Genomic DNA, 72089 nt, shown 5'->3' on the forward strand with positions numbered 1-72089 from the left:
GTCATTGCACTATTAAAGTAGATCTAAACGTCTGTGCAGCATTAAACTCAAAATGTTAGGGTCCATGCAGAGACGCACAAAGAATTTGTCAACATAAAATATTTGACACGAGATATACCAAGCCTTTCCCCTTTCCTTCCACAATGTCCTTAACTCTGCCATATTGGACAATGTCTACAAAATTATAACAATGGTTTTTAAACTATAACATCACACTGATGCATAAAAAAAACAGAATTTCACTTAGCATTAAACAGAGAGAGAGAGAGAGAGAGAGTAAATGGTAACAAAAGAGGCCAACATAAGAAGATGGAGTTTTGAAACCTCCATCTGTATCTTAATTGGATCTCCTTCTCTGTCGTCTCGCAACATTGCTTTCTGCATCCAGCAGGAACACTAGATATCGAGGGAAGACCCCTCCAAACCCCAAAGACATATCTTCAATACTTTAGTTATTATTACTGCATCATTAACCCCCCAGTGTCTGCATTACCGGGGCCATATGCTCTAAAATGTTTTCACCCTTATGTTGAAATGCAAAAGAAGCCCTTTGTTGCTGGAGCTTTGTTCTAATTTTGAATTCTTTGTTTATTGTAGAGTTTCTTTTTCTATCACTGTTGATAAAGAGCTTCAGCACCCATTCTGAAGCAAAACAGATGCTTTATAGGATGGCCAGCTTTTAATGAGGTACTACAGTCTCTTATAGTTTCTCTGTCTGTCTATCTCTCTCTCACACACACAGACACACACAGACACACACACACACACGCACACACACATAAAATGAATCCCTATAGTCTCTCTCTCACACACGCAAAATTAATCAAAGAGAATTAAAATGGTTCTTGTTCAGTGCACAACCAAGGGTATTTAAAAACACGAAGGTGTGCCTAGTCCTAGTTCATTTTTAAAGAAGTAATTTTCGTTCCAACAAATGGAAGGGAAATGGGACAGCATTTCCCATATGAACCGCAACAAAAAGAGAAGACTTTCACACAGCTTTATTCAGGTAAATCATGGTTGTGCTGATGCGTTATGACCTAAATAGACAACCCCACTTCATTGTTGCACGTACTTTGACAAAGACCTCAGCTCAAACACGTCAGCACAATCACGTTTTACCTGTATAAAATTATGTAAAAGTATTCCATTGTTGTTGGGGTTCATATGGGAGATGGTGTCCCATTTTCTTTCTGTATTAAAAGTTTTTTTTTTTTAGTTTTGATTCTAATTAACATGGATGTTTTGTCTAATATTCCCTATGATAAAAGAAACTTTTCAAAGGATAAGTAAAAATAATTCTGGATTTACATTCTTTAATGCTTCTTTTATGCTCACAGAGATGAATTTGGTCATACTTCACGAGATTGATATGGATCATACTTTCATTAAATAATGAAAACATTTTTTCACTACTTGATAATACAGTATTTAATATAGTTGAATAGTTTTGACCAAGTTGTGGGCTCAATTATCATCTTTATATCCTGAATTTAATTGAAAACACCAAATCTGACCAAGCAGAACATAAGTTAGCTGTGCATAAGCTTTAAAACAACTGGAATATGGGCCTATATAATAGATGTAGTAATATTACCATGCATCCCTTCAGGTGAAATGTAACCAATAATTCTTCTTAATGGAACACCTTTAAAATCAAAGTGCGGTGATGAAATCTGCCACGGCAAACTGAAGAACATTGGAATTCGTTCCTTCCTAATCGAAAAATCAAACTCTCATGAGGCTGCCACACATTTATAGATAAACCTCTGAAGTAGCACACGTCTGTAAATGGGCCGCTAGAGAAGATTGATTTTGAAAAAAAAATGGGGCAGCAGTGGTTAGGGAGTTGGGCTTATAACCACATGGTTATGGGTTCAGATCCCAGGTGGGGGCAATTCTATTGCACCCTAGAGCAAGGTACTTAATCTGGATTGCCTCATTAAATATCCTGGTGAATAAGGGCATACTAAAAAAAGTGAGTCTTTTATCTTGCGTTTGATAAGGGCATCTGCTAAGCAAACTAAATAGTGTAATGTATTCTACTTGGCTGACTGGATAATAGAGATATGACTTTACTGGATATATGACTGCGACAAGTGATAAATATACATGTTTGAGAAAATAAAACGGCTGAAAGCCTGTTGTTTTGCATTCCCAATTTTTTCTTTTTGTTTCTTTTTTGCTGTTTTTCCTCTGTCTTTGACAGCATTCATTCTTTCACATTGAAAGGTCAATATTTGCATACTCATTGGTCATAGCTCATTCAGGTGCACACAATACTGTAAGATGGCGTAGGTTACCATGGCCATTATGCTGGCCACATGCATTTTTTGCTACAAATTTTTGATGTGTCTATTTTTTTATAGCATTCACACATTCCTCTCACTTTTGGTTCATGTATCAGGCATGGAGTGTAAATTGTGGAAGCTGCTTGTTGTAGCTCGGTTTCACACCCCAAATCTTACTTATACAACGTGAGCTCTGACAGCACTGCTCAGGTTTTGCTTGTGTCCATAGTGTCTATATATATATATATGTGTGTGTGTGTGTGTTTGTATGTGCAATACATCATTGTCTTAGGCCATAAGATTGCAACCAACTTGCACCCAAACATGCCCAGCTTCAGCCACACCCAGTATTGTGGCAAAACATGATTTGGCACTTTTACAGCTCAGAGTGTCTGTTGGCGTGGGAAATACTCTTTGCTAGCATGGGTAACGAGGCACACCCATTATGTCTGCTAATTATGTTTTTCATTAATGTCAGTAGCTTTTGTGAGCATTCACTCATTCATCTTCAGTTTAGCACATTCATCATCCATGGTCTATGTGTATGTTTTAATTCTCAATTCCATTCTACACAAGATTTTGTGTACATTTAGTGAGGTGTCCCTCATTCAAATAATATTTACCACATCTCACGAAAATTGTTTCCAATTGTGTTCATGACGTTGGGGTTGAAAGCGTTATGAATGCCAAACTTCCAAATAAGGACTAATAATAAAAAAAACACTTCCTGTACATTCATATTCATAGCCCAGATGTAGCAGCCTTCATAGGAGCATCCAGCAGGAAGTGTTTTTTGGAGAACAGAAAACTCTCTGGTGAATGGGCCCGTTGCTCCTTCATTCACGTAAGCAGGGAGTGCAAACCCCTCTCAATCTGTCGCATCTCATCAGCGGAGAGAGCAGGGGAAATGATAAAGAAAAGCTGCTCCGTAAGATTTCTCCCCATTCTCTAGAGAGGAACTGACGGAGGAGGCAGGAGAGATCTTCAAAGCCCATGAGTTCCCTGCAGCGCTTGGCAGTCGTATATCCTTCACCGGCCCCTGGAGATGAGGTGGAGGGTGTTGATGGAAGACCCACACCAGCAGGCTTATTGATGGGATCCTGAAATGAATTGCTGACATGCATGCTATTACCCTCTAGCTACGTGACTACAACTCACTCTAGCTTACCCACCTCCCCATGCTCTCTTGCCATGACCCCCCCCCCCCCCAACCAGCCCCCACCACCACCATCAGCACCACCATCCATGATTTCCATATCATACCAGCCTCCCACACACACACACACACACACATACACACTCACGCACGCATGTACACACAAACACCCTCAAGACCCTCTGTCCACCTCTGCCTTCTTGCCTCCAGTACTAAACCTACTCATCCAGACCCGCTGAGACCCATTAATGCAGCCTTCATTCTGAAATGCATGCTGGAGAGGTACAAACACAGCATTGCCAAGACTTACACACAAATATACAAACACACAAACACACACAGACATGCAAACACACACACACACACACAGAAACTCAAATTATACAAGTATACATACTCACATACTGTATCCACAGGTGACCAACACTCACGCTGCAGTGGAAGTGATGGAAGTATAACTTTAAGAGTTTTTTTCTCCACACATTTCAAAGATCTCAAGTTAAAAGCAACAACATTTTCAAAATTTTCGGGGGGAATTTTTGAATACTTGGCTGCGTCCTTTGATCATATGCTTGCATACAGCATACTATTGTATAGTACATACTCTCTTCTAAATCTTCAGTAAACAAGTACACAGTATACATCAATTCTGAATGGAGTTCAGGTAGGGTGTTTGTAAATATACTTTTTAGTTCCAGTTCTGATTATGATGAAATCTGAATTTCAAAGGTTTCTCTTAGCAAGAAGCTGGAGTTCAATGCTCTTCCCAAGCTACACACACACACACACACGTGTGTGTGTGTGTCTGTGTGTGTGTGTGTCTGTGTGTGTGTACGTAAATATACAATCACAGCACTTTGTGAAACCCTTGGGTCGCTTTGAATAGTGATGAAATTGGAGCACCCGGCAAGGGCGGAATGTTGCTTTTTGCTGATTTGCATCCAAAGCGAAAACAGCACAGCTCCAAAACAAGAAAAGTGCAAACAGACAGATTTTGGCGATTAAGCCGGGCTTTCCCGTGAACTCTTGTGCTGTTTTGTATTTCTTCTGGGTCATTTAAATTACAAAGCAAAACAAAAAAAAACTAGAGAATGAGGGTGCTGTCTTTCTCACAGGAGTCGCCCTGACATGCATTACGCTATTTTGATGACTGGGTCTTTTCCTCCACGGAGGTGGTGGGTCATTTTGACTCTCATGGGAGCAGTTTTAGCTGTGATTAAGCAGCTGTACAAACAACAGTGTCCTTCACTGACTGACTTGCTGACTGAATGACTCCCCCAAAGTAAAAAACAGTACCTTCATTTTATCACGAGGTGGCATATAAAAAGCCACAAATAAAGGGATGCTCTAAAGTGATCACATTCCCTGAATTTCATCAGTTGCTCATGTGAGGAACTAATGTGAACTAAGGAACTAATATGTATCTGTTTTCACTCAGGCCTGAGACACACTGCGCATCTAAGTGGAAGATGTCATAGTACATACAGCCAGAGCTCCTCAGGGGTCTGGGCTGAATAAACTAAGTACAAAGCGGAGGGTCACAGACATGATTGTGGAGCATTCAGATCCACGTAGAGTATCAGTTGCATTGTGAAGTGCATGGCACATAATCGCTCTGTTATTTTCCCATTTTGTTTTTTTAGGGGTGAGGTAAAGTTGCTCATGATCTTACCACTGCAAAAGAGATCTTATTTAGTGGTGCCATCTGATCCACAAACAGCTGGGATGCAGGAAACTTACATACGTGCGGCAAAACTATAACCATCTGACATTTCTGAGTTAAAGCAACAGGACAGATGTTTAGTGCCAGTGCATGCTGGGACATATGCATATTTTAGAGCCGTGAGCGTTTGTCTCCGCAGCTAGTGACCTCTTACTTACTGCACACCCCACGCTGGCACCTCATACAGAATATTTGCATTCACTGACACAGAAAGAGCATTCTGAAACAAAACTGCAACTCACTCCATCCATCAACGCTGACACCTCGCAATCGGAGTTGCAGGGCACTGAAGCGGTGTGTGGTGACACTTTCTGTTCCGTGGCTGGAGAGCGCCAGCGTCCCTCTCTCTGTACACTCTGTGATGGCTGTTTCCCCAGATGGCATGGCTGGAGTGATGGAGCTCTGAATGAGTGCTGTCAGCCAGCTGGTTGCCAGGCTGCATCTGCTCTGGACGGAGTGGCATTAAGGTCAGACGTGCAGCCGCAGTTGGAGCTAACGTAATTATCCACTTTAACCTTTCAGGGTCCCTGGTGAGGCCTGCCTGTCTGGAGAGGCCGGGGTTGGGCGGCAAGGGAGGATACGGTGAGTCGTTCGTACAGACACCAAGAATGTCAAGAGGACTGGTGTGTGCACCGCTGCACAGCAACCTAACGCACTGCACTATTGAACTGTAGCCCAGCAACCAAACACACTGCACTACTGAACACACTGCAGCCCAGCAACCAAACACTCTGTGCTACTGAACACACGGCAGTCCAGAGACCTAACACACTGCACTACTGAACGTACTGCAGCCCAGAAACCAAACACTCTGTGCTACTGAACACATGGCAGTCCAGAAACCTAACACACTGCACTGCTGAACGTACTGCAGCCCAGAAACCAAACACACTACACTACTGAACACACCGCAGCCAAGAAACCTAACACACTGCACTGCTGAACACACACTGCAGCCCAGAAACCTAATACACTGCACTACTGAAGACCTCGCAACCTTATACACTCTATACTCTATAGACTCTGAATGAAAGAGAACTCCAAACTCTAATACACTGAGCTGCTGAACACAATGCAGCCTTGAATGGTAATAGACTTAGAGTCTGAACATATTACTGCCTCTCATACACTAATCTACTGAACCCTGTAGCTCAACACTTAAGTATCCTGAGGTACTGAACACCCAGCAACTGTGCTTTAAACCGATCTAATCACCTGTGTTCCATCCCGTAAACTATTCGGGGCCCAGAGCGCAATAGAAACTACTACTTTCTCCATTCCATTATCCATACAGATGGCCAGGGTAGCACATCAAATATCCCAATATCCTCCTGAAATTGTCCTTTTGTAAAGCTAATCTTTGCAGAAGTGTCCCATATGTAGTACTGTGAGGCTAACCAGCAAATGCTGAACTAAATAAGAAATGAGGAAGTGGTAGCATAGGGGGTAAAAGAATATAAGGCCTTGACCAAATTGGATGGAGAGATTAAAAAGAGATTGATGAAAATGGGAGGTAAGTGAGGGGGAGGGGCAGAAGAGGAGGAAAAAAAGGAGAGAGGGTAGGATTGAGGTAGCAGAGACAGGAGAAAGGGAGATGTGAGTGATGTGGAGGGAAGAAACAAGGGTGTGCAGGAGAGGAGGGAACGAATAAAGCAAATGGAAGACGAATCGTGACGAATTTTAGCAAATGGGAGAGGACAACAGAAAGTGAGGGGAGATAGGGCAGCGAGTAAACGGGAGAAGACAAATCAATGTGAGTAGAATTAAATATTGATCTCCAGAGAGCAGCTCCTCCGCTGTAATTGGCCCCTGTTGCTTCAGTAAACTCTATCATTTCAAGAAAGATTCGTCCAACAATGGTTCGCTTGGCCCTCAGGTGTCAGATGAGGAAATAGACAGGAAGCTTTGGATCTGGGCAGTTATCCCCTCCACTTGCAGATCTGTGGAGCTAGTGTGACCTGCCTCTCAGTTTGAGCCGGTTTTCTTGCCAGAGGCCTTTCTTTGCAAAGACAGGACCACTGCTCCTTTCATTAGATGGCCCTTTTCCATTATTTCTCCGTTTGTTTGCTTAACCCAAGCTCCTTTCCAGGGCGAGTCCCAAGGCTTAAATATTACCTGTTTTTACAGCTGGGTATGTACGGAAACATTTCAGGCTAAGCACCTGACTCAAGGGCACAACAGAGGTGTGTCCCATCAGGTTTCAAGCTCTCTAGTCTCAAGTCTGCCCATCTAGCCACTACACTGCACTGCCATGCATACATGCTACACAGTCTTCCTGGTTACATCAGTGAGCACAACAATGCTTCACAAGGTTGTTCTATCAAAGATCAACCAGGACTGCACCACTACTGAGGCCAACCATGTGATGGGGCAGCCCAGATTTGGAGCCTTTGTTTATTCTGTGATTATGACTTACACCTTCAGTGAGGTCATTTTCCATTTAATGGCAATTGGGGGGGGGGGGGGGGGGAGAATGACAGAAAATGAGAGAGAAACCTTTATTTTTAGCCCTGATAAACGCTCATTTTGGCCATATAAAGGTTTCACTCTCTTCAAAGTAGTTTCAGCTTTGTCAATATTAATGTGCCTAATGTTTTTCCTCCCCTGGATTTTTGTATTCTTTTTATTTTTTTATTTAGCATGAGAAAGCTTAAAACTTTATTATATCCTGAAATCATTATTTTTTCAGCATTATCACTGTAGGCCGTATGTTTCATTCTGCAGTAGTCCACATCCACATGTCAGCTTTCCCATGTTAATCTGGTTCCACTCATCTTCCTGTTGCATGATTGTACATGACTGTATTGAGCACACAGTGATGGTAACAAATGGCAAAGGCAGCACATAAAATGAAATTGAAACAGTGCTATGGTGATGCTGGAGACCATGTAAAGATTGATGCTGAGGTGCAGTATATGTCAATGCTATGTCAATACCAAAACAACATAAAGTGTACTGCGGCAATATTATGCAAGCTTAATGTCTGCTCTTCAGTGCAAGTGAACAAGCGAAAGATACTTGTTAACACCCCAGCCCTGCAAAAAAAGTCAAGAGGAGCCTCAAAGAGGCATGTTTCACAAACAACGATAACCCACACGGTTAGGCTTTAAACAGCAACGGGCAAAAAAAACAAGTCCATAAAAAAGACAGCAGATGCAATTTCTATGTAAATGCACTTCGCACACAAGTGAGTGACTAGAATGGAAAACACTGCAATTATATTACACTGACATAGAGGGGGCAACAAATCAAACAGGGAGAGCTGAAAAAAAAAACGTTTCCCTATACGACTGGCTGAATTCCTTTGACTCCGGTTTCCAATTGAATTCGGTCACGTTTAGGGACACCCCCTTTGCACAGGCTCCCCCCGCCCACACTCACCCCGCCCCCCTTTTTTTCTCCACTGACCTACTGAGTGATACCACAGCAACAGCCATGGATGTTTTACTGGTCTGAGGACAGGCCATAAAGGCATAATTTATGGTGGGGTATAAACAGTCTTTTTTTTACAGCAGCAGCCAGCTAAGAAAAATCAATGGGAAAAGCGAACCAATTTCAATTTACAGCTGCTTTAAATTCCTTGCCGGTTCCCCCTTTCAGTTCCCCCCGCGCTTGGGAAGGCTCGACTCGAGTCTCCGTGGGGACCGTTGCCAGGGCCGGGGATGCCACAAGCGGACATTCTGCCTCGGAGAGGCGAGTGACACACAGCCATGTTAGAATCTCATCGAGTTCTCATTCGCTCTCCTGACAGGAAGTAACGCGGCCTGCACCGGGATGGAAACACGGGCATTCAGATATGAGACCTGCATCGTGCTGTGTGCATTTGCCATGCGTGCATTTAATTGCAACCCCTAAAAACCTGGGACCGACCTGCTGGTGCACAAAACACGGCACTCCACGGCTCTGCATGTACGGAGCGGCCGCAGGATCGGCTTTATTGTGCAATGGGCTTTGGGTATTAGTTATCCGGGAGGGAAAGGGGACATTAGAAAGACGCACTGCTTGAAATGCCCTTTTTAGAATGCATAGCTTTTATTTTCCTGCGTTTGCTCCACCCCCCCTACCCCCCCCCCCCCACAAACCCCCAAGCTTTGACGGTAAAGCACTAGCACACAGTAATCACTTCAGCCTGATTGATATCCATTAGGCCGCACTACTTTGCACACCGTTTGCTGCTGATTGAGACAAGCGTCAAATTGATCGGGTAGCGGATATATCCCAATCTAATTTAACTGATGGGAGATCGAAAGACGGATTCATCAGCTCTTTCAACTCAGTGGCAGTTTATTTAATGCGGAGAAAAACAAAAATAGACGCTGGGCTGTGACTGACCGTGACTCTGAACGGGTGCGGTCATCCAGTATTCACTGAATGAACAGAGGTGATTTTGGTCAAAATAATCTATATTCTTAGATTCATGTCCACTGAGGAAGGAGTGACATTACAGAGGCAATAACAACAAATAAAGCTGCAAGAAGTGATGACCTATGAGTGAGTGCCACGACTTCTGACCTATGTTATCAATTACAGGTCAGGTGAGGGCGTGACATGTTATTGGTCGCCATACACGTTCATCGAGTAGAAATATTTTCTAATACATAAAAACTGCCTTGTAAATCAATTATGCAAAGGAGACAAAAGCAAAAATGGTCATTCAATTTGGTATTGGCAGCCTCTTTATTATAAAGTGACTTGTTTCTCACAGAGAAGCCGATACAGATAGATCTTACACACAAAATGCACCTCTGGTGCCTGGCTCATGAATAATCTTTCTGTGAAGACTAGAATACTTAACTGGAGCTTTTCACTGTTCAGCTTCCACCACTCCTGTCCCTCGAAGCCCTCCACTCCCTGCCTCGTTGATGAAGCCGCATTCAGCCACGTTTTATCAATCACTCAAATTTATTGCCCATTGTGTCCCTCTCAGCATTATCAACAGAGCACTTTGCACAGGCCAACACTGAGAAACGACTTCAGTGAATTAAAGGTAGTCCTCGACCCAACCCGCTTTTTACCTACTCGGCCTGCTGACAGCCAGGAACACACCTTAAGCAAATGGTGGGAAGGGGGAGCCAGACCTTACAACGAAGACAAAGGTTCTTGGCCACCGCCACCCTGACGCCATCCTCCTTTGTCATGTTTCGATTCAGCCCCTGTCACTCCTTGTCATCCCATCATGAGGGACCGAGGGGTGTTCACTCTCCTCTGGGTAGGACGCAGGTCTGCGGAAAAGCCAGCAGTGACTCAGTTTTGCTTGGTCTGTCTTATCTTTGGGATTTAACAACAGGGAGTGGACTCTAGCACTGATGAAAGACGGATCGTGACATGGCCGCACCGTGAACAAGCGCACATGGGTATTTCAAACCTTTTTCTGGAGCACTGTGAATATCTTGTTTCAGCCAAAATAAAAGGAAATAAAATATTTCAGTACATCCTAAGCCTGTGATAATTACTTAAGACCAGAGGTTGCAGCAAAAACAAACATTACTTTGGCCCTGTGCTATGACATGTGGCTACCAGTAGTTTGAATATAGTATCTTGATTTACAGTTGACCTGTTGATACTTTGATATTTTGCACATAGCCGTGTAGCCATGTGACTGTGTGAGAAACACAAAATTTCCCAATGTGTTGTCATCACAGTTCAGAGTTTATCACAGATGAAGTTTCCAGATAAACAACATCAGAATTATAGACAAATTGAGACCCTGTCCACTCATCTACTATCCCTAGTTTAGATGGAAACTGGAGTTATTTCATGTATTGCTAGAGGTAGTGACAGATTCCAGAAAAGTGTTGCCACAAAAGCGGAATCCGTTAATGAGTGTGTGATTTAAGCACATGTGCTGATATTAGAAAAAACATATATTCTTACCCTACACCAAACCAATTACCTAGAGAAATCTAGAGAAGCCACAAGCTGTTTTTTCCAATCTGATGTACTCAGCACCTTTAATGAAGTTTGATAAGCCTCAAGACATGTTCTGAGATTCTTTATTTTCAAATCCATTTCACAATTGTTCATTTTCGTTTGAGTTCCAAGTATTTGTTCACATGGCTATTTAACCACTGATGTGTCTGTAAACTGTGTATGTGTCAGACATGGGAAATGCGCTGTAACAATAGCAGAATTGCTCACAGAGACTCAGAAGCGTTACAGGGCCATTCTGAAGATGCAGTGTAAATGTAACAAAGAGGAGCACCTCACCAGTGGATCGTTTTATCCTGTTCTTCATACACTTGATAGCTTATGCTCCATCAGTTGTTCCAAATGTTTTTTTTTTTTTGTAAGAAGAGTAGAAATGTTGAACTCCATTCAGCCAAAGAAAGCATTCAATTTGAATTCAGTGATTTTTTTTAAATTTTTGATATTAACCCCTAATGCACAGAAGTGTAATGTCTGGTACTAGCAAGTGCTACCATAAGCACAAGCATAAGGTGGATGGCTCCCATGTTAAACTCAAATGCTGCGCTTGCTGTTAGCAAAAAACAAACACAGTGACGTTGGATGGCATCCCCCCCCCCCCCCCCCGACACCCCCTGATGCCCTGAAGCTCAGCCTACTGCTGCAGAGATGATGAACAACATGTTTCCTTCCTATTCCCCTGTGCCGTCTGGGGGGCCCTGGGGGCCACACTCGCTCGAAACCCCCAGCAGGCTCTCAGCTCTGCTCCCCACCCTTCCTCCCCTTCTGTCACAGTTGACACGACAGCCCAAAGAGGGGGATCAATCACAGGTAATGATGCCGTGGAGCACATCATTGAGGACCAGAGGGCCGCAGGCCGCTCTGGTGCAAGCCCCCCTCCCGGGCTTCGCGAGCCCAGTGCACAAACAGATCGATACCAGAGGCATAAGGGATAATGAGATCAGCGTGGAATCAAGGGCTGGAGAGGGGAGGGCTGGGAAATCAGTGAGAAAATAAGAGAAATAAATACAAAGAACTGGCGGGGCAGCCCTGGATGGAGTCGGAATACATGAGCGGATAAGAAATGAGGTAAGGAACGAGGCGAGCGCGTAACGGCTTTATCGGAAGCGCAGTGAGTCTGACAGTACCGCAGTGAGGGGGGACAAACAAGAGCTACAACCAGGGACCTGAACTGTGAAATACTGCAGCGTGAGTGCATTATCAGGCTCGGGCTAAAAATGAGCTATAGCGTTGCGGAGCCAGCTTATGCGTGAGCTGCAGGTGATTGAAAAGGATGCTCCTCTATGACAACACTGCGTGCTTCATTATCCATTGGTGACTTCAAACTGGGGAAAGACAGAGAACGGAGATCCTCCACACACATCCATGGCTGCAATCCTGCTAGACAAGTGAACTATAAGTGAACTATGAATGAAATCTTGGCTCCCTCTCGGTATTGGGAAACACTTTTATTTTGCATAGCTGTGTGTGTGTACATTTGCCCACGCATGCATGTATGTATATTCATATACGCATGCATGTGAGCGCACCTGTGTGCATGTGTGTACTTCCTTGTGCATGTATAGAGTGTGTGTGTGTGTGTATCAGAGACACCATAATATATCACACCAAGTATTCATTTTGTGAGTCTGTTGTATTCTAAGAAATACTTGAGTAGGCATTACTCACATTCCCTGTTCAGTGTTTTGATTGACTGAGTGGCTTAGTGTGTCATACTCATAAACATTCCTAACAAGATTGTTCATGCATAATTCCCAGAGACTGATGACACCCAAACATCTTATTCCCCTTACACTGACTAAAAAACAAACAACCAAGCAAACAGCAACACAGAGCAAAAACAATATGTATAAAGCCTGGCATCTTCATGTATTGATCATGCATAAATGTTCTCTGCCAGCTAAGCAGATCTTCCATTCTGTCTCCTCAGCAAAGGCGTGCCACACCCTCCTGTCCTTTTTGCACCGGCTCCGTGTGAGCGATGGTGTCTGTGCGGGGAGATGTCTCCACACATTCCACAGTGTCAGCCACCATGTCCCCATCACTCTGAGAATGTCAGGAAATCCCCAGGAACCGATCGCCTGCCATTCCTCCATATTCCAGCTACTAAATATTTCAGGAGCGTGGGGCTGCGGCGGAGCCTGGCTGAATTCCGATGAGGTCTGAGCGCCTGCTCCCTGCTCGCCACTGACCCCTGTTGGTGGCACACCAGAGGGGCTGGGGGAGAGCTTGCATCCGCACTAAAATAAGGTTTGTTTCAGTGACCTTACGGGTACTGTTTGTATGTCTAGGGATGTTGTGCAATTGTAGAACAGTAGCATGCAACATTCAAGTGGGACTAGCCTGAGATTATTAAATTATGCTGATTACTGTTAAGACACATAACACCTAAACCATGGGATTCTGAGAATCTGCCTTGTTGAGCAACAGCAGACATCCATCAGGCTGTACTGGGTTATTATTTGTGCTTGCTAATGTAAGGTGAACAAATGAAAAATAAACACTGAAGGTATTTCCTGATTTGCCAAGAAAATCCTTCCTACTGCTGCAGGCAAGCATTTTTCTCATGATGTGACAGATATTAAAATGATTTTTTTAACATTTGCATCAAAATATAATATTTAAACTATGAAAACAACAAAAAGCCTTCTTTCCCTTATAAACTAATCTAGAACACAGTGGGCCTAGTCACCCCTGTAAGGTTAGAAAAACAAACCTGCTGTGTGAAATCTATGTCCTGAAGTAAACTGTTTACTGTACAGGAGGACTTTATGAAGGAAGAAAAATTCTGAAGAGGATGATAAATGACCGGTTTAAAGCACATATGCTCCAAATGCTTTGGAATTAATCAATGAAAAAAAAAAATGTAGGGAGAGGTAAGACTTTTTTGCTCTTTTGAGAGCTGTGGATCTTTGAAGATATGGGTGAGGCGAAGGACAGTTTGAGACAGGCTGAGTGGGAGGAGAAGTATGAAACAAACATGTTTGATATTGTCAGGGCCAGTAAGTCTGACTTCCGCCCACTGAACCCTCTCACATGTCATGGAATGAGTGAAACAGCAGTACCCTGATATTGCTTGTTAAAATGATAATGATATTTATTTAAATATGCATTTATTTATAATTTATTTATGTTATCGTTGCAGTAACAGCAGTAAGGGCAAGGGTCTGCAGTATCTTATAAGATGATGATGATGGTGGTGGTTATAATGATGGTAATGGTGATTAATAACAACAAAACAAAACAACAACAACAACAACAACAACAACAACAATAATAATAATAATAATAATAAACCATACAGTTTATACTAAACAATATTAGCAAAGACATGCGGTATCATAACACATCTGAATGAATCATCCAAATGAGGGTGAATTAATAAGCCATTTATACGCTTATTGTCAAATAACTCAGGCCTGATATGTCCATATACATAGTTTGCATATTTCCATTCTCATTTGGTTAGAAATACTCTTCTCCGAACTCCAGAGGTGCAAGAATTACAGGAATCCTGCCGCCTTCCCAGAATGCCCGCATTTTTCCTTCTAATTATCAGCGGAATTCCGCTGAAATATTTCCCTCGGCATCTGACACAGCTCCTACAGTGGACCACATTGTTTCCCCCCTTGTCGTTGTTAGCACGGTATGCCCGTCCTTAGTGCAGTCATGGCTGACCTGTCCAGACAGCTCAGCCCTCCCATCGAAATTTAATAGGCGATTTTCTTCCAAGCCTCTCCCCAGCCAATGTCTCCAGAGAGCCGGCAACGCTGAGGACCTCTTTTTTGAGCCCCTTTAGTACCCGAATTGACCCTATCTCTGCCTGGATGGGCAGATGGGTAGGAGTTGGGGGAGACTGGTGATCAGGGTAGAGCCATGACAGATGCCCTGGTCAGGCACCCAATCCATAATTAATGGATTACTGAGGCACAGTGGTGCCCCCCCTTAAGCACCCTGTCACCATTCCTGCATCATGTCATTACCGCCAGATATGTCGATAGCATTCTTTTTCTGACCTCTCTCAGCACGTGACTAAAAGTGCATTCGGCATGAGCCCAGTGTAAATTAGGCATATTATTCAATAGGTGTCTTGCTTTGCCTTTTGCACAGATCGGAGATTGGATCCATAGGAGGTTGGAAGTCTTTTGGGGACATGTGCTCTTTATTCATGAGTTACGGCTCTCTGGAGCCTGGAGGCAGTGAGATGGCCTGACTCCATTCTGATTGAGTTACATCGATCACTTTACCGGCCAGCATTTTTTATGTCATAATAATTTAATTTCATGTAATTGATGCAATGTGAGCTTAATTTGGGTATTTCTGGTACTTCATAACAAAAAAAAGCACCTCAAGGCACACTAGAAGTTGTTCACCTGTATCTGTGCATCAAAATGCTTTGTTTTGTCAGGCCTGTGGGCAGATAGATTTTTTCTGGATGTCTTGCCTTCCTCATGTCCTTAAAAAACACTTCCAGCTTTTGGGAAAAAATATACCCCAGAGAAAATGTCTGGTTGTGAGTGCAATACCCAGCATGTACAGCTAACGGCCAAATTAAAGGAAACACCAACATAGTGTGTGAATTGGGCATTGGGTCACCACAGAGCACCAGAACAGCTTCATAGATTCTACATTTGCCATAGATGGCATAAATTCTACAAGCATCTGGAACTCTAGGAAAGGGATGCTATACCATTCTTCCACAATTTGATGTTTTTTTGTTGGGAGTGGAATACTCTGTCTCGGGCACCAGTCCAGAATCTCCCGCCGCTCCAGTGTTCAATTGGGTTGACATCTGGTGACTAAGATAGCCATAGCATATGGTGGTTTACATTGTTTTCATTTTCATAAAATCATTCGATGACCACCTGTGCCCTGAGAGTGCGGGCATTGTCATCCTGGAAGAGACCACTCACATCAGGATAGAAATGCTTCACTATAGGATGAAGATGATCACTCAGAATGGCTTTGTATTTATCGGCATTTACCGTCCCTCTCAGGGGTTGAATGACCTAAACCATGCCAGGAGAATGCACCCCACACCAGAGCTACCAGAACTCTTCATCATGGGAAACAAGCACTCAAGCCTGTAAGTTTCGTTTGGCTTCTGTATCATTTTGCCATAATGCACTTCTCCGCTTGTTGAGAACAGGGTGAAGGATGACTCATATGTCCATATTACTTTTTTCCACCTCTCAGTAGACCACTATTTGCATTTTTTTTGCGCCACTTTACTCGAAAATATGCATTCTTACATGCAATAAGGGATTCATGGACTGTAACCCAACCATAGTATCTCTGTTAAGATCATGACAGCCTGTTCTTGATGAAACTGCTTGATCATGCTTTAGATTGATATTTGCAACCAGCTGATTCAGAGCTGTTCATCTGTTTTGCCTTGCATCTCAAACCAACACACAGCGATCTAAGGACATATAATTTTGAACACAGCTGATCCCAGTTGATGATGTCTTTCCCTCAGACTTCCATGCATACATCACCTTTGCCACTGTACCTCATGAAACATCTGCAAGTTGAACAGTTTTTGTCACTGAGGCTCCTGCCAAATGTGCCCGAACAATCACCCTTTTTTCAAAGTCTCTTCTTTTGAGTCGTGGTAGCCAAAGGTGGGATGAGATGTTAACTGCTTAATTAACTCAGAAACAACAACTGTGTGTAAGCACCTGCTTTCAAAATACTTTGTCTCCCTAATTTGTCGAGTGTTTCCTTTATTTTGGCAGTTACCTGTACATACCATCCTTGTACAAGGTGAGTCATAATCAATAGCCTGTGCTCCACAAGGAATAAAGGGCCTACAGAAATAACCTTGTAAAGTCCTACAAGCTTTATCTGCTTACTGTCTACATGCAATCAAATACCCATTTTCTACTACTGACTGAATTCTTCTTGTAAAATCTTAAAATCATTTCAAGCTCTGACTATCATAAAAAAGAAAAAATACAAAAGCCAAACGAACAAGTGATTTTTTTTTTTTACAAAGACATACTCACATGTCAAACCTTGAATGTATAAAACAAGCGACCATGCATCATACAAAAAAAAATGCAAAAATGTTACTACATCTATCATAATGCAATGACTATGCTAATGCTAAGCTCCTAACAGGTTCCTTTTAAATATCTGTATCCGTTTTATTTTTATCTAATTCCTTTGCTCCCTGAGTGACAACTTCCTGCCTTAGTCAATTTATTTGTCAGGAAGCAGAGTGTTCCTTTGACCTCTGACCTTCCACGTCTCCAGCCTCCTGTCACTTCAGCCGTCCAGCAATCATATCAATTTGATCCTCTCCTCCCGCAGCATTGCCGTGACACTCTGACAGCTGGCCGGCCTCTCCTCAGCCTCCCAGCTTCAATCCCTTATCATGTATTCTTGCGGCGGACTTCGGAAAAGGATGTCGCGGTTCGATTCTGTCAAACGCTACAAAACGTTTTTTGAGGGATGGATTCAATTATACAGTGTGTGTTGCGCTGTCGGTTATGCTTCGATGACCTAATACTGTACAGAAGTTTACAAAAGGCCCAGAGCTTCTGCAGAAGTGGATGATAAGACACAAAGAGAATAATCCAACCAATATAAAAACTGCATTGAAATGCATGCTCAGCTCCCACCCTCTGCCCCAGAGCTTATATTCATGTCCTTACAAAAATTTGAAGGACTATTTGGTATGCATTATGTATCCCAAATTTGTCAATGACAGAATACAAACATACCATCGTTGAAACCTTCACATGCAATCACCACACAGCATGGTACTGGACATTCATGTTAATTCAGGTAATGTCATCAACCTTAAAACAATGTATGCTAGTGTGTCAAAGTTTTGGAATGTCTGAATTAATTAAGATTACAGTTAATTAATAGTGTGAATCCTGAGTTAATTTGTTTCTGAAACCAACAAGCAGAAACAAGGTTCCCCTCAATACGTGAATTAAAACCTAATTATTACACCTAATATTAATACAAATGAGTTAAATCTACCTCTGTGCTCAAAAAAGTCATATGATATAATGAAGCAATTGAAAGTGGTCCCCTTAAACTCGTGAAGGGCGATGCATCCTGACTCACAGGGTTAACCACTTTCCGAGGAGCGCATGGAGTGATGCAATATTGATGTACTCAATGACAAACACGCATTCCCTGCATGCTCCGAGATGATTTTTTCATCAAGGTTGAAGGCGCCCTTCCGAGCGGCACTTGCCTGGGTTTAATGCAGACAAACAGCGCGTCCCTGCAGCGTCAGCTCCGATCAGACAGCCTTCACCTCTGAATCGCGTTCTCCTTATCGGCGTTTTTTGCGTATCGCAGCGTGGACTGGGACTCCTTCAATACAGTCGAAAAAAAAAAAAAAAAAATCCATACACGCCAAACGGACCCGCCTCAGAGTTCAGGACAGATGAGATCAAAATCTTAAACTGGTAATCATCCAGCAACCACAAAGCTCTTACACCCAAACTGGGACAAGCAGCCTTTGACCATCAGCTTCCCCACCTACCATTAGGTTAGATTTAAAGTGGTACAATGCTTCCGTTTCAAATGGTACTGTCTCATTATGTGTTTTATACAATGAACAAGCTCAAACCCTTATATCAACAGTGCACAAATTATGTCACCACTTGAAGCCTTGATGAGGTATATACAGGGCTGTGAATTATGATTTATGTTTGTTTGTGTTCACTACATCATTTGTTGTTATTGAACCATATCAAGAATGCATTAAGTTATGTAACATTGGTAACTTCAATGTAGGAAAATTTATGCCTCCTTCAGGTTCGGCCTATCTGTTAGATGTTACTAGCTAGCAAGCAAAAGGTGTGTGATTATTGATTGCTATGTTCTGATAAGCTGTCAGCTCTTTACATGCCTGACAGGGTCAGCATCTGAAGGTGATATGGTGTGCTAGCTGCAGCTCTCACTCATAATGGTCCTAAGTGTTCTGCACAAGGGGAGAAAAGATCAGACCTTGCATATTAAGTTCACTGAGTATTCAGTGCTAATCGGTCAACACTTTTTAAAGAAAAATAAAATGTTTTAAAAAATTTTTCACATATTTTCAATTCTAAATCACTCACTTTTGTAATACTGTTAAGGGATGCAGATTCGGGAAATTAACATAACTTTATTGGGAGTGGGTTGCAATAATGCCATGCATCAAATTAATGGGTTGACAACTCATGCAATTGTGCAACACTCCTCTAAGTCATATAACAGTCTGCATGCACTACAAAGGTCTTCTGCTGACAACACATGTCATATTTAAATTCACCCATTGGGGATTTCTTGATGGAACAACAAACCTGCTACCGGCAAAAACATGGCCCGGCTGTGACAGGTCCGACCCGTCTCACACAAATCGGAGATCAGGAGGTCCTCTCTCATGACATGGCCTGCAAAGCAAGCTTATTCTGTTCAGCTGTATCATTCATTCCGAGACGCGGAGGTCGAGATCTACTATTCAGTCAAAACGCTGGCAGCAAAGCTTTCACATTTTAATGAGATGTTTAGTTGCTCCAAGGATTAATCCTGTCATTTCTTGAAATCGGACAGGAGCGGACTTTGATGATTCAGCCATGCTACATTTTGAGAGAGGAAAACGCACTTTCATCTCTTGGCTTTGTACTGCTTCTTTTTTATTTTATTATTTCTTTACAGGGTCCAGAGGAAGTGTGGGCGGCTGCGGCTGTAAATCCTGACGGACAGAGTCATTTTCTGAACGCTATTATCTGCTCTAAGACGAGAACATTCTTTCAGGACAGTCGGAAAAAAATAAAAATTAAGGGTTGTCCTCTTTGTTTCAAGTGAAAGGGGTCTCATTTTAAATCAGTTGGTTGCATATATTTAGTATGTTGCGGGACGTTGTTAAGGGAAAAAAACTGTCACACAGCATATTCAAATACCATAGTCCTAACCCATTCTGATTTTTCTCAACTTTGATCGCTCCCCAACAGTAAGTAATAATTTCGTCTCTGATTTTTGAATACATTAGAACGCGTAGAAGCTGGTTCATGCTGAGAATGGATCGCCCACACTCTTTTCTTTGAAAGGCATGTAGCATGGTTCTATGGAAAAATAAAACCCAGAGAAAGTATTTATAAATAAAACCTTAAGGTCCGTGTTCAGTGTGTGCATTTTGTACAATCAGTTAAACCCTTTCCCTGGGGTTTAATTTTAAAAAACTGCTACCTCATAAAAACAATTATAAATCTTAAATGATCACTTTAAGGATAATTACTGATTACATTTTAATGGAGGATTAATGTGTGTGTGTGTGTGTGTGTGTGTGTGTGTGTGTGTGTGTACACACACTTGAAGAACAGTGCTTGGTGTTCTGTTCTTTACATCTCTGTGGCAGACTAAATAATACAATATAAAAAAATCTATAAATCTATGACAAACACTTTTTACATGACCTCAGAAAGGATCAACAATAAGAATTAATCCCTTGTGAAAATGATTCATGGATCATGAGGGCAGGAGGAGGAGATAAAGAGGCCCGTAAGGTCCATTTCATTTGGCTATTTATGGATTGCCCTGGGACCAGCTGAGTCCACAGGGGTACAGATACCACCCCCTGCTATCCACTACAGGAGAGAATGTCCCCTTCTCTGAAGCCTGGCCCCGGGCAGGATCCCAGTGCATACCTCTACCACATAAGGAAGAGGGCCCAGGGTGTCAGCCTGCACTGCTGTCTCTGTGTTTTTGTTTCTGTGTGAGAGATTGTAGGATACTTGTAGCAACCCGACTCTGGTTTGCATCACTTACTGAAAGCAAGGGTAAACCATTGTAAACCATTGTAAACCACGAGCCAGCACTGGACGTCTTCCCAATCTCTGTCCTTTTCCCAGAAGTCCACTCTTCTGGGTGTTTTTTTTTAAAGATATCCTTGCAGCTTTTTATAACAACTGTGGATGTTCACCATTCACCAAGGCTGAATTTGGGAATATCTACTCTGAATAACAGTACTTCTCCGTGGCTGTGCATATTATCGTACCATGAAACAAAGCTCAGGTGTAATGCTACACATATGCTTAAAATGCTGTCAGTCTGACATGGAGACTGACTAATGAAATTGCAGTACCAGCATGTTGGCACTTTCAAAACAAGTCTAAAATGACAAAGAAATCGCAAAGCCTACAGTGTAATACAGGTTTTGCTGTCAGTCAAAAAGTTTTCACATTTCTTTTTCTATTAAGATAAACCTTGCTGCTGGTTATATTATTTGCAAGAAGAACATATTGCCCCTATTGCTTGATTTACAATATCTAATGTCTCTTTTTTTCTTTCTTCCCTTTTTTCATCCCCCTGTCGATTTGGCCACCCTCTCAATGCTGCTGCTTTCCGACTCCCCCCCCCCCCGCCCCTCTGAAACTGCCTCCGCCTCCCTCGGCGGAGACTTGTGAATAGAATCCAAATCAGCCTTTTTTCAAACGCGCGGTGTCCGCTCCCCGCACTTGGTATTGATCGCAGGCGCGCGCACTCCCACGCCGCTCGTCCACCCACGCGCCTGCTTGCAGCGCTGCCACGTCTCTTCTCCTCTCTCCCTTTCCATCTCTCTCCCTCTCTTATTCTCTCCTTCTCCATGTCCCCCTCTCTCTCTTTACGTCTCCCTCTGTCTCTCTCAGCTGGGGACAGAATCACCGGTACCGGTGTCATGCGCGCTGCAGTCGCATTGGCGTTGAAGTTCCAGAACTCACCATTGTTTATAATCATGCCACAGTCTCAGGCAGCGTTCCCACTTTGAACATTCCCAAGAATCTAAAATTTTTTTGCCTTTTTTTTGTCCCAAGAAAACCTGTGAATTTTTCAGAATTTGACAGCTGCCCGTGGCGATGACTTGCATTATGTGCTTTGGAACTACAGAGCACTAGTGCTGGAAATGGCTAGAAAAGCCTGTGCCTACTCTTTGAATTACAGTTATATGATTAGATGCATCTGTGGCCAGTGATCCTTCAGCTGTGTATTTGGATAAAGAAGTGATCATTGTTCAACATAAAATCAATTCTCATCCCTTTGCTGTCCTCGGAACAGAATATGAATTCATAATAAGGAATTATTTAACATTTATATTAAATTTCCAATCAGCTTAATTGTAGTATGAACATTTCACCTCAACAAAACTTTCAGATTTAAGGGATCATCTGCCATTAAAACAATCATACTCCCACTTCATCCCCCAGACTTCTGACAAGCAACATTTCACAGTGATACAATGAAAAAAAATGAAGCTGCCGGGCTTGTGTAATGTCATAATATTTCGAAAAGGAAATTTGCCCCCAATCCCTCGCAACACCTCGCGACGATCGGAATCTGTCATCGCCGTGACTGAGTCAGCGCATTAAACCACGGGCGTGCGCCCTCACCAGCGGCCGTCGAATCCCCATTCGGTGGGGTAAGGCTGTCATGTGTGAACACACAGGCACTTCAGGATTCATTCTGCAGCCTGCTCGTCACCGCTGGCCTCCTCCATCTCTCAGCTGCTCTCTCGTGACTGACTAGATCCCCTCACACGCACACACACATACGTGCGGGGGTCTCCTCCACCAGTCACCTGCGCCACCATGCTCGCCCGCGTTTACTGCAACCTGTCCGTTTATACTACCGCTGTCACAGAGAGTGGAGCAATCTTGACATCACGGCTGTTTTTTTTCTCTTTTCACTAGCACCACGGCACTGCAGTGTGTGTGTGTATGAGCATGTGTCCGTGCGTGGGTGGGTTGAGAGGGGGCTGGTGGTGGGTGGGGGGAGTGATGGGGGGGAGGGGATGGCCATGCAATTTTCAGGAAAGGCTCTGCTCAATTATTTGATGGCTCTGGGCGAGCTGGGTCTCTGACAGGAGATGGATGTGGTTTCCATGCCCCTGCAATGCAACACCCGCACTCTACTCCTCAACCCCCCCTCTGCCTCCCCCATACCCCCACACACAACCCCCTCCCCCCCCCACCCACCCCAACCCAAATGAGCACATACACACACACACACACACACACACACTCTGCACTGCTGTACACCCCCGCGCCGCACACACCTACGCAGTGCTGCAGCCCTCCCCCTCCTCCGCAGAGATGAGTGGGAGGGAAGCCCCCAGGTTCTCCCGGGCAACGCGATCGATAGATGAGAGCAGGCTGCAGTGGTGACTATCAAGGTCACCTTCATGCACCAAGAGAAAAAAGACTGCAAAGGGAGGGAGGGAGGGAGAGAAGGAGAGAGACAGAGAGGGAGGCAGAGAACAGAGACAGTGGGGAAGGCTGGGAGACTGAGAGAAAGAGAAACAGAGAGAAAATGTGGATCATAATTATTACAGAAAGGGAAAGAGGGCAGCGATGGAAGAGGGAAAGAAGAGGCTCAGGATTATCAAGACCACAGGGAATGAAAGAAAAGGATGGATGGAGAGAACGAGCAAGGGATGCAGAGACGGAGGGGAAGGGAGACAGAGAGAAAGCAAAAGAGAGACAGAGACAGAGGGATGTGGAGCTGGTATCTTAATAAAGAGACGGGGAGGATAGAGGAGGGGAAAAAGTGAAAAGCAAGGAGCGTGGACGGAGAGGAAGAGACATACAGACAGAGGGATGGGGATCTGCCTGTTAATGGAGTTATAAAGAAAGAGATGAAGGGAGAGACACAGAGTGAGGATGGAAAAACAGGTAGTGCTGCAGTAGCTCTAGAATTACCCCCCCCCCCCCCCTCCCGCCACAGGCCACGAGAACGCATTCTGCGACGCGTTGTCGGCAACCAAACTCCCCTCCCTCCTCCGCCGCTGCCCCCTCCTTTTCATGTACCAATTAGTCACCGGCGTTCTTGTCTCATACACTCCGGCACTAAATGCTCCATACAGCCAAGCAGCAGCCCTAGGGGAGGAGAGAAAGAAAGCGAGCTTTCGCACGCTTTTATTCATCAGGTGAGTCATGAGGCAAAACTGAGAGAGAGGGAGAAAAAAAGGTGTAAGAGTCAAACTTGGGAGAAGGGAGGAGCTGCCAACATCAGCACCTTTTTAATTATTTATTTATTTATTATTATTATTTTTTTTTCAAAATCACCATAGAGGATTGTGGGTAGACGGGGGTTTAAGGAGGAAGGAAGACAGGCGAAGCCTCTGAGTGTCGCACTCTGTGCGGGGGTGTGGCTTCAGGGTTCGGGCTGGAGCTGAGTTTCCACCCCTATCACCTCAACAGGGTCGATGCTGTTGCACCAAACTGATGTGCCAGGACAGTCCCCCTGTTTGATGCGGTGAGACGGCTGGCCTTTCAGGATGTCAACTGCAAGCACAGTTTCTGTGGGTGCAGAAATTAAGCAACTGTGTTCAGCAACCGACTAATTTGTTGATCATCACAGTCTGCAGTGTTCGCAGTGACGCTGGGGAACGGGCCTGTACGTGCGATAATATCCAACCCACATTTTCTTCCCCCTGCAGGCTAGAAAGAAGGTGTTGCGGAACTCATTACCGAGGCCGACAGCCCCGCAGGCTCACAACTGCGTGCCGCATCCCCATTGGCCCCTTGCCAGCCGCCGTCTGTGCTAAGATAACAGGGGCTACCACAGAGAGGGCAGAGGGCGGTGGTCGATATCATTAAGGTGACGAGGACCGGGGTGAGAGCTGGTAAAAGGCCAGTCTTCTGGTCTCAGATGGGGTGTACAAAGTGTGTGGCACAGTAATGATTTAGGGCCTGCCATTACCTCCACTGGGCAATGGATCGCTGCTGTGGCCATTCCGCTGACCCTTTGTCTTCGGTGTCAAGATAATCCTCCCGCATAAGGTTAATACAATTCATGGTAGCGTCATCATGAGCAGATTTAACCCTTCCATTTACTGGGTCAAAATCCCGGCTTAGTTTTGAATTAACAGTAGCGGACTGAACCAGACTTGCCGTAATCAAGACACAAAAAAAAAAACGGATTCACTGGATAAAGGGAATTAGACTCCCACACACCATCCAACTACACATAAACAGACCGAGGCACACGTGCATGCACACGCATATATTTTAAAGATAAATCAGTGCCCAAACCTGTAGATTGTCCCTGGAACAGTTTACCCAGGCTAGGGTATGACAAATGGCATAGTCATGAGAAAGACAGGAGAGAAAACAGGAGTGACAAGAGAGATGGGAAAGAACAGGAGAGGGAGAAAGAGAATGAGGCAGAGAGAAATCCAAGAACAGAGAAGGAGGGAGGAACTTTTTAGGCATTTCCAAGGCGAAACACAAAACCATCCTCAATCTCTGAGGCCTAGGAGAAGACCATTTTATTCCAGGGTAAACTCTGTCTGTGACCTTCTGTTGTTTGTGAGAGAGGGGCGTGAAAATGAGAGGATTTACTACTGAGATCCAGTCCCATATGTGCCTTCAGTTTACTAGGAGAAACAAAAACGCCTCTTCCTATGCAGTTTTATAGGCTGAGAGAGAGAGAGAGAGTCAGAGGGACTGAATGTGAGAATGAACCACACTGAAGAGGAGGGTTATTGCCCACAGCTGCATTGCTGAAAGCTGTGGAAAGCCTGCCAACATGTGGTGGGATTTTGACATTGCACTATAGCTGAATGACCTAAACGCATGGACACAGTGTCTTAATTTTTAATCATACAGACGAACCTTGAACAATTTAAGTGGCCTGAAACTCTATGTCCACCTCTACTAAAACAACACAAATTCTAAGATTAATACATATTCTAAAATACAATAATCATAAAGAAATAAAGAAACTAACAGTGGCTGAGCTTACACTGCAGCGTAGGTATCGCTTCAAATGGAGAAAGGATTCTCATTTTAGGTACTCAGCCATCAATGATTCCTTTATTCCTTTAAATAGCGAACACATTTGTAAACCCTCATTATTGAGAGCACACAGCTGAATTCCGTTTCTGTGTGTCAACATGACAGCAAATTGCTGTTGAACTCTTCAGTGGCATAAAAATATATAGTTACACAGAGTGGTATTGCAAAGACTGAAGGATATACAGTTGACGGTGCACATTGGTTCATCATATCTGTTAAAAGAGGAAGGTGGGAACAGGCCTGAGTCTTATTAGTAACTCAGATATGGCGGGCAGGGGGTGGATCTAACAGTCCTGTTCCTGTCCTGTTTCCCGTCGCCCTCAGTGCGTGCGTCCCACGGGCAGACGAGGCAGACAGATGTAGGCCTGGGCGAAACGGCTGAGGATGATGGGGTTGCCGTCTAGCCTGATGTCCTCCAGGGGGCGCCGCAGGTAGTTGGGGTTGAGGTGGTTGCAGAAGGTGTCCTCGTGCAGGCTCTGGATGTTGTTGTACTGGAAGGAGGGGAGGTGATGGGATACATGAGGACGCACGGGCCAGACGAAAAACAATGCTGACGTCACCGCTTTGACCAACATAGGCCCATGAGCTTTAGAATCATGCAAACTAGTTTTGATTACATCAGTAAGAAGTGTGCTAGTTTAAATTCCATTTTTACTCGGTTTCACCCAATTCGGTAGCATTGCCTCCACGTAGCTGGAGGAAATTAAGTAAAAAAAGGAACCACCTGCTGATGAGTAGTCTTTGTTTGAATTTGCACATTTGTTAGTCACACAAAACAATCAAAAACAGGTTCAGGGCAATGAGCAACAGGTTTATTTGTTTCCAGCTCCTGACCACCACCTGTGATTCCTACTGAGATTTACAAGTACTGAAAATCCAACTGTTGCCTCCACTGTTACTGTAAGTATTTACCACTCTGTCACCACTCATGATAGCATATGAAGTCACTAAGATACTGGCAGTTCTTTTTCCTCCATTTTATCATGAAATACAATACAAAGATCCCAGTTTTTATGTAGCTTCTTCAGCAGCACCTAGCAAAGAGCTCATATACCCATGCACAATGCAAAGGATAATGTGGTTTTATTTAAGTGTGAATGCAAGATAAAACTACAAATTCATTTGCTTTTTCTTAAGCATTTTTTATTATAAGAACAAAAAAACTTTGTCTTATTTACATCAGAAAAAACCTTGCTTAAGAAATTCACTTTTTCTCTAAAATGAGAAAATCTGTAAGGGAACTAATTTCACTTATTCCAGCTGGTTTTAAAGTAATCAATAATGTATTGGAAACCAAATATGTGAGTGACAAGTGGTGAATCCACAAGGCAAAGCACTGCACAACACCTCTCTCAGAGACATTTATGGTAGACAAAGGCCTACACTAGTTGAAACTACTTCAAAAATTTCAAGTAGAGTCCACTATTTCCCACCAGTACAATTAAGAAATGTTAATGCAAAGTTCTCCCTATCAAAATCATGGACAGAGCTGTACCTGTAGATGGAGTACACGCAGACTCTCTGGCAGAGGGGTGGGCACATAATCCAGCTGGTTATGGGACAGGTACAAGTACTCCAGTTTGGTCATATCCTGCCCAAAACATAACAGACTTGAACACATGCAGTAACAAAGAAAAACCAACAGGGGGAGCCATTTCCCCAGGCTTGCTTTGAAAAAACCTACACTGTAATTGAAGCAGGGCTTAATTTGGTAGGTTAACTTCTGCTGATCTGAGCTGGGAATCACTGGGATTGATACCGTTTCCCTTCTGGTTATTATCACATTCTACCCCGTGATCTTCACCTGGTCCTCCTCCCTCAGTCAGCACCTGATACTCCCTGTTGTGATAATTTCAGTGTGGTCGGGGTAAGTAGTATGTCAATATCGGGGTCAGCCACCTGCACTTAAGCAGCCAGTTAAAAATGGGAATGTCAACCAGGTTGACATCTGAGCTAGATTGAATTAAGCGGTGAAATCCTGAGAGATCCCTGTAGAGAGAGAGGGAGTGAGTGACACGGTCAAAGAATTTGCCCCGTACGCTCAGCTCGTCTCTCCCAGTGGGGTCCGTGCTTGAGAAGATGTACAGGAGATGTGGGAAAATGAGCTCACATTATTTATTAGCCCTTATCCCGGGCAGCCCACCCCATTTACAAGTCCGCACACATTACACAGGCCATTCATATGGCCGTGTCATTACTGGAGCCTCTCAGGGTGAAATACTGCCCTCGAGGGTGTGATGGCCTTGAGGGTCAGAGTCTGCGCCATTTTCTGCTCATCCCCTGCCTTTCTGCCCCCCCCCCCACATACACATTCCCCCTCCCGCTTGACTTTTATAGGTCAGCAGGTTATTCCGACCTACACACTCAGGGGGCCTCCAGGAATCCCCCCCAACCCACGGAATTAATCCTGCCCCCGTTCCTCACCTTGAAGGCATCCTGGTGGACACCAGTGCTTTTCAGCTGATTGTTCTTGGCGTCGATGTGTCTCAAGGTGGCGGGCAGCTCGGGCAGGCCCTGCAACTGATTGTCGGGCAGCAGCAGGTCCTCAAGCTCTGGTAACGAGCGGAACGCATCCTGATCGATAAGTGAGATCTGATTCCCAGTCAGGTCAATCCTCTTCAGCTTATCTGTAATGAAGGTGGCCCCCGTGACATGCGTGCAGGAATGACCCGCACACGTACGGATTTTTATATCACGAACATATGGACCACATCTGCTTTGTATGCTCCAAGCAATCGCAATCCATATGTCCAGTCAGTCAAAAGTAATGCAGGATGTATTTTGACAACCCAGTGGTTCCGTTCCTGGTTATTCCAGAGGCATATCAGCATTCTCAAAGCAATTTCAAGGAAATACCAGGTATCCTGTAATCAGTTTGTGTTAAGGATAAGCCTGCAACATCTGTAATGAATCTTCTGAAATACACTGACGTTGACTGAGACTGATTCAAAATATTTCAAAAGTTTTCTTTTGTTTAAACTGTTTGTGAAATAATTCCTTCATAATTACTCCATCACAAGTAAACTATTGAAGAGACAAAAGCAAATCTATATGAAAGAAAACAAATATAAATACAGCAGTAGACATATAGTAAACATATACAATGTAGCTAAAAATCATACAAATTATTAAGAGCACACTAATTCTTTTCATATAGATGTCCAATTTTAAATGAAAAGGTTAGTGTTGAGATCTGTATTTTTCAATCAACATTTGTATCACTGAAAACATTTTTAATGAAACAAATGAAAGGAGGCATTTGAACTAAATTCTCTGTAGTTCATTTAAATTCTTGTATTTTCTTACTGAATTGTACTTCTTACTCTTAACGTTATTCATAAGTGGAAGGCAAATGAGGAATTTAATTGTACAGGGAACTTGTTTCTTTACTGTGCATATGACAATAAACTTTGAACTTGAACTTGATTTTTCATAATAATCATTTTAATTGTCTCCTCCTAACTAAACCCCTTTCCAGTTTGTTTTCCAATGCAATTTGCTTACTTATTTAAATAAATTAGGTGATCCAATTAGGTTTTGTTGAGCCAGATGTGAATTCAATTGTCCTACCCTTTTCTTTTGAACAAATCTATTTCATCATAGTAACAAAATTGGTTTACTTTAACTGCTAAATAAAATAGCAACTTTCTAAAATAGCAAAATACAAGTTACATTAGCCATTCATTCACTCGTTAAGTGTTTGAATGCAGGCCACCACCACCACTACCCCAGCCACCCCAGACACACAAACACTCTCACTCACTCTCTCTGTCTCTCTCTCACTCTCTCTCTCTCTCACACACACACACACACACACTCACACACACACTCACACACAGGCCTTACTCATGTTGACAAAGTCCCTGGCTGTGATGTGCTTGATTTTGTTGAAGCGGGCATAGAAGTAGGTGGTTTCCTTGGGCAGGGGTGGGATCTGGTCAATATCAGAGTCGTCACAGTACACGCTGGTGCTGATGCACACACACAGCAAGCAGGTGGGCAATCCTGCGCAGGGACACACAGATGGATCCACAAACAGGCTTCACCCAGCAGGAAGGACACACAGACATGCCTAACGCACCAGGAAGGACACACAGACATGCCTAACGCACCAGGAAGGACACACAGACACACCTAACGCACCAGGAAGGACACACAGACACGCCTAACGCACCAGGAAGGACACACAGACATGCCTAACGCACCAGGAAGGACACACAGACACACCTAACGCACCAGGAAGGACACACAGACATGCCTAACGCACCAGGAAGGACACACAGACACACCTAACACACCAGGAAGGACACACAGACATGCCTAACATACCAGGAAAGACACACAGACACGCCTAACGCACCAGGAAGGACACACAGGCACACCTAACACACCAGGAAGGACACACAGACACACCTAACACACCAGGAAGGACACACAGACATGCCCAACACACCAGAAAAGACACACAGGCATGCCTAGAATAAACTAAAACCCTCAAAGGGCACCTGGGGATGTCCTTCCAGATAAACACCATACATGTATATCTAATCTACCCTTCACTGAATGCTTGATCCCAGAGAACGCATTAAGCAAACACAGACTAGCTAAATAACCCTTAAAGGACAGAAGCACACCCAGCCTATTCCTTTTTCATGAAACAAATTGATGCCTAAAACATCTAGCATTCATTCAGCACAGACAATTGATAACAATAACATAAAGTAATCTGCATTAACATTAAGCCAACAATAAATGGCAGCATTACATCTGCTGGGTAGCGTCAATGCATATCCTGAGAAAGTATCACAATATCATTTGATGCGTCGCTCACACTAACCCAGTCCAGTCTCAGGTCCGAACAGTCCCGGTCCATCAAAATCCAGGTTCGGCGGGGCCGGGGCCTGAGTGGGTCGTGGGGGGAGAGTCACCTCCTCCACGTAATCGGGGGGTGGAACGTTTTGGGGCGGCGCAGGCACAGTGGGAGGGGGCGCTACCGTCCCTACCTCAATCTGCTTCATGGGCAAATGCAAAGATGGTTCTGTCATATGAGTTAATCATAACATGAGTAAATCATAATTTTCATACTGTGAGAAAGTGAGAGAGAGAAAGCATGAGTATGAACGAGAATATGGAGAGGCTAAAGAGAGGGAGCAACAGTTACAGCAATCACAGAATTGCAGAATTACAGAATATAGCAATTACAGAATTACAGCAGGAATGAGAGTAGAGGAACAAAGAGTTTAGGTAAATAGTTTAGATTTGTTTAAACAAATCTGTTATAGCTGTCACTGCCATATATGTGTGTGTGTGTGTATACACACACACACACACACACACACACACACACACACACACACACACACACACATTCCTCCCCTCCAATTACATCACTAATGTTTCTGTGTCCTGTCTCTCACCGGCTGATTGAGATCATCATAGTCATATGCGTCCCCGTAGTTGTTGAGGAAAATGTTCTCCCAGTCGGGCTCCCCGTTGAGGTCATAACTCTCCAGGTCAAAGGTATCAACGTCCAGAGTTCCAGGTGGGGCGCACAGACAGGACCCCAGCAGGCTCAGAGCCAATGGGAGAGCAAGAAGCAGAGCCATCCTGAGGAGATATGAAGGACAGCTGAGATGGAGGATATCCTTTCAAATGCAATGACAAATAAAATGTAAAGCATTTTGCATTATTACATAGACTACAAATTTAATGTCTTCATGAAAAAGGGGAAGTAAATATATGTTTCAGACTTCAAATGCAAATTATTTTAAAAAGTGATCTTCTGGACCACCTTGAGCCTGGATTCTGTACCTAGAGATTGGATGTTCCACATTGCATGCATATCCTCAGTGTCCTAATGGATTATGCTCCTTGACCTGTCTACAGCCTTTGACACTGCACACCACCCGATCATTCTGTCTACCCTCGTACAGCTGGGGATCTCTTGAATATTTCCTCTTCCTGCCAGATCAATCTCGCCTGGTTTCTTGGAAAGGCTCCAAAGCTGCCGCCTAACCTTTCACGATCAGGCCTAGTCCTTGGTCCATTGCTCTTTTCCCTGGACTCCATCACTGAGGCCGCTCACAGCCTCTCATGGGACCTTACAGAACTGTTATGCAGATGACAGTCACGTCATGCTTTTTTCCGCAGTACATAGGACTTTTCAAGAGTCTCATCATACCCTGCAGGCATCTTCTTCTGGGTGACCACCTGTCAGCTGAAGCCGAACTTATCTAAGTCAGACATGCTTTTCCTCATGGCCAAGTCATTACCAGCCCAGGACCTCATCATCTCCCTAGAGAACACCAAATTTTCCATGTTACCAAGAACCTAATATGACTTCCAACATTGTACTCGCATGCAGAGGTGGAAAACCCCGGCTTCAGAGAGTAAAACTCCTACCATGCATTTGTTCTAGCCATTTACTAAACAAGGTGATTTCACTAATTAGCTCCTCTACCTGGCCGAAGAGTTGTGCTAATTAAATTCAGCTGGTGTAGTGCATGGGTGGAACAAAAACGTGGCAGGACTTTTACTTTCTGAAGCCAGAGTTTTCCACCTCTGCTCGCATGCCATTTCTTCATGGCAACATAAGGACAAACAGTTTCTCACCACCTACTCTATTTACCTACTAGTCCCTGCATTAGGTCTATCCTCTCCGGAATGTTAACACTCTCTCCTGTCTGACCTGGGCATCGGACCCATCCAATTGGCCAAACTCAGCCAGAACTTGTCTATTCTGTCCCTGCATACTTCTTGGTAACCTGTCGCCTCATCTCCCTCCCAGTGCTTGTTAATTGTCATCCACAGCATATATACTGCTGCCACTTACTTACAATCTTTACACTAGCCCACTATAGCCTAGCTCAGGCCCTCCTCCTCTGGTCCTCTGTCTGTCTGTCCATGATGACTGCCCAGTCATTCTCAGCTAAGGCCACCACATTTCACTTCAAAAATAGCTGTATCTGTTTGAAGACGTACCTATGCTCAAGCTGGGCTCTCCAATTTAATTACGATGTAACCTGCCATTTATCACACCTATTGGCCATTTCGGTCATACTGATAATATTAATGTTTATAATCATGATTTCTAATGGATTTATTTTGGGATTTGTCTTTTTTAGGATGGCTTTCTGCTGCCTGATACATTGTGGACGCGTATTTGCTATTTGTATTCTTTACAGTTATTCAAATGCAGATGCAAAGTGTATCTCTACAAGAGTATCAGGCAATTAAATGAATAAAAGGGGTCCCCTCTTCAACAATACAATGCAATATCTTCATGAAAAATGGGAAGTAAATACATTAAATATAAGTAAAATATTCATAATGTATGAATGTGGTATGAATAATAGCACGGATTATATAATCACACATATAAAACACTGTATAAATGTTCAGTGTTGGTACCACTGCATAAAGGGTTAGGAATGTCTGGACATGGAGAAAAGCAAATCTTCAGACCAATGATGAATTAGTGAGACAGCACACCCAGAAATAAGTAACTCTTCAGCTACCCCTCATGGGTTCACTGAATGCAAACAGACAGTAAACAACTTCTTGGGAGCTCTTACCAGACCTTTATTTTTTCTGCTCAAACTTTTTGCTTTAGCCTGTATTACTGCGACACTCCTAGGGACACAATGAGTTTGATCATCAATCCATGCTTTTATGAACCCATAGCAACAGCACAACAGTAGAACACTGACAAATGTGTGCTGCCTGTGTAGGATAGCCTTTCAGCTCCTGAAATCTTTCAAAACTGTGACAGATTTTTACAGATGCCATAAACACGGATTGCCATAAACCATATCATTGTAAAATAGGGGTTGTCTGTGATTTAATCTATAAATAGTGAAATATATGACAGGGCTTTTGATTTTGTCAGTGTTGTTCGATATTGTTCACTAATTGGAGATATCAATCAGATGCAATGGCTGGGCTGCCGAGGGCTGATCTTTGGAGAATTATCTATATTTCACATTCCTTTAATGATTCCATTTGTAGTGCTAAATGTGCACCAAAACTATGCTCATCTGATGTTATTTCATGTAACTTAAAAACTTAATTTAAATTAATATTCATTGGCATACCTACCATCCTAGAGCTGCACCCAAAATATTACGTTTTCATTTAAAGATAATCCAATTTAAAATTGATAGTGTATTGCCTTATTAGAAAAGAGTAATTCTTATAATTCATATGTTACAACTCCTAGTTTTCTCCAGTATTATTATTTATTTTTTCTTATTATGCCTTTGGCAGATATTCTAATGAGGAAACGCATTAAAAAATGATATGCATGCTAATTCAAATGGTGCAAAGGGGATTCATTCATGACCCTGGAGTACCCTTTTTTGCAGTGATTTTGAATGTGTGAATTCCAGGAATTTTATTCATAGGCACAAAGAGTCTGTTGCCTATGAATGTTTCTGTTTTTTCACTAGAAGTGTTTTTTTTTTTTTTTTTTGGAAGGAGCGGTGCATTTTGTATGCCTGACCTTTAGAAATGACTTCTGACTGTCTTTTCAGCTTTATACAATGACAGCTGGAGACACCTTTGTTAACAGTTAAAGGGTATACACATTCAGCTGTTTCCTCACTTGTCTGCTTGCTCTTTAGAAAAAGAAGTCAAACATGAGCAACAGACTGAGGATCTGGCACTGTTTTGATACACAATTCTGCAGCCTCCATTTTACAGCCTAGTCAAGATTGTATGCCCGTCCAAATAAAAATTTAAAGGACCCATGAGAAAATGGAAATCTTCATTGGGTTCCAAAAAAGATAGGCTGAACCCCAACCTGTCTCTTTTAAGTTAAGTGATTTAACCCCACCAAAAACTGGGCTTTCCTGTGAGTGACCCACAGATCCAGCAAGGAAATTAAGACAGGTTTAAGCATCACAGTCATTCAGCCATCACACCTGTGTGTTACTACCTTAACAAAGTGTGGCATAGTATGCAGAAAAGTGGAATGTTTGCTTGGGAAGCTCACGTGAGTCTGTGAGTGGCAAACTTTGTCTGTACTGCCATTACACAAAGGCACTCAAAAAACTAGTACTAGAACCTAGTAAAAATAATAAAATATTAGAATGAACTCCATGTATAAGGGCAATGATAAAAAATTCAGCAAACATGTATTTCACTGAATAAGCTAATCCGGTAAGCATTCAACATTTTTTTGATCACATACCTCATTGACTTCTGAATCTCTTCAGTTACAGAAAAAGGACAATCACATACTAATTTTTCCTGTGGAAAAAACTTTTACATTTTGCAGACTCCTGGAATTTTAATTTCTTAAGACTGAAGACTTGAAACAGAAATCTAATTAAAGAAAGCAATTAAAGCCACAAAGTTTGCACAATGGAGCTCTTCAAAGCCTGCCAGTGCCGTTTTAAAAAATGGTCTCAGTGCATTCTTTTGTCAAATTCCCACATTCCTTAGCACTGACAAAGGAAACTGTGATTTATTAAGGCCCAGCAGCCCCTTTCATTTTCTCTTTCTGCAAAAGAAAAGATTCATTAGCAGCATGAATAAGAATTATCACTGCTGAGTGTTGGGTGTTGCTGAAGATAAAGAAAAACAACATACCTCTTTTTTTTTCAGTTTCTTCCGTCTGCTTTTTTCACCTTCCTTAGCTGGTGAAGCTCTCTTGGGAAGGCGTCTTGCGGACTGGACCCCTAATGGTAAGTTCCGGAGACAGTGAGACAGGCGGGCTATTTTGGCCATCATTAGGAAAGGTAAGGGGGAGTTGTGTGTGTGTGTGTGTGTGTGTGTGTGCGTGTGTAGGGGGTGGTGGTTAGGATTCAGCGGATCTATGTTTACTCAGCTGACAGTAATTTACCCTTTTGGTGTTTAACTCTCAGCCACTTGATTCCCCCGCACGACACTCCACAAATGAGATGTTGTGGATGCCTCAGAGTAGACCTGGTGTTATTTATGTGTATCACACAATGCAAGACACTTTCATTTGTAGTCGTTTAATAACAGGGCCCATTGGCATTCCTTAAACTTCTATTCAATTCAATTCAATTCAATTTTATTTGTATAGATCTTTTTACAACACGAGCTGTCACAAAGCAGCTTTACATTGTTCCCAGGCCTGAGACCCCCTGAGAGCAAGCCTACAGCAACAGTGGCAAGGAAAAACTCCTTAATTGACAGGAAGAAACCTTGAGCAGAACCTGGCTCAGAGGGGGAGCCCATCTGCTTCTGGCCAGCACTGGGCAGATAGAATGCCCAGTGAACTTTTATGAACTTTTTTGACTGTACTGCTTATGATGCTACTATTTCGTATTCACAGATGTTAAAGGCCTGAAAAGGCCTTTATCCACAACATATACAGACATTAAGAATGAAGAAGCCATAACTAGTGCCCATCCTGTTACAGTCTGAAAGAAAAGAGAATAAATTAGGAAAATTTAATTTATCCCTTTTTAAGCGTGGGAAAAGCACACACTACTCATTCCCAAAAAATCACCCTGCAGCTGGGACAGCTGTCCATTGTTTCAGGTTAAATTAGGAAGCGATGCACAAATATCATTAAGAAAACACAAAATCAATACCTGGGAAAGAAGTGAGTTACCCGTAATCATCACTTATTCTTGTGAAATGTTCTTTACTTCTTGGAAACATGGTCTTTTTTAAGTTCAAAAGTTCTGCATGTTGCTTTTTGCATCCCTCAAGGAAATCCTTGAACATCAATTTATAATTCAGGGGTTAACATACAGACAATGTCAATCAAATATGATGATGTAAGTGATTTAAATGTAAGGCTTTGGACTTGTGGTCACAAAAAATGATTGAATGGATAAACTGAGACATGTGAACTGTGATATCTTTACATTAATGCTTCAAATCCTGGAAAACACAGAATTCCAAAGCAAGGAAACACATCCACAATCACATCTAAAAGAAAAAAACAAAACAAAAAAAAAAGCTCAATTCTAAATCATCATACACAGCAAATTCTAGAAGTATGGATGTTCAACATTTGTGATCCGATTCAAATTTGTGTCTTAAAACTTCAATGTACAGCATGCAACTAATACCATAACACAGGAAACTTTAGAAATACGATGTCTTATGCAAAATATATGCAACAAACAGATGCTTGTGCTGTCTACTCATATATTTGTTTGCTCAGTGGCTCCTGGATGAACCTTTCCAAGAAGACTGGTTGTACAGGAAAGAACACCTCTATAATCTGTCACATTGCAGTTTCCAGCATTCAATCACTGCTGAGCAAGTGAGCAGGCTAACATGCTGAGAGCACAAACACAATCATCTGTGCCTTTTAGCCAGCCGTCATTGACCTTCATTTGCGTTCTCGTGCCAGGGGTCCAATTAAATTCTGCTTCTGTTTAATCTGAAATAAATAGCCACGTCTATATAAAACTACAGCAGCCTTTGCATTTGACCACCTGCCTCAGCCTGTCCTTGGTCTCGGAGCAATTACAAATGCTTCATCCGTCTCCCTAGCAGAACACTTTTTTTTTTTTTTTTTTTGCCTGCTTACCCATACACAATCCCTCTCCTGTGAGACTTGACACAGATGGGAAACATTCCTTTCATAATGACTCTGAGATCCTTGCTGGTTTCTCATTCTCCCTCCTCTCTGTCCTCCAGAGACTGGACTGCCATGGATGCTGTTCGCACAATCGACACACGCCTGACCCCATATGAAAAGTAATGGGCCTGATCAGAAAAGGCAGACTTGGTTCCGTCCATATTCTTTAGAACTCCAGGGAAATGGATTGCTTGGGGGAAAAAAAGAAAAATAACTACATTGCTTATGACCACACTTTTTTTAGGCTTATTAATGTATATATCATATTAAGGAGAAGATTCACAAAGTAGTAATACATTTTCAAAAGATGAATGAGCTTGGAGGTGGAATGTTCTGAAGTTACTATAGATGAAGTGTTCATTTTCAGTTGTGGTTATTAGTGGAAAGGTGATTTTGAGTTCTGGATACAGCTTTGCTGAATTATCATCTGATATATTTATCACTCCTTTGTGAAGCTAGCCCCAAGAGAGTCAATGGTTCTTTCCCCTGCAGTTCCATGAAATCTTTTCCATTCGTTTTACTGGGAATTCAAACTGTGATGAAGACCATCTGCCTGTTGCATGTGTTACTTGGTAATGTTCTGATATGAATACTTCATCAGAAAAAAGGGCTTTTCACAGCTTGTTGGATATATACTTAGATGAGATTGCACACATAAGGCCCCTCTCTGCAGAACAGCATTAACAGAGAAGTGGATGAGAGATTTGGTCTGAAGGACCCTCGTACGTGGGCAGCTCAGCCAGAGCAAGTGTTTCCCCCCACCCCCATATCTGGCATGGCACTATGTGTCCAGTGGAGGGGTCAGAGGATTGACGTAAGTGCTCTGCTCAGATCTGTGGGAAAGAAACTGAGTGGGTCTAAACCCTGCATCACAGGTCATAAGAGAACCTTGAATGCCACTCACTGCCTGCCAAGCACTAATCAACCCTTCAGATGTCTCTGACCTCCAAGGAGCCAGAAAATATGGCTGTGGAACTAATAGTTGAGTTGCACAAAAAGCCACAAAAGAAAGCAGGTGTGTTTATGGCAAAATGTTGAGAGTTTTATGTCAGTATTCAATCAAGTAAGAGGATGACGCTGACCCAACATTCTGAAATATTTACATTAATCTAAATTAAATTTTGTGCAGCTGGGCTTCAGCTGCTGAGGGCTGAGACAAGAGATGTTTTCCTCCCTGCTTACAAGGGATGACGCCATATAGTCTATGACAAAGCTTTTTTGCTATACAATTTCCTACAAGTGATACATGACAAATTAGTGGTCGCATTCATTTTTTTCTGCACATATGTTCCTTTTTTCTCTGTAAAAAAGTTGTGGTATTACTCAAAAAAAAGATGCTGCATTATCATTCATTTTTGTTATATTTACAAGGCTAACAGGCCTGTGGGGGAGGGACTTGTCCTGTTGACTAATGGCTGCAAACATCCAGCAATGGAGTATTTCATTTCAGACTGAAATATACTGGGCCATATGCATCAATCTTTGTGTACAACTTGCCGTAGGACCATGTGCACGCACACGATTTGTGTACGGAGGTTTTTGTATGCGTAATTGTCTTGTGGACCGAGACATGCCTTTAAATAGTCAAATTAGCATGGAAAGATCCCAGGTAAATCTGAGTGAAATGCAGAGATTGATGTTGAGGATCAATGGCAGGACGTAAGAAAAGAAATTTTTCGGACATGGAGATAGAGGAGGTGGTTGATGAGGTTTATGTACCCTATAACATAGCAAAAACAACAAAAATATTGTAAATGTTGGAATACTTGTTGGAACGACACAGGGAAGTGAAGTTTTGGTCAACGAGAGAGGGAGGGAGAGAGAGAGAGAGCTGCATGGCATGAGCAGAAAGACTACCAAAACGATCTGATCATCTTTTTTTTTTTTTACTTAATAACCCCGATGCTGTTGGCTATTATTTTGTTGATTTTAGCAGTCGTCATTCAGTGGTTAGAATCGTTCATAAATTCTATTATTTTGCATCTTGTAGAGTGCTCCGATTCCCTAAATTGTGTGAGCACACTCAGTTTAATACTGGCTTCACCACTGCTGTGAAATAAATGTATTATTTGACTTTGAAACAGTAATCTTGTGTTCGTGTTATTTAGCCTTTCAGAGGCTATTGCAGGTTATATCAATGAATTCCATTAAACCTACCACCAGACCAATTTCAGGTGGTGACCTGGCAATCTGCCCAAAATATTCCTATTTCATATTATAGCCATGATGCACAAACACATGGAAAAGGTAAGGTGGGGAATTGTTTGCATCTAGTACAAAAACCACTTTATTGATGAAAAAATGCAGAAATAGGCATAGCAGGATGATAACCTACTGTTTTACTACATAAAAAGATCTGCCCCCTCACCATTTTTAACTGCCCCCTCAGTCACTTCATCCTGGCGCCGGGCCTGGCGCGATAACATTCATCAATGATTGACACAAGACCCATTTTCTTGCATCACCATTAGTTCCTCTTGGTGTCGCCAATCTGCAAATTACAAATTTTTATGTGTATGCCACCTCAAGACCATGCGCAGAGATATGCATGATTTCCAGGGAAGTATCTTCTCATGAATACCGTTTTATGTGTAGAAAAGTGCTCAGCACAATTTTAGTGTGTATACACTGTTGATACACTGTTGATACATGTGGCCCACTATGTCGTATACCAAAAGGTTTACTTTTCCCATTCCTGAGGGCCCCATTTCTGCTGTTAAACTCTGTAAATGATGAGTCTACTGCTACATAAATATCACTCATTTATATGTTGCCAAGATGGTTGTCTCGAAGCTGTACCCAGTGGTGCCAGGCAGGGCTGGCAGGACTGCCTAGCAGGAATAAACTAAGAACTGACCTCTGACCCTGATCCTGGCTGTCCTGGCCTGTCCCTGAACAACCACATCTCCAGGCTGCCCAGTCAGTCAATGCGTAGACTCAACCTCCAGCCTGACCCCTGGAAGTTCTGTGGGAACACTGTCAGACCCACGGGAAATATGGAGGGGGGGGGGGGGGGGGGGAGGATATGAAGAGGGAGAAACAGAAGGGATAAAAGGTAATAGATGAAAGACAGGGATGGAAGACAGAAGGTTGCGCTTAGGAGTTCACACATTCATGTGAATAAGAAGTGGAAAATGATTAAAAACCCACATCAGCCATGAGTGTGTGAAAAACAACTTACGTGTATGCAGCTATATACACTCACAAAAACAAGTATAAACTTCTGTAAATCTTGGAGACACCTATGATACTGTATTTCCTGTTGGTAGTAGTTGCCCTAACATTTCAGACTAGTTGACACCTGTTGGGAATAATCATTTTCCACAGAAAAAGCCTGAAGGTAATTCATCCGGGCTAAGTGATTACTCTTGTTGCTGAAACTGCACAACCTGTACAATTCACACTTTCATACCATTAATACAGATATGCAAGAGTCAAGTGAGGTCATTCCCGATGTGTGAGTCAGCGGAGGGGAGGAAAGAGAGACAAAGAAGGAATGAAGGAAGGAATGCAAACTATACAACCTGCAAAAATGTTACAGATGGGCTCAAGACAGCACAACCAAATACCAGCAAACAGTGAATAATGATCAAATGTAAACCTTTTTGGCCATTTTGGCAGCTATAACATAGCCTTTCTGCAAAGAAGTAGATGATCTAGCTGCCGAAGGTATAACTACGTATTTGAAAAGGCATAATATATTCATAAATTAACATAGAAATATGGTTTTAAAAAAGAAATTACTGTAACATGAAAGAACAGCGTATGTGCCAGACTAAAACAAAAAAAATCACACACCAAATGCATACAAAACAATCAAAGTCAGACTTTTCTAGCTTTATTTATACATTTTAGCCAATATCTCAGCAAAAAATCTAATGTCTCGGTTTTTCAAAAACATATTTAAAAATGTGCATAAGTCTGCACACCATTAAATGAAATTAATTTCATCTTGACTTTGCAATTTTCTCCCATTGTACTTTGCAGTAGTGCAGTAGTGTTTCAGTTCACTTAAATTGCAAGGGGACCACTTATGAACAGCTCTCTTCAGTCAGTCCAAAGACTTTCAGTGGGGCTAAGTCAGGGCATGGATCGTCCTTTTTTCAGCATCTCCACTGTGGATTTGGTCGTGTGCTTCGGGTCACTGTCGTACTGAAAGGTGAAATTCTTCCCCATCTTCCACTTTTTTTGTTTTCTTCAGAGGGTAGCAGGTTTTTCTCTAAAATATTTCGCATTTCTTTCCATTCTTCATTTCTCCTCTATCCTCACCAGAGCTCCTGTCCCTGCTGAAAAGAAACAGCCCCATAGCATAATGCTGCCACCACCATGCTTGACAGTAGGGACTGTGTTCTTAGGCCGGTGAGCTGTGTTGGCTTTGTGCCAAACATATTGTTTGGAATTAGGGTCAAAATTTTCTTCCTTAGCCTCATCAGAACAAGACCTTTTTCCACATGGCAACAGGAGATTCAGTGTCTTTTTGCATAATTCAGATGAGACTGGATGTTGTTCTTCGTGAGAAGAGGTTTCCGTCTTGCCACACTACCCCACAGCTCAGAATTGTGAAGAACACATGAAATTGTTGCAATGTGTGTGTCATGGCCAATCCTTGCCATAAAGTCCTGTAGCTCATTGATGAGTTTCCTCGTTGCATAATCATCCATCTTGGAAGAATGGCCTGATCGAGGCAAGATCCTGGTGGTGCCATATTTAATTATTTTCTTGATTATGGTTTTTACTATGGTCCATGGTATATGTAAGGCCTTTGATTTCTTTTTATAGCCCTCTCCTGATCCTTACATGCCAACAAGTTGATCAAGGAGATGTTTTGGTTGCTCCAGCTCAAAAATGTATTTAAAATATGTCAATTATTGCTATTTTGCAGTATTAATCTGATGTGCATTCATATATTTAGATATATTTGTATTAATAACGTTTGACTGAACAACATATTTCTCAGTGCATTACTATATATTTAATTTCCATATGGAAAACCAAAACTTATCACTTATTTGCTATAAAAGACTAGATATAAATACACCTTCAGAATAAAATAATTTATGAAAAAATGAAAGTAATCTAAGAGTAATCCATTCAAATTGCTTCTAATAAAACTGGGATAAAAACCAAAACATGATAAACTAGTCAGCTGAGATCTATGTATATGGAAAGACAACTTTGACAATTCCGAATACACCACAATTTATGAGAGCTAACAAATTCTTAAAAACAAAATAAAACTGGCTTCTAAAGGTAATAAGAGTATTCTGGAGTCCTTGATTACAGAACAGGAGCTGTTTTAAAAATGCGGGCCCTCTATGTCAACAAAGGCAGTGGACCATTCCAATCAGACGCTGAAGTATCCAGTTACAGTAAGGATTGTTAGACCTATTTTGTCAGGCTTTGAGGTAGAAGGACCCAGGCCCAGACCGGGATGACAAACCAGGTGTTTATCGAAGGATATCCAAAATCGTAGTACAGAGCAGTCCGAGTCAAAACCAGAGGATCCACGAGCAGAAAATCCAAAACACTAGCAGGACATCACGTGGAAGGACTGACATATTTTATCTAAATCTGATCTCTTCTGACAAGTATGGGCTACGAATTTTTTTTTTTTTCCTGTGTCTTTGTTGTGGTATGGCAAGGAATCTCAGCTCACAGCTCATTCTGCAATTACATTACCTAGGCTGATCCCAATTGGAACAGTTGACTTGCTTTGGCCACGTAAAACCCTCACGTTCAATGGCAGTTGTATAATCTTTTCGATTGCAACGAACCACAAGTTCTTTTTTCCACCCTTCAGTGGCATGCTTTATGAAACAATCCTATGCTGCGAGGGAGGCTTCAAATACAATTCCCATCATTTAACCTCACTGTTAAAAATGCAGTCTGTGAGTCTGAAAGCAAAACCATCATTTGGATCATGTGCCTAATTACAGATGACTGAGATACCATCATGCCTCACAAACATACATGTTTCTGTTTTCCCCCTCGGGAACGCATTCAGTACCGAGAGGTAATGGCAGAGCTGTACAGTCTGGGTCTCAAGTCGTCCCTCCTGTACCCTGCAAGGCTCAGGATCAGGACTAAAGATGGGGGTAAAAGAACGTTCTCTTTGGCCGATGACCCTAAGAGGTAGGCCTACTTAAGCGTTCCACAACAACATCCCACAAAAGTTTCCCGCAGTTGCCACAGCCGCTAATTAGCTGCAGCCTCAAGTTAGCCTTACCGGTTAATCATCATCCAGATTACGTTAGCTATATGGTACAAGTGCTAGATTGCCATTTAGCTTCAGTTCAAATTAACTTTACAGTTTGTTTGTTAACAATGACACGATGGGGTTTTGCACTATGGTCTTTTATTTTATATTGCTCTCCTTAACGTCTATACACGTAGCACTTACATGTAACACCAAAGGCACCGTGTTTAGACTTTTAATGTTCATCATAAACTGCAGGGTCTCGCTGGCTGGCTATATAAGTGGTACATGGCCAGCTAGCTAATTCAATTTTACGCGCCTCTCCAACTGACTAGGTGCTACGCCATCTTGGCAGTTCGCCGAGCATTATCCTTCCGGCTTCCACCAGTACCAGGCCTTACTGCACCCCTCACAGCGGGGCGACAAACTGCATGGGCCACTGTGATTTCCACTTAAAGGTTACATGGGATTTCAACCCTTTATTGTGGTTATAACTGGCAACTGCAACATTCTCACCTAACTATACATTTTTTTTTAACCTAGCTTTCTCAAATCTTATCTAAATTACCTTGTTGATGCGAACTGCCTTGTTGTTGTACTCTGCTTCACTTGTAAGTTGCTATGGATAAAATCGTCTTTCAAATGAATACATGTAAATGTATATGTAAACTGCTGTCTTCTCACAGAATTTTTTTCCCTCTCACAATGCATATCTTCATTATCACTTCAATATTCTCTATACTAATATAATTGTATGTATATTTATATTTCGTCTACACATTTTAAAGGGAGAGTTCAAGTTTTAATATCTATGTTTGGTTGTTTGTTTTGTCATGTTATTGCTCATCCACCTCTGGTGCTGTTTAATCCAGTTTTTCAGTATTAGCACTGTTGAGCATTGTCCACTGTCTTTTAGACTTAGGGTTTTGTTATTTTGCCATAAGGGATTTTACATTAGAATAGAATGTGGTTGAATTAGGAAGGTCTATTTGTGGACTATAATGTTTAACAATTTTAGTATTGAAGTATTATTTTAATTATTATGCATTTGCATGAAGCGGATGTTTTAATTAAAATACTAATTTAAAAACTCTCACATTTTGGTGTTTGACTTAAAACACTCATCTCTTTGCCAGACATTGCCTAATGAACTCAGATAGCTATGCTCATCAACCACACCTGTACAGTATCAATACTAGAAATGATCAAAATGGTTTGGCATAAATTTTTCTATTATAAATTACATTCCTTTCAATAAGCTTATATATTATTAAATCATCCTGGAATAGGCTGTAAGATTAAATGTAAAAATTAATGGCTTGTGATCTTTGTGTTGCATGCAATGTTGAAAGTCAATTTTTTGTATTAAATGCTTTCTTTTCAAACCATAGTGTTGAAAATAATCTGAATTTTGAAGGGGTATTATTACTCCACCCAAAAGCCGTTTTCTTATACCCTGAGGTAAGAAAGGTCCTCTCTCCCTTTTCCTCCAAATGTCTCGGTCAGTGGAAGATGTACAGCATGTTGATGACGTTAGCCTTGTCAAAAATATTGACTTGAGAGCAAAATGTCCCCGTTTACCATCTCAGAACTTGAACTTGGGTCAAAGTTCAGAGTGCTCTATGGCCACTTTTCCCGAGGAGGGAAAGATTTAGCATAAGGTGGGGGTGGTCACTACTATGAGAAATCTGACTGTGCTTAACGAAGCAGAGATGATATAAAAAGCAAGGGAAGAGCCCAGTCCATCAGACACAGGAAAAGCAGGACAAATTGCCGATTCCATCTGCTTCTCCTTTTTCCTTTCCAAGACAGCCTTAAGTGTGTTCTCACCGCTGCCCACCAGCACGGTTCTCACCATGGTGCTGCGATGCTGGGCTCTGATCGCGCTGTCCCTCCTGATGTCCACCAGCCAGGCGTTCAGAAGGTAATCCTCTCCATCTCAATGCAGCATAGGTGTCTCTGCAGAATTGAAGGGAGCAGCGGTGGTGGATTAAGGGAAGATTCTTAGCTCAGTTTCAGTGCTGGCTCCAATGGTTTAGGTTTAAAGAAACCAAGGTATCTCCACTTTTACTTTTAGAGTCTTGCATTTTTTTTTTTTTTGGATGAAGCAGAAAAATATATACCTGCAAGAATATAGATAATGTACATATTGATCATTATCACATGTGTGTACAGCATATACAGTATATTTTGATCATACTTTATAACTCAGCATAAAGGAGTAGTAATATGGTTAAAATGCAATTACCAGCACTTACTCCAGAGTGAAAGTGACAATTACACTGAAATGTAATGTTTTATCAAAGCTGTCAAATACTACCTATTTTTCTGGACCACTTTAAAAATACCAGCTTCAGTCCTTCATTTCACCTAATGGGTTGTTTGCTGTTTTATGAAATGAATGACAATGAAAAGGCCATGTAAATTTCACAGGACCTTTTGAGTAGGTTACAATGTTCTGAACAGATAACACTGGCCCACTAAACAACTTTTACATCACCGCTACATAATTGAGAGGGAGGTGCAATGTTAGAATACATTCATTTGTGTCAAAATTCATTTGTAAGAAGCATATGCCCATTGCGGCAGTATTTTAGACATTAATTTATGTTGTATATTTACATCTCTTAGTAAGAAATATGATGTCTGTTTACTTTAACCTAAATATCAATTTTGTTATGTTTTTCCCCTGTCTTAACCCAAATGAAAAACCATATGTTCTATCTGCTAATTATCTTTATATTTTCTATGTACTAACTGCCTAAATGTGTATATTCCATTTGTAATATTCTATTTGCATTATGATAATGTACTTTATTGTCAAAGAACAATATAAATATTTAAAATAAAGCGCTATCCATGCGACAGACTTAAGAAATATAATAGCATGTGTGGGACTTGCGTGGGTATACTTTAGCTTATTTCATAATAAGTTTTCCATATCTACAGTAATTTCTCCTACTAAGCTATAAAGTAAAACAAATTGTAATGGTTTAACACACTCATTAGCTTTACCTGCTAGTTTGTACCTTGCCTGGCCAACCTTTGGAACTTTGTCATGCAGTGCTTCTAATATTGTTGTCTCTATATGGTTTTTCGCTTGTGTTGTATTGTACCTCACTTGGAAGTCACTTTGGATAAAAGTGTCTGCCAAATGAATAAATGTAAATGTATCCTCTGAAATTGTCAATCCAGTGTGTACATACCATAAAGTCGTCTTCATTATGGCAAAGATACAATATTTTATCCTGTGTCACCTACAGCTCTTTTCTGAAGATGCCTCAATTTACTGCTTCTTTTCTGAAAGCAGAACATTATCAAACATGACTCTGGCCACGGTATTTCGTAACAGCAATTATCTGATAACAAGCAATTTGTTTGGCCCTTGACATCACCATTCCACAGTACCTGTGAAGGCCGATGGTGATGCAGCAGGGTGCTAAGGAACAGTGTTTGTAACCAAAAGGTTTCTGGTTTGATTCCCTGCTATGGCATTGCTTTTGTATCTTTGGGCAAGGTACATAACCCCCAATTGCCTCAGTAAATACCCTGCTGCATAAATGGATAACATTATAACCTGTGTAAGACAATAATGTAATGTGAGGATAGTAGATATGCTGAGTCATCCTTCTGTAACTGCAATGTACATGTTTCTCTGTTCTTACGGCGGCCATCCTGTCAAACACATTGCTTGTAAACTCAGATAATGACAGTCTCCTCCCAGATTACATCCCTCTCACAATGTTAAAGCAAATTTAGACAGAGGTCACAGCACAGTTAAGACGATTCTTTAATTGTTACCCACTAATGCTTCAGTATTCTGGAAAGTAAGAATTTAACCAGTTTGATCATATTATACAATATAACAATAACTATATCACGTTGTACATCTATTACAGTTCTTTTGAGACTGATGCACATTTATCAAATGTCCTGTCACGGGTTGCTTTCTTATGTATGCTTGGTACAGCCAACTGAACATTTTCCATAAGTTTGATTGTCAAACATTTCTCTTTTTACTGAAAGTTCAAAAATAGTGTTAAACTCCAAACAGATTTGCACAGACAAAAAGCTATATTTGTGTATGTGTGTATTTTAATTTAATTTTGAAATGCAGAAAGATATCGAGTCCCCACCACATGGAGTAATGTGACGGTTTCCAAATGCCAACACATCCTCACAGAATTGCTTTGAAAAAGATGCCCTCCATTCGGGAGACTCTGCGTGATATGGGGGTCTCGCCTGCCCAGGTCTTTGATGAATTGGCAGAGGAAGCTGGAGCGAACCCCTCCTCAAGCAACGGGACAGCCCCCACCCCGCTGATCAACTACTTTGATGTAAGACTCCAGTTGCAAAAAAAGAACAGGCCTCCTAAAAACACAAACGAAGCTTTTTTAACTACAGCACTCTTCAGGCTCTGTTGAATCTACTGTGATTAGTTGACAGCATGTGTATACTGGAAATGTTTCTGTGTTCACTTCTCCTTCTGTTTAATCTCCTCACCCAACCCTTCTCCTCCCCGCCTCTTTGCCTTTTCCAGACTCAGTATTTTGGGGAGATTAGCATTGGCTCCCCAGCTCAGATGTTCAATGTGGTTTTCGACACAGGCTCAGCGAACCTCTGGGTGCCTTCTGCGACCTGCTCCCCACTCTACACTGCCTGCTGTAAGACTGACACTTCCTCATCATTTTCTAATGAAAATCTAGGGTGTTTTACCCTAATACAGTCAACACTATATCTCATTACCACCATTTAACTAAAAATTTCAAAGAAGTTTTACAAAAGTAAAAGAATATATCTGTTTTGATAATCAGACCCAGTTAGACAGCTCTGTGTAAAGATGGCTAATGAAATCTTGGTGATATATGTTCAACGGGCAGAGAATTACACCAGGGTTCTTTTATTTATTTATTTATCTATTCATTTATTTCTGCAGTGTCATTATGTGTACATTTGGAGGACACTATTTACAGGAACCTGTTTTGGTAGTGGTGGTAATGTCATAATTTGCCAGCAGCTTTATATTAAATCTGACAACATGCTTGTGTTGTTTAGGATTAAGAGAAGATAAAGGGACATACATTTTTCAAGTTTATTCTGCTCACTTGTGCACATGTCTGTACCTATTACTGCCTTTAGAGGGCAGCATCATCACATTGCATCTCACTTAATGTGACTATGTTATTATTATTATTATTATTATTTTCATTATTATTATTAAGTCTTTGATCAGCTATGTAACACTATACCATTACATGAAAAAATGACAAGGAGGATCAGAGGATAAGTGGACTGGATGAGGACAGTGACTTTACAAGGTTGAGTGAAACAATTTACACAGCTGCAAATGTGCTGAGCTAATTCTCATTTAAGCAGTATACCACCCAGGATTAAAACCAGCTGGTCACAAATCCTGTTCCATAGCAGTTATTCCATATTGCCACGGCATTTTTAAAGTTTAAATAGTGCTTGTTTTTCAAGTGAATTGTTCTCTTAGCGCAAACATCTCAGCATGTGTCATGCTCTCAGTTACCCACAACAGATATGATTCCTCGAAATCGCGGACACACATCGAGAATGGCACAGGCTTTTCCATCCAATACGCCTCCGGAAATGTGCGAGGATTCTTAAGCGAGGATGTGGTTGTGGTAAGTACGGCCTACATTCCAAAAAAAAAAAACCAAGACCAAAGGGAAAAAAACACTTCCAATTATGAAAATATTGGTTTTCAGATCTTGGTCTCTCAGTGAATACTGTTCGTTTTGCTAAAGCCATTTCTTAAATTGACAAGTGCTCCTTCTTGTATGTCACGAGAGTAAAACCACATTCTTACCATGCATGCAGAACAGTGAAATTACAGACAGGCAGATCTACTAACTATACTTACATGTGCTAAATTTGAGGCATCACTGCCTCTGTATCAGTTTCTTTGTGTTCAGACTTATACTGTATGTAAGTTCTAAGCTGTTCTTTGCTCAACACTGACCAAGTGAACGACTATGCCTGCAAACTTTCGTTCCAATCTGCCAGTGAACCACCAAGTTAAACTAATCTAAACTTATTTGTGTTCTGTATAAGTTACTAGAAAGCTTGAAAACATTTTAGAGTGCAACTCTTCAGTATCTTCAGCTAAGTGGTCCAGTTCTGAGCGATGGGATTGTAGTCATGTATAACCATGAGGGGCCCCGCTGTAACCCCAGAATCACCTAAGTCTCTATGTGTCACTCAGTAAATGACTTGGGAAAGGTGAACATGTGTTGTCAAGGTTTGGAAATAAAGCTGGATTTATATTCAGTCACTTGCTGTGAGGGAAAAGAGATTCTCAAGCTGGGGGTAGCTGACTGGGAATATATTGCCCATCATTGTTGCTTATCCGTAATAATAGCTTTGTTATTTGTATGGAAGGAAAAAATATCAGATTAGTTGCTTTGAGGAGAACAAAAACACCACCACCAACAACAACAACAACAATAATAATAATAATAATAATAATAATAATAATAAGAAGAAGAAGAAGAAGAAGAAAAACTTACAACCAGAAGAAAGTGACCAGTTGTGACTCTTTCATGGATGGTGAAGCTTGCAGATAGACCGAAAGACAAACAGTGCATTACTTTCAAATATGGCACAGCTGTATTCTGGTGTTGCCTTAGTCAGCTGCCTTTCTTTTCTGGCCAAGTGTGTTGAATCATTTTAATTGCACTAAATGCTGAGACTTGTTAGGTCATTTACAGCCTTTGCCTCTTGATCCATTGGCAGCCACAGGGTTTTTTGTCAGTACTGCATCCTAGAAGAACATAATTCATTGACACAAATTGTGTGTGTGTGTGTGTGTGTGTAGAAGGAAAGGAAGGAACCTTTGAGCTGGGTGGGATGTGTGTGTTTCTATACTGGGGTAGAAAAACTCTTGGAAACACCAAATGAAAGAGAACTCATATCTTAACAGCAATTAAAAAGGAGTTTACACATGTATTTCATATTAATGTCAATACTTTTGCTATAACATATATAAATATATACTTTTGAAAATCAGCACTTTAATATGTGAGTTTATTCCTCTGAGTCTATTCCTCTATGACCTGTACATTTTGAGTGTCATAGTGCTGTAATGTGTTACATTTATACATCACAAAATTGATGTAAAAAGTCGATATAAATGTTGAAATTATGTTAATGATGATAATAATTATGCTGTGGTGTGTAATGTCAGACTGTGGCCAAGTTCTGACACTTTTATAGTATAGATGTACCTTCCATCTAGACAGGAAGAATCTGGCATAAGTGGTCACATGCCACGGGGGCCATTTTGTATGCCTGTTTGGTAACAGCTTGCACTCAGGCTAACAAAGCGGAAAGTATTTGCAAGGCTCCTGTATAACTATGTCCCATGTTGTGGATTTAACCTTTTTGGGAACCTCAAGAACAGTTTGGAGCCTTTTTTGTTTTGATTTCCTGTGGATTTATTGCCATTTTGGAGTACTTTTCATTGAGCATTGGTCACAGTTTGAACATTTGACTTCCCCTTGTAAATCAGACTGGTAGAACCAAGGATTTCTTTCTCTTATCTGATAATTTAGAGCTCCAAGTCATATACTGTACATGCTAGGGCTGTCATTCAGAGACCACAGTGGGGGAAAGTAATATGGTCTGATGAGTTGTCAATTACTCTTTTTCCTACATCTGGATTTATGTTTGGAAAAAGCGAAGGCAGCCGTCAATGCACATCACCTGTTCTCAGTTGTTAAATTATAGTAATCTGACTGTTTATATGCTGTGTATATGTTTCTGTCAGTGCTCCCGCCCCCTAGCTATTGTGTTTTGTTTTTCCCTGTCCATGTGCTTTTGTTTTCCTTGTGTTCTAGCCCTGCCCCACTCTCCGCCCTGTCTCCGCCCACCCGATCATCCCCTCCTGCCTGCTTACACACCTGCTTCCCATCTCCTCATCAGCCCAGCCCTATATCTACCCTGCTTGTCTCTGTCTTGTTGCCAGTTCGTTGCAGTGTGCCTTTACCTGTCTCGTTCCCGCCGTGTTTTCTGCCTGATCGCTATTCCCCGAACCGACCCTGCCTGCTCTTCGACCTTGCTCCTGCCTGCCTTGTTCACCTGATCTTCCTGACTACCTGGTTTGACCCTGCCTGTCCCCGGCTTTGATTCCTGTCTGTGTTTGGACTGCCTTCCTGGTATTTTGACCCTGCCTGTTTTGGACTGCCTGCGTGTTCTGCGATTTTGTTAATAAACGCCTGGACTCTGGAGTTCTTGTGGTCCGCGCCTGAGTCCTTGCCTGTGCCTTGTCAGTTTCTTTTAAGGAAAGGACACAGTCTGGCACTATTGGGAGTCAGCCTATATTTGTCACAATATGAGTAAATTATATCTTATAACTGCATGCGTCTTGCAGATTTTTCACTCAATAATTCAGAAAGAAGTCATGTAATATTTCTTCTTTCTTCTTTATGACACATGGTCCACAACCTTGGCCCGTGGCCTGGTGCAATCCCTTTGTCGGATTCCAAGCCAAAAAAAGTATAGCTATAACCATATCAAACATGACATTCACTGTTTGATTGGATGGAAATTCATATAGGTATACTGGATAAATATAACCAAGGCAGATCTTCAGGGCAATGAATGATATATACATACTATGTATTTGCTAAAACTATAAATGTAAAAAAGTAAAAGAAATTGCAAAATTTTACAGCTATGTTCAACAACTGGCAATCTTATGAATGTAAAGAAAAAGCTGGAGATGGTCTGCAATACCTTTTTATTAATGTTTAATTATTCGAATTTAATTATCAATAAACACTCACTTAAGTTTCCTAGTTTACCCAAGAAAGATTTCAAATGGACAAACACTTTTTGACAGTGGAGAGTGTGAAAAACGTGAATCTCAAGACTGAATTGGGAGAGGCAGGAGAAGCTGATTGGCCAAAAGGTCTGCTGTGATGTCTTCCTCTTGTGTTCTTGGTGCCAGGTGGGCGGGATTCCGGTGGTGCAGACATTTGCAGAGGCCACAGCACTGCCCGCTATGCCCTTCATCTTCGCCAAGTTTGACGGAGTGCTGGGCATGGGCTACCCCAACGCCGCCATCGATGGCATCACCCCGGTGTTTGACCGCATCATGTCCCAGCACATCCTCAAGGAAGAGGTCTTTTCTGTGTATTACAGCCGGTATGTCCATTATCTTTATAGTAGCAATAAGATCAATAACATCTCTCTCTGTCCACTGTTGACTGAGGCTTACTCAAAGCTTTTACAAATGTTCTTGTGAGAGACTAAGGGTTCGAATCAGCTTTTTTGCAGTTAGTGCTAAAAATTGAACGAAATATTTAAATGAGTTTACAGTTTATTATACCAATTTACATCTTACACATACATATTAATTCAGAGTTTATAGCTAACTGAAATGACCACAAGTGTGAGTGTCGCATAAGGAAACAGGGCCCCCGAATGACTCAGTCAGTAAAGACACTCATTTTGGGCCCAGGCTGTCCCCTACAGTACAGACACATGAGTATTGATTTGTCTGGCAGAGACCCTAAGCACACACCTGGTGGAGAGATTGTCCTGGGAGGCACTGATCCTGACTACTACACTGGCACCTTCAACTACCTGCCAACCAGCGAGACAGGCAAATGGGAGGTCAGGATGAAAGGGTAAGGTGGCGATTCAAACAGGTGGAAGTGCTGGGTAATGGTTGAGGATACAGACTCATAGCCAGGTGAGCCAGGTAAGTTAAACGCACCTGTACCAGATGCATCAGTGGGCAAAATAATGTAATGTATTCTTAACAAAATGAACACAGTCTTGGCATTATCCATGTTCTCTTTACTCTCCCACATCCCAGGGTTTCCGTAGGGGCAGAGACCTTATTCTGTAAGGAGGGCTGTGCGGCTGTGATTGACACCGGCTCCTCCTACATCACAGGTCCTGCCTCCTCCGTGTCAGTATTGATGAAGGCTATTGGAGCCACAGAACTCGCGGAGGGAGGGGTACGCTCTCAAAATATTGATTACTGGAATTGCTGTCCTCAAACAGATCAGATATGCGTGTTTGCACAACACTCCTGTCAATTCAGGAAGATTGATTGTCACACAAGCCCTCCTAAGTGGGGAATGACGTTCTGTTACCTTGCCACAAAAGTCACATCTTCTTTAAACTACAAAGGACTTAATGAAAATTATAAAAGCTGTACTGATATTTCCTGCAGTGAGGGAAAACAGTGATATGAGAACATTTTCAAACTGAGAGAGAACAATATGGACATCCACAGCCAGGTCTGCATTTAGAGGGTCTGAGGCCCAAGGCCAAGATTCCTAAGGGCTAATGCCAAGATTCCTAAGGTGCTATCCAAACTTGCAGATCCTACACCAGGGGCATCATGATTCAAGATCACCTATGTGTTTAGACTATCAGCAAGGGAGTTCCTGAAGTACATTCGAGCATTTCCACACACATCTACCACAGAGTTATAAAGTTAGGGGCTGGTTCTGAGTTAGGAGTGCTGAGCACTTTTTCTGTGCGGCTCACTAGTTTTAGTTTAGCTGTTTTTTTTTTTTTGCCATTTTGACAACTTACTGAAACTGAACTAAATGATACACTCTGTCAGCATGTTGAGCATGAGAACAAATTCTCCTTTGTGGGGTCATGCAGAGTTGATCACAAGCCAGAGTTCAGGTGTCAGATTGATTGAATTTAAATAGCATAGTATGTCATTTGCTTCATTTTCGTGGCCAGTATCAGTTAAAATCTGACATTTATCTGATTTTTAAAGGCCAGTACTCTCAACAAACTTTGAGCAGCTTGGGACATGAGCTATAACTTGCAGCGCACCAACGTTTTTCATCTCAGCTCCTGCATGTGTGGACCCTCTCAGGTGGGAGCAGACTTGGCTCCTTTCTTAAATGCAGTGGTGCCCCTATTTATATACATATTCTTGTTAACTACTGATGTCTGGCAGACATTTAGCATTATGGAAAAACATTATTTTTTTTCTTCATTTCTGTAAATGTAATCACTCTGATCATGTCAGCTGTAAATGGTAATTTCACAAATGTAAATATGTCACATACACATTTACTTGCAGGACAGGATGGTGTCCAGGAAGATTATAGCTTGACAAAATCTAACCAAGACCACCTGCAAAGTATTTACATAACAGATGCAAGTGCAGGAGGCAAGCATTTTCATGTCCAGACCAAGCAGGAAAAACCTGATGTTGACTGGATTTGTCACAGGGCAGTGCCTAACGCATGCACAAAATAGTGCAGTTGCACCATTTTTGTCTTGGGGGAGTTGATTGCAATTGATTTGGCTTGTGTATTGCAATACCCTCTGAGGAGTGCAGCTCATTCAATATGACAATTTCCCCCTCCCCGATTCATTGCCACCAGGTGTACCCCACCCTGTGTGCTGCATTGTATATTCCTGTAATGGGCAAATCCATCCTCTAGTCTAAGCATTTCTCTCTAGCATATTCTGCAAACAAACCATACAGATTTGTTTAAATTTTACTTTCTCAAAATTTCTTGCAATAGAACCCTATTTTAGTACCCTTTGGTAATTTAGAAACAGTAGTACAATTGATTCTTCCTTTACAGTTTTCTGGCTTCAGCATATGATTTTCAGTATGTTTTTGTGGGGTGAATTATTGCAGGGAAAACTAATGCTATTGCTGTCTGCAGGTGCATCTTAGTAATCCTGTAGGGCATATTTTCGATTCATTTATGTGTGAAGCGAAAACTGTGATATTACTTTCATAAAAAGGACTAATGCATGGGAAGGGCTCCAGTTTGGATGTCAAAATGCCGAAAGGTATAATATATTTTTATGATTATATTTATTTCGCTTCAAAGTTTTGCTCTCAAATGCATATCTGGCAGGAACATGTTTCACACCTTACACAGTGAAAGTTTATGTAAACATGGGGGACTCTATAGGAAACAGATACATACATACCTAAAACTTGATATATGTTCCATAAATGAATCCATATGTTTGCAACTGAGTAAAAAACAATATTTTGTAAGACTTGTAATTTGGCCAGAGTTCCTGGACACCCCATATAAAGGATATATGTAGATATATGTGTATATGTAGTAGAATACATCCACTAAAGTTAATGTCCAGTTTGCCTCCATAATTCTACCCCACATATAGGTTACAAGTTTGTGACAGCATGAGCACCAGCACAGTGAGATAAGGGAATGGCGTCTGATATAGAGCTCCTAATAAGGGAAATGTCACTGTGAGCTCAACATTGTATAAATCAGTATAGGTTAAAGTAGATATAGCTTGGATGAAAGGGAAACTGAGAAGAGACCACCCAGAGAGATGGTTATAAAACAATGAAACCAAAGGACAAAGTCACAGAGGACTTGATTTACAAATGACAAGGGCTCAGTTAGAAAGAGCCCTCAACTGAAACTTTGTCATCTGGAGAGGCTAACAAAAGGAGCAGTGCATGAGATATGAGCTCATTTACATCCAGCCTATTTAAATATCCATGAATCTGTACAGCATTATGTCTGGGTGACATAGACATACTGACCTGCTTAGATTCTGGAAAACCTAGTTTATTTAAATCACATTAATGCTGACAATCAGAAATTTGCCAGCATTCAGATCATGAGGTCTGGAAAATTTACTGTTACTACCCCACAAACCCTGCTTCATCTAATGTGACAGGAGCTTTACAGACATCAAAGAAAGTTGTCAAGGCACAGGCACAAACTCAAACGCAGACCAGGAGCATACAGGTTCCAAGAGGTTTATTAAGAATCGCAGGGCAAGTTCGTGGTGGCAGAATAGGCAGGGTCAAAAACCGGGAAGGCCAAGTCCAAGGCAGAGCAAACAAGGAGCAGGGATCAAAACAGGAACAGGCTGAGTCAAAACCGGGTAGGCAGGCAGATCAGGCAACCAAGGCAGGACGGCAGGCAGGGACGAGGTAGGCAGTCAGGCAGGAGTCAGCATGGGAATCAGCAACACGAGTAAACAGGTGGGCACACAACAGAGGAAAACACTGAGACAAACTGGCAACAAGACAGAGACAAGCAGGGAATATATAGGGCTGGGCTGACGAGGAGATGGTATGATGCAGGTGGGCAGGCAGGAAGGTGGAGGCGATCAGGAAATCAGGTGGGCGGGGACAGGGCGGAGAGCGGGGCAGGGCTGGAACACATGGGAACTGCAAACAAAAGCACATGGATGACACTGACAGACAGGGAGAACACAAAAACAACAGCTAGGGGGCCGAAGTACTGACAAAAGTATTGAGAGGATTCCATGTTGTTTCAAAGGAGAGCAAGATACACCTATCACTGCGTTTCACTAATGTTCCCTTACAACAGGTTAAAGGTTCTATGGGTACAACTTTGTTGTTAAAAATTTCCAGAGGTTCAACATGTTGTCGCTATTGACTGTTTATAAAACAGTGAAAAAGTTTTGATATAAAATTTGACGAGTGGGCCATTCTATGCTCTTCTGCTTACCACAGCAAGTAAAAGGGCCAATGGATGTGTTGGATGCTGATAGCCAGAAAATGTGCACTGTGTCTTATGTTCAGGTTAATGAGTGAGACAGGATCAATGGTGGATAGCTGCACTAAGCAGTAATTTTTACTCTTTTTATTAGTTTATGAGGTCAGTCATTAATTTCCATCATCAAGCACAGAGCTCCCTATTTCCTGTGGTACAATGCTCAGATGTGATCTTACTAGAGCATGTTGCATTTGTGCTGAAGCTATTTTTAACCTAGTGTGAAGTGACCCATTTAATTCCCACGAATTGTAGTTTTATAAGGAGTTGCTCATGTAGTCAAAAATGTCTTGAAAATCCATATATATGATTCTATGAGCAAAATTTGAGTCAAAACTTCAAAAAATGAATGAGTTTGGTTTTGCATGACCTTCCCCTGCGCAATCTGTGATTATGATCCCCTGTGATACTGTGTTTGTCCACATGTAATTTATTGCATGCAATTTTAATGCTTTTATTGCATTAAAAAATACATTCCAATTTTACATGCAATGCATGTTATACAAGCTTGTAATTTCCTGGATCCATGCAAACCCATTTCCCATATATTGGCACTAAACTGCCATGCTTCTAGTCCTCATGAATATCTCCAAATTTAATGGATTGCACAAAGCATTTTGTTAATGGTTTACAGATTATTTCACCAGGCTATTTAAGGTCCTTTGGATATATGAGTATAAATCTATTCATCACTGTCTGTTTTTTGTTTCCTCCCCACAGTACACAGTGAACTGCGACCTGGTAAAATCCTTACCAAGTATCTCGTTTCATCTGGGTGGTGTTGAGTATTCACTGACAGATGAGGATTACATTCAATGGGTACAGTGTGTTACTGGAATCTTCTCACAGGCACACCAGTTCAAAGAATAAAACCTCAAGAGATTACCAGTAAAAATGAATTCTGATTTTAGATATTTAGTGTGAGCAACACAATGTACTTGCAGTCATTATGAAATGAAAACTTCAAGGAAGAAAGAGATGAATGCTGAATTTAACAGAACACAAAGTGCAGGTGAATGGTGAAGTGACAAGCGAGAATTTCACATTCAAGAACCCCTCATCTCTCAGGTTACACAGAACACTCTTACTTTTAGGTGACAGTCACATGGCAGACATACAGTACCAGTCAAAAGTTTGGACACATCTGATTAAGATAATGGGAAACATGCATTCAAAGACATTTTGATCAAAAGACTTATGCTTAAATGCTTGAGGTTTGTTTCTTAGACAAATATAAATACTGAAGGTGATACCTATGTATGACTTTATTTCCAAGTCATACATATTTTAGAAATAATAGCCAATATATATATTGGCTATTATTTCTAAAATATAAGATTTAATTTGTTTATAACACTATTTGGTCACTGCATAATTCCATTTGTGTCATTTTATAGTATAGATGGCTTAACTACTAATTTAAAATGTGGAAAATAGTAAAAAAAAAAAAATAGTAACAAAAACAAAGAAAAGTGTGTCCAAACCTTTGACTGGTACTGTAGATTAACAAGATACATATGTATTAAATTAGTCAATAAATTCACATAGGCTACCATGGAAGACTTTCAAAGAGAACAGTCATGCAACGAAATTCAAATTGACAAGAAGCATACATTTTCAATCTTTCAGTTACTCTTTGGCAGGTACACTCACAGTCGTCCCTCACTCGTTTCACCCATAGCAGTCACAGTTTGGAGAGGACATCTGTACCGTCACCTTCAAGAGCCTTGATGTCCCCCCACCCACTGGCCCCATCTGGATCCTCGGTGCCAACTTTATTGCCCGCTACTACACCGAGTTTGATCGCCGAAACAACCGGATCGGCTTTGCCACAGCTGTGTGACAGCAGTTTCATGGCATGCCATCCCATAATCCCTTGCTATAAATCTCTCTTCATCATAATATGAATATTTTTTGCTCACTGTCCAGTTAAAATTTCCCAGCAGTCATATTGTGGTTGAGCATGGCTGTCCCATCTAATCAATTCAAACTCAGAAAGAATCAGTCTTTTACAGCAACTTCAGACATCAAATAAGCAACTTCTCAGAGCTATTTTATTACCACTCGTAAGTGTTTGGTCTGACAGTGAGATATAGTGGAGATTTCAAAATCGGGGCCCGACTCTCTCTATTATCAAACCCTCTCTGCTTCCATGCTTGAACATCACATGCTTCATATCATTGGGATGACCTTTCAAAGCAAGCCCCTGACCCACAGCGGTTTAACCAGCACCAGCTTCCCACTTAACAAGTAAACATTCTCACAGCACTTGCGCAACATTGCAGCAACTTCTTGCTGCAATATTGGAATAATGTTGGTGAAAGGTTTTGGTTTGATGCCATATTTGATTTAATGAGACCACCCTGGTGATGAATAGTGTTGTAGACACTATTGCTACTACAAAGTAAGAAAAAGCAGGCCAAAGAAAGGAACAATATATCAACTCTGGAATGTTAGTGCAGCACACACTCTCAGAAGTTGCACCAAATTCATAGCTCTTTTGATTTTAGCATGTTGTTTAAGCAGCATTAACAACTTAACAAGCATCTGCTCTGCTCTTAAAACAGAACTGTGAATATCCAGTCCAAACTGTTTAGAGGACTGTAGCCAGGAACCAAGAGGATTGATTCAATGAACTGGCTGGTAGTTCTTTGTGGGTTTAAAAACAGAACTGAGTCACATACTAGAAAACAGTTGTGAAGCTCCAAAGACTGAAAAAGTGACACTGACGCTGAAACTCAAAGACAATGAAATAAAGGGAAAGGTATTATGTTTCTACTGACCATCATTACTGAATACTGAAGAGAGCAACAAAATTTCAAATTTGAACCCATGCTGCTCTAATTCAGCTGAACCCATCCAGTAGTTGACTCCTGACCTGCCCTCAAAAGTGCTTCCCTACTTTCAGTTTTTTGTTATATATAGACTGTTTAAATGTTTAAATGTATTACTTAATAATTTAATGTTTATTACATACTGTTAACATTATGCTATCATGTATTGTTACACTTTAGCTCATACTATGCTGTTTTCATGGAGAGATGATGGTATTTTTTGTCATATAAACAGAACAACACATTAGAAGTATGTTATCACAATATGAATATCCATTAAATGACATGTGTTTCCACAGACTACTGTTTTAAGTTGTACGTGACTTGCTCTGACTGCTGACTGATAATTTGCATTATTGCAGGGACCTCTGTACTGTTGGTAATGTAATGAATGGGGCATATATGTGTATTATAACAGGCCACCTTACATCACAGTACAAACACCATCTACAGCATGGAGGCTTTTCTGTTGTGTGATGTTATTTGCATAGGATAGTGAACAAGCACCTTCTTTTGATTAATAACCTGTTTGTTCTCGCCCTTTATTTACCTCTACTCTCTCCACTTGTTGGTTAGCCTGAATTGAAATGGGAAATGTGGAACACATTTATACTCACAAACATTGCAATAAATAAATAAAAGCCAAGTTATATTCAGTTTTATATATTTGGCTTTCAACCTTGATTAGAAGCAGTCTACAAATGAAACCATGCTCACACTTTGTGTTTAGTATGTTATAATCAAACGTGAAAATGCTAACTAAATAGGTGTTGTGTAACCACAATGCACTTTCATGTTGTTACATAAACTGCTAAATTATCTAGACCTTGAGTTGCTTTTTGGACTGATTTTTGTAGTTGAGCTCAGGGGCAGAACAGAACTTGGAGTAGAAGATATGGATCTTTTTTTGAGTTGACTGGAGCTACCCTCATCTGAGTGTACACTTTCATGTTCTGATGGAAAAGCTTTCTGTAGCTGTTTGCACCTACTAATTTAGAAATCTGAATATAATGTATACTGTACCAGTCAAAACGTTTGACCTTTGTTCTTTATTATTATGCAGTGACCAAAAAAGTGGTAAACAAAGGGAATATATATATATATATATATATATATATTTGGCCACACCTGTTTTTCAGGGTTTGGGCTAGGCCCCTTATCTCCAGTGAAGGGCAATCTTAATGCTTCAGCATACCAAGACATTTTGGACAATGCTATATTTCCAACTTTGTGGCAACAGTTTGGGGAAGGCCCTTTTCTATTCCAACATGACTGTGCCCCAGTGCACAAAGCAAGGACTATAAAGACATGGTTTGATGAGTTCGGTGTGGAAGAACTTGACTGGCCCGCACAGAGCCCTTACCTCAACCCCATCGAGCACCTTTGGGATGAACTGGAACGGAGATTGCAAGCCAGGACTTCTCATCCAACATCAGTGCCTGACCTCATAAATGCTCTACAGAATGAATGGGCAGCTGTTATAGCTGCAAAAGGGGGACCAACTCCATGTTAAAGTATATGTATTTGAATACAATGTCATTACAATGTAATGGTCAGGCGTCTGAATACTTTTGTCCATATAGTGTGTGTGTGTATATATATCTATATATATATATATATATATATATATATATATATATATATATATTTGGAAAGAAATTCATAGATAGGCATCAATTTCAATGTTTACTTCCAAGCATTTAAGCATAAATATTTAGATCAAATTGTCATTGAATGCTTTTGACTGGTACTGTATAACTAATTGATCCAGATGAAAAGTAACCTGCTTGTTAGCTGACGAATGACAGTACATAGTGAATGAAGAAAACCTGTACAAAAAGGATCAGTGATTAATAACATATTGTGGCTAAACCACCTGTTAAGTTTGTGTGTTATGATTGCAATCAGGTCACATATGCTCTGTTGTGACCAGATATTCCACTTCCAGTCCTTTATCTATAAAGTTCCAGTTGGTTACAGGAGGCTCCGGTGCTGTGTGCATTCCTGTGCTGACCACTCCCTTTCAAGAATGTTAATAGGCAGTCGGCAAGTCTGAACACTTGTAGCTTCAACAAAGGCAGAGAAAATTTTAAGTGTGGAATGCACCAGCTTACTATCTGGTCCATAGAATCCGTCATTGCATCACATAAGAGCTCTTCAATATTGACACTGTGAGTTGGATCTGTTGTAAAGGGACACATCAGTCAGGTGGAGTATAGGTAAGGAAGGTTTCTACTCAGAGTAGCCATGTTGTACTTTCTCCTTAACTTCAACTGAAAAAATAAGAAATTTCCAGGTAATTTTAAACAGATTCAGTGACTGGAAATTCCCTGGCCGAGCAATGCTTGACTTCGTTTGTTACTCAAAGTAATGGAACACACCTCAAGACAGGAATTTTTGCTGCCCCACCAGGCCTTCTACCCCATCTCAGCTTACCATTTCACATAATCACCAACAAGCACATGCAGGGACACACAAAGCAGTTTTACGCAACAGTTGAATCAATTGAAAGGCTCTTTATCTGTTGTTTTCCTCCTCCTGTAGCTGGTCTCCAGAGCCCACCAGTGCATTCCTCTCTGAGGGAGGTGATGGCATGATGACTCCTCCAAACATGCGGCAGACAGATCACAGACGGGTGTGAGATTTATGCCCCTCCCTGCCGTGCCCAATCCAACGGAGATGCCTTTCCTCCCCTGAGTGAGGGTAAGCACTGCCCTCTCCTGCTTTTTTTATTGTTTTGAGGTACGGCATTGAGTGATTCTGCTCAACCTGCCCGCTTTCTGCTTTTTTCTCAAACAAATGGTTTGTTTTTAATGGTTATGATTATCATTATTACAAATTTTGCTGGCTGAAATGCAACAAAACACTGTGTAAATAAAAAAGTAACACCTAAGGGTTCGGGTCAATCTACAAAAGACGCTGTGATGCTGTAGCAATACACGAAAGAGAAAAAAAGCCTTCACGTGTCATTTATTTCTCATTAAAGAATTGTTATGATAAAATGTCATTTTTGCAATAGATTGAATAAGTCCCTTGCAAAGCATACATTCAGTGGAGTGGATAAGATTGGCCTCTTTGGCTACACTGCAAACCCATTAGAGCTTGGTTAAAATCTCATTAGTATTCACAACCATGTCACATCTCTGAAAGTAGAAACACTGAGTTTGAATCATGCAGATTGGTTCAACAGACTGATACCTTTAGCACTAGAATAAGTATAGGAAATAAAAATAGATAGACCAAAATCATAAAATGTTCATATAAATAAAATCAAATATTAGAGAAGCCAGACTCAATAATGTTTAATTTATGTGATTTGGGTCTTATTATAGGAGAGTGATCAAAGATTTTTTTTGTTTGTTTGTTTTCCTCAATATATTATTATATATATATTATACTTTTCAACTAAGAGGATATATTGAATGAGTGGAAGAGGCTGCCATTCTAAGAGGAACTATCTTAATTTCATAGGCTTCAGATTTGTTTTGTTAAAGATTGTATGCTTGCATCTGTGTACCAGAGTGTAACTTTTGTTTTCAAAGAAGCCACTAAGTCTGGTGTATTATGCTGGGTATGTTTATCGATTATCTCAGGCAGTCTGAAAGATTCAGGGGACTAATTTCAAAAGCTGTTGTCTTTAATATCTTCACATAATAAGAAAATGATATGACGGGTCAAGATTTGGCCAAGGTTGTTCAATGAACATGCTTTATTAAACTGATTTGGCTCACTATAGATCATATCTTGATATCTGTTGATGGTAGTCCCTATAAGTTCTTTTTGAAAATAATTTATTTGGTTGGAGAAGCTTTTGTCCTACAGAAAAAGCATTTTTAAAACTTAAAAAGTTTAAAAAGTTGATCAGTCACACATACAGTTAGATACATAAGCATTATACCTACCCCATTGGTCAGATTTACCATAATAAGTCATTACTGTCTCATAAAATCTAGACATAGACATATGGTCCGACTCTTCTAATGAAATATTCAGCCTCAGGGGGTTGAGGTTATTGCTACTACAGGTATAGATCTTGATAGCACATGCATTGAAACAAACACATACACACACATGCACACACTAAGTCTTAGGAGTAAATGTGCTTTTTCATGTTTTGTTTCATCATGTCTCACCACACAGCTCTCTGGAAGATGAATCTATTTCATTCATTCCAATGGTTTCCCTGTCCACATCCCTCACCACATGCTCACCGCTGGGTGTAAACTCTGACGTTCTCTGTTCCCATGGAATGCCAGTGGAGATACCACATCTGCCCACATCCACCTCCCAGGATTTCCACAGTTTTTTTTTTTTTTTTTTTTTTTTTTCTGTGCCCTACTTCCAAAACTTGTCAGAATAAAGCCTTCACTTTGACTCATTTACCTCTCTGGAAGTTGTTGGAGTGAAATTTGAAGAGCCCTTATGTTGCAATTACATTTTGTCATTTAGCAGATGTTCTCATCTAGAGCAGTTTACAAAGAGATAGTGCAAAGCACATGGTCCCTGCTGTCTTTTATCTTTGTCTGATGTGATTATTTTCTATTTTGTCATTTATGCACCACCAACTCAAAAGTTTAGTGTTAGGACTGGATCAGCTTAAATCACACAATTCACTCTTAAATTACACAGGGCATACTCTGTATTAACAAAATAATTGAATTGCTGTGACTTCGCAAAAGGTTGTTCACTGTCCCTGTCATCAGATTAGTAATCGATTCATTTGGGAAAAAATAATTTAAAAACACATAGCAACCCGCTGGCCATTAAAGACAGGCAGTTTCTCATTTGATCAGGAAACAAAGAGCACATGATTTTAATACTAAGAAGAACATGCTGTTGTCATTTATTACTTCCTTGTCCTGTCCAATTGTGAGAACATGAGGAAATTGACTTTCAAACTCAGGAAATTTGAAAAATGCACAAAACGCCACTTCAGACACCACTTTGAACATGAACTCCAGTCCATAGTCTGTGTATATGTATATGCACACATACTGTATACACTGTACTTGTACAGTTGTCCCTTTGCAAGCCAACCAGATGCTCAAGGTCATTATATTGAACATTACTTGCACATTTCATGGAAAAACGGAATGTTGTTTGGTCTGTAGGTGTACACAATAGAACTACTCTAAGGCCCTGCAGCAAATGTCGAAATGACAAACTCTGTGATTGCCTCTTTAGATTCCACTTTACTCCACATCTAGGATGTTTGCCAGGGTTTTCCCTTGATGGACAGTTATACAAAAACATAAAGGCAGCATTTTTTTTTAATCATAAGGACCTTTTTTTTAGCAAGGCTTGCAGCATTTATTTTGCAAGCACTTGTCATAGTGTCTCCAAGGAGGCCTCAGTCACTGCTAAGACAAATGAGCACATTAGCGGTTCCAACAGGAAGCTGAGTTTATATGACCAAACCTTCCCCCTAGTCATTATAGGGAGGGCTTTTGCTTATTTTCCTGGTTCTCCTTGGTGATGTTCAGATAAACTGGAGATGGGGAGTTTTAGAGCTCAGCATTGTAAATGGTTCTCTTATGGTCATTTTATGATGTATACATATCTATACTAATACATTCACAATACAACTGCATCAATACCTCACCAATTCACTGACTTTATCATGCACATATAGCATTAAGCAGATGTGTCCCAAGGCAAACATTTAGGTTCTCTTTAGGGCCACTGTAAATCTAGAGCTTAGTTTGGAACTGTGAAGAGTGAGTTTGAGGTAAAATTGACCATTTGCACAGTGCTAGCATGCATAAAAACATTCAAGCTCTTAAAACTGAATGACTCTCACAACAGGCAACAAAATGAACAACAAATGCGACTTGGGAGCTTCAGCTATCCATGATATTCAGACATAAATTTTTGTCCAGGTGCCTGTTTCACAAAGCAGGATTACTGAGCTCACCAGATAACTTAGCAAGTTGTTCCCAATAGTCAGGTTTAATCCATTTCCTTAAGAAAACTCAATCTGTAGCTGTCTAATACAAATATGTCACAGCCCAAAGCACTATATGATTCTGAAATTAACTCATACCACCCAGCTATTAGGGAATGTAGATAAGCTCTTAGCTCCAGCACTGGGGGATGCCATTTGTTAAAGTTCATGTTGATCTGTTGGCCTGTAGATGGACAGTAAATGATGCAGTATCTCATACTTACAAATTAAACTTGTCATTGATGTTTTGCTAGACATCCTTGCTGACTCTAGTATCAGAAAAATTTCTTGTTTTTATTGCTTTGAGGCCTGAAAACCAGATTTTTTTCCCCACTTTCATTTAGACATCGTAACCCACAACATCAAAATAAAAGGCACACATTTCTGAATATTAATTTAAAATAGGAAAACTAAAACACCTTGGCTGCAAAAGTATACACATCCTTTATAATGCGAGTTGTAATTGTGCTCAAGACTAATGATTTACCATCCAAATCATAGACAAAGCTAATTCAATTCTTATTAGTTCAGGATAAAATCACCTACACCTGTAGATTTTCTCAGCAGGTTTCTTAGTGCATGTCAGTGTAAGGATACTACTATGGGCAACAAGGAGCTACCAAAATACTGGGAAATCTCTGAGATCAATTTGTTGAAAGATGCAGAACAGGAGACGGTTATAAAAAGACATTTAAGGCCTTAAATAAACCATGGATCACAGTAAAAACCATAATCAAGAAAATAATTAAATATGGCACCACCAGGATCTTGCCTAGATCAGGCCATTCTTCCAAGATGGACAACTATGCAAAGAGAAAACTCATCAGAGAGGCCACCAAGAGGCCAAATAGAAAGATTAAAAGAGGAGCAGAACTTCATGACAAGGACATAGCAACAATGTCATGTGTTCTCCACAATTCTGAGCTGTGGGGTTGGGTGGCAAGATGGAAACCACTTCTCAGGAAGAACAACATCCAGTCTCGTCTGAATTATGAAAAAGACACTCTGAATCTCGTTTTTGGTCTTAAATCCAAATGATATGTTTGGCACAAAGCCAACGTGGCCCATCAGCCGAAGAACACAGTCCCTATTGTCAAGCATGGTGTTGGCAGAAACATGCTATGGGACTGTTTCTCTTTAACAGGGACAGGAGCTGTGGTGAGGATAGAGGGGGAAATGAATAGTGGAAAAATTACCAGAAGATTTTTGAGAAAACGATTCAATCCTCTGCAAAAAAAGCTTAAGTTGGGGAAGAATTTCACCTTTCAGCATGACAATGACCCAAAGCACACAAGCACACAACCAAATCCACAGTGGAATCACTAAAAAAAAAAAAAAAGAAAGATCAATGTCCTGGAATGGCCCAATCTGAGCTCTAACCTCAACCCCTTTGAAAATCTTTGGACTGACCTCAAGAGAGCTGTTCATAAGTGGTCCCCTCGCAATTTAAGTGAATTTGATCTCTACTACTGAAGAATGGGACAAAATTGTAAAATCTAGATTTGAGAAGTTATTAGAAATTTATCCAAAGAGACACACTGGAGTCATCAAAGCAAAATGTGCTTCCACCAAGTATTAATTTAAGGGTCTGCAGATTTGTTGGTTACAATGTGTAAAGCCAAAAAAGGTCTGACATTTTGAAAGGAGAACAGAAAAGATATATAAACTCTTATCTGTTGTTATAATGTTATAACTATAGTTATAATATTTCTGCAGGTAGGTTTGGTGTTATTGGTTAGATCAATAAAAAATAAATTATAAACAAATCACTAAAACTATAAACTATACACCTAAACAGCAAAAAACTTTGACTACAATTGTGAGTGTTATTATAGCAATACTAAAACTATAAAGTCCATTGAAATGGATAAAGAATGGATAAAGTCCATAAGACACTGAAACCAGTGCTGCCTGTCAAGTGCTTTAGACAAAATAAAAAAGAGAGACATTAGGGTAGTTGTGATGTTAAACAAGTTCATAGTAATTGGATTTACCTGGATACAGTGTATATTTTGGTCTGCCTACTTTTTATTTGGGATTTTAACATATATACTGGTGGCCTCATAAGAACTTGCAAGCTTAGCAAGAAAGTTGGGAGTTTCCCGCTAAAACCACAGGAATAGTTCCCTAGGGGACATCACAGAGGATGTATAAAGTCTTAATCACCCCTCATGTTTAAGGGAGGTGGCAGCATGGTCATGGTAAGATGTTGCCTTTGACGTAGACTTGGATTCAGTCAGAATCCTACAGTGATCTGTCATCCTACCACAGTGGCCACGATAAACAAGAACTGACATGCTTGTTTACTCCATTTAAACCTGGTTAAGCTCCACCATGCATGTGGGGAGCACAGTCATTTTCAGCTACATGCACTTGGCGGCCACTCTGTCTCGATTGGTTCCTCTCCCCCTCCATCATCTGAATCAGCATGCACCGTATGTGTGTGCGTGTTTGACAATCTGAAGAATGAAATGATATCAATATGGATATATAATAAAACATTATAAAACATAAAGCTGATTCTAGCTTTAACAATATATTCTTTGAGGGACCTTTCATAGATACAGAAGCTATTAGGTATTCTTGAAAGACTGTACATGATATGAATACTAGGAAAAAATGCATCAGTACTAGTAATTGCAAGGAAGATCCTTTAAATAGAAGGTGTCCATATGAGAAATTATATACAGTAAATAACACTTTCCAAAAATACCTATATAAATACACATGACAATATAAAAATTACAGGAGTGTCAAGAACAAATCCAAGGGGCAGAGCAGTTATGGCACATTTCTGGAGAACCAGCTGCTCCAACAGTCTCTTTAATGCACGGCCATGTTATTGTTGAACTGCTTGACGTGACCTCTGAGCTCGTTGCTAACAGCGCTGTCCTCGGTGGTGGTCGCAAATCTTCCCCTTTTTATTCCACCCCAGGGAAGATCCGAATAAACTGCTCTCTGAGACAGAGGTTCTGAGGAGTCAGCTTTGGGTCACCCGCTGCTGACATGTCTTCCAGGGAGAAATATGTTTTCCAGATCCTGCTCAAGCTTGCGTTTCCTTCCTTCTCTCTCCTTTTCCATGTTCCTAGACAGATCATTTGGATTGATTACATACAAATACATCCAGATGCACCTGGAAAAGACACAATCACGCATTCTGCTCTTCGCTTCGCGACCAGGGGTCCGCAGGGGAATTTCTTGTTTTGTTTTGACTCAAGTTTTATGGATAGTTTCCCTTTGGCGTAGTCCTGATGTGTGTTGCCCACTAAATCAATGTCTAGTCTTTCCACACACACAGAGCCTTATTTACTCCTGTGATCCCTCATTAAAATGTAAAGGAGGCCAAATGACTGTCTGATTTAATTGACTTTTAATTCCCTCCTTAAACTGTACATAATTTTATTCTGCTCTATTAACTTTTTTGTGACTATATTTTATAAATTGTCTATTAACCCTTTTTATGAACTCATTTTTTCAAATGCTGTATTTTATACCTATGCAAAATAATAATAATAATAATAATAATAATGTACTCAAAGCTGAAAACCATGTAAAACAGGGAGATAGACTGCCTCGATAAAATAGGTCTAGTCACTTTGGAATAGATGCTACAGTTACCTTGGAAGGATTCTTTTGTGGACACAATCTCTGCACAGTACAGGCATACAGGTCCTCCATAAACATATGTAGCATGTTATGGTGGTCAGTGTGAGAGACCCTCATCATTCATAGGAATCTATGTTGTAGGACCCTGCAAATGGGGAATCTGCAAATAATATACCATTATGATAATGACATAAGAGTTGTGTGTAAAAGAGGAATCAAAAGCATTTTCACATTTAAAAGCGTGTATGAAAAGTAACACAATATAATTATAACAAGAGATTACTATGTATATTTACGTAAAATGCACTAAATGTGTGCTGACTTTCTATTAATTTAAGTAAATAAAAATCCATCACTCATTGTGTCACTAAGTTGTAGCTTCTCTGAGCCAATGCATTTTATTTAAATGTGCTCACCTGAGATTATGTATGACTAAAGGTGTGATTCCCCTTTTCATCACGTGATGTATTGGTCAGGGACCACCCTGAAGAATATGTCCTTTCTAAATTGGGTTGCACTTTACACATTTCATAAACTCATAAAAAGTCTAATTATTACCTTGCTCTTCTTCCCTGTGTAATGAATCAAACCCCCTCCTTATTTACAGTAGTGCTGGTGCTGTTATATCCATGTTATCCTAATTTTTCTTCCCCTGCCACTTCAAGCAGAAGAAAGGAAAATACGTTTCCACAGCTCCTGTTTAACCCCTGATCCCCTTCTTTTTTCAACCCTCCTCAAAAAAGAAAGATGCTGACACCATTCTGTTCTTAGCTTTGAACCTTTGAGGTCATGGGTGTTTGTACAGATGTACTTGTGGTGGGCCTCAGAGGACGGTATGATCTGAGGATGCAGATTCGATGTGAAACAAATGGCTGAAAAAAAGATCAGATGAGAACAGCGAGTCCAGTTCATACTTACCGGAGATGTAGGTGAATTGCAGAGGACTATGGATCCGTGCTTTTGAGACAAGGCAGGGGGCATGCATTGAGGTATGCTGTGAGAGTAAGGAAAATTAAGGTTTGTGGCGTGGCAAGAAAGAATGGAGTTGCAATTGGCAAGTAGGTAAACACTGCTAAACTTGTTGGTCTTGTATTGTGAACAAGGCACTGAGGATGAGTAACATCTACATAGGTCATGGGTGCAATCAGAGCTGACAAAACCAGTTTTGAATTTACAGCAAGTAAAAAAAGCCAAAGTGACCAGCAAGAAGTCTTTACATCAAGAGCACCTGTGGCATGTTTCAGAGCACTTAAAGGAAAGAAAAACAAGCTTTCACTTTCATTTTTCTTTAGGCTTTAAATTATCTTGAAAATCTGCTAGAGCACACTTTATAGGTAGTGACCTTTATCTGAGACTCATCTTTTCACAAGGGCTTATCATGAGAGCTGTGCAAAATGTCAGAAAGCTTGTAGATGTCAGGATACGTGCCCACAAAGTTAAAAAAAAAGTAACCCACTGCATATAAGTGAAAGTTAGGTTTTAGAAACCAAGTATTAAATTATAATTTGACAAACAGCAATTGAGCTTGCTGGATAAATTTAATCTATAAGAAATTTTGAAAGTAAAAATATACCGTGCTATAATGTACAGACCACAATAGCATGAAGTGACAACAAACCATTGAAAGAACAAGCACTCCTTCCTATGAACTGGCATACTCTTCCTGTAAAAAGTACCACAAGTGTCAAGATAAGATTAAAATATGCTAGCACTGCACTTCAACCAGGGTTCTTGTTAATCACATAATTACAAGAAATGCTTAGGACACTCTAGAAAACGCGGTAAAACTAGACATTTTGCTGAAGCATGTTACGATAGACAACCTAAATAATACACTCTCTCTGACTCTCTTTTCAGAATAGTGCAAGACAAGGCAGCCATGTTTTGCCATTTCTATACATTCCAGGGGCCCAGTCAGCCTAAATTGCTGATAGATGCTAGAATCAGCTGTTCCAACAGTTTAATTCTGACCTGCTTTTTGTGACCTTCATTACAATATTTATTAGTGACTTGCATGCAGAGATCAACACCTTCTTACCTTCTTCCTTTGCATACAGTGTGGCACACAGTACAGTTGTTTCTACACTGTCTCTTCTGGTACAGTATTGCTAGACTTGCTTTTCCCTTAAACTTGAAATTATCAGTGGCTGCACTGCCCCTTCTTCAAAATGTGCACCAGTTATGATGAAAAAGAAACTGATACCTTGGTTCTTGCTTTGGGGTTTTCACACAAAATCAAAATAGGTACATAGCAGGAAACACTCTGCTACTCTTGTTTTTGCAGAGCAGAATGTTGTTTGACAGGAACTGATCACAGATCAGTGGTCAGGGCATCATTGCAAGACTGCTTCTTGACCTTTGGTGTACTGTAGTGGTAGAAGAGGAGCAGAGGAATTAGGATGTGTCTGGATTTTCGTGACAAGGTTGTTGTGACACAGAGCCACATACTTCTGCACACTGGGGAAGTATCAGTGGAGCTCACAATGTTTCCCACGCTAGACTTGCAAAGTGCAAACAATTAAAGAAA

General features: G+C 41.1%; 2 protein-coding genes across 2 annotated transcripts; one reads left to right on the forward strand and one right to left on the reverse strand.

Moving 5' to 3' along the window:
* Window positions 1-26192: 26192 nt before the first annotated feature.
* optc (opticin) lies at window positions 26193-35540 on the reverse strand. Its single transcript, XM_036532177.1, has 7 exons — window positions 35470-35540; window positions 31296-31485; window positions 30716-30890; window positions 29725-29883; window positions 28303-28505; window positions 27374-27469; window positions 26193-26369 (listed from the first exon to the last, which is right to left on the reverse strand). Exons 2-7 carry the CDS (start codon window positions 31482-31484, stop codon window positions 26199-26201), a joined length of 993 nt encoding a protein of 330 aa, XP_036388070.1. The 5' UTR covers window position 31485; window positions 35470-35540; the 3' UTR covers window positions 26193-26198.
* A 9959-nt stretch (window positions 35541-45499) lies between these two features.
* Window positions 45500-59021, forward strand: LOC118779463 (renin-like). Its single transcript, XM_036531586.1, has 9 exons — window positions 45500-45567; window positions 47827-47980; window positions 48184-48307; window positions 49173-49291; window positions 52618-52814; window positions 53177-53299; window positions 53491-53635; window positions 57899-57997; window positions 58860-59021. Exons 1-9 carry the CDS (start codon window positions 45500-45502, stop codon window positions 59019-59021), a joined length of 1191 nt encoding a protein of 396 aa, XP_036387479.1.
* Window positions 59022-72089: the final 13068 nt, after the last annotated feature.

This window comes from Megalops cyprinoides, chromosome 6 (genome assembly GCF_013368585.1).
Source record: "Megalops cyprinoides isolate fMegCyp1 chromosome 6, fMegCyp1.pri, whole genome shotgun sequence".
Classification (NCBI taxonomy): Eukaryota; Metazoa; Chordata; class Actinopteri; order Elopiformes; family Megalopidae; genus Megalops; species Megalops cyprinoides.

What these genes read in the sequence shown, in the direction of transcription:
- optc (XM_036532177.1), bottom strand. Translation starts at nt 31,484, where the DNA reads ATGGCTCTGCTTCTTGCTCTCCCATTGGCTCTGAGCCTGCTGGGGTCC. An exon ending in CGGACCTGAGACTGGACTGG is followed by an intron (nt 29,884 to 30,715) that starts GTTAGTGTGAGC and finishes GTCCCTGCGCAG; the next exon opens with GATTGCCCACCTGCTTGCTG. An exon ending in TGCGTGTACTCCATCTACAG is followed by an intron (nt 26,370 to 27,373) that starts GTACAGCTCTGT and finishes CCCTCCTTCCAG; the next exon opens with TACAACAACATCCAGAGCCT.
- LOC118779463 (XM_036531586.1), top strand. Translation starts at nt 45,500, where the DNA reads ATGGTGCTGCGATGCTGGGCTCTGATCGCGCTGTCCCTCCTGATGTCC. An exon ending in CGCTGATCAACTACTTTGAT is followed by an intron (nt 47,981 to 48,183) that starts GTAAGACTCCAG and finishes TGCCTTTTCCAG; the next exon opens with ACTCAGTATTTTGGGGAGAT. An exon ending in TTTTCTGTGTATTACAGCCG is followed by an intron (nt 52,815 to 53,176) that starts GTATGTCCATTA and finishes TTTGTCTGGCAG; the next exon opens with AGACCCTAAGCACACACCTG.